The sequence below is a fragment of the Zootoca vivipara genome, chromosome 1 (genome assembly GCF_963506605.1).
Source record: "Zootoca vivipara chromosome 1, rZooViv1.1, whole genome shotgun sequence".
Taxonomy (NCBI): domain Eukaryota; kingdom Metazoa; phylum Chordata; class Lepidosauria; order Squamata; family Lacertidae; genus Zootoca; species Zootoca vivipara.
In genome coordinates, this window is record NC_083276.1 from 101,316,536 (window position 1) to 101,388,624 (window position 72,089).

Below are 72,089 nucleotides of genomic sequence, written 5' to 3' on the forward strand. Positions count from 1 at the left end.
TTTTTCCAGCCAGAGCACACTGTAGCGCAGTTCCAGCACTTCTCGGGTGGGTGTCATTGCAGGCTGGCGCTCCCCCCCCCCATCTACTTCTTGCCTTTACGTACTTCTGAGAAGCCCCAAACCAACATTTCAAGTCAAAATGGAAGCTGGCCAGTGTGTGGAAAATGACACTTTTTTAAAAAAAGTTCTACGATTCCATCTAGCTCCTAGCCACTCCTAAACACGATTGGTCAAGCTATGGGGTGGGTCCAATTCAATTTTCCTTTTCTCGAATCCATCTCCCATGTTGTGGCAGCAGGTTTTAAGCTTTTCAGTCAGGCCTGTACTTTAACATACCGAGCTGCCCAAGTCATCCACTTGAATCTAAGTGAAGGAGAGAAGCAGGGCGCATTTATTTGACCTGTACCAGAACCAGGGGGACCCCCAAACCAGCTAGGGACACAGCTTGCTGTAGTTTTTAGCTCCACAGGAAGTGAATGTGACTGTTGTCAAGCAGGCATCTGTTCAGGGCTGTTCCAAATCGTTCCAATAGCTTCACTTAACATGTGCTATTCTTTTTACCCAGCACCATGACCCTGATCAAAATTGGAGGAAAAAGTAAGTCAGGAGATCTAATCAACCACAAGATCTCCCAGGTCATGCTGCCTCGATGTCCTCTCCCACTCTGCAATGCAGCAGCAGTGCCATGCGCTATATAATTGTGAGGTTGCTGAGATATTGTATACGAAGGCTACAATCCTATACACACCCTGTAGAAATTAATGTGACTTACTCCTGGGTAGACATGATTGTGTTATATATCAAAACTCTAAAAGCATCTGTACAAATGCTATACATTATTATGATTGCATGTTTATTGCTCGAAACACCAAAAACTTACCTGGTGGCAGGTAAGATTTCTGTATTTGGCCAAAGCACAGTGGGAAACCCCGTTGAGAGAACTGCTTTACCTGTTGCATAGGTACAGTTAGAGAGATTGCTGTGACCGCAAGCCATGTCTCTATTCATATTGCATAACTCCCATTTTATGTTATCATCATCACTTACTGTATCTGCTTCGCACATAACACGAAACCATGGTTTATTAAGCTATATTAAACAATTTCTTCACATTATGTGTGAACCCAGTCAGCCCAGCAGCTTAACTATGGCTTAAGATATCCTTCTTAACCATTGTTAAGGGGTCATCACCACCAAAAGCTATGAAGCCAACAGTGGCAAAACATTCAAACCACTCTCAAGGATCAGCTACTCTCACTGGTGCTTTTAACTACGGCATTCTGTGACATGATAAACCAAGGTTTAAGTGATCATCTGCCAGACACCTCAGCTTTAACTGTGGTTTATTATTGTGGTTAATGTTAACCATGGTTTAGCAGCATGTGTGAATCTGGCCAAAGTGTAAATCCTGGATCTCTTAAAATGATCAGTCTCCATTACATACTTCATCCCTCATGGTTCCTCTGGGCTAAACCATTGTATTGAAGCCCATTTTCCCCTCTGTTTGTTGCTGTGGATGCCTGTGATTCTGTCCCATAAGATTCTGAGCCTTTCCTTTTTTCTATATCTTGGCTGCTAGCCATTAAAAACAAAACCGGTGGGGGATGAAGTGCTGACGGAGAGGGAACTGCCATGTTAAATTGCCCATCTCTCTCCTTTCCTCTGGGAAAGTGGAACCTTGACCCATGCCACTTTCAGTCAATCACAGTCCTAGAGAGTCTTGAAAATTGTTTTGCAACAGTGATTGCTTCCACCCAAATATATGCCAAATGCAAAATCCGAGAGGATTGTTGCTTGATTTTCTTTTCTTTTTTTAAGCAGCTGTCTAATAAAGGGCAAATGCGTGTGCAACAGCCTTCCTAGTAAGTCAAATGTGACACAAATAATGCAGCAAATAATTACAATGACCTTTAGCTCACCTCAGATTTAAACAAAGGTTAAGCTGCCCTTTAGTAAAGCAAATATTTTCTGTAGTCCAATAACAGCATACACCTGTAGGAAGGAACCATGATCTATTGCCACTAAACTAGGGTTACCAGACATCCCCGGATTTGCAAATCTGTCCCCGGACAAATTCCGTCCCCGGAATGCCCCCAGATTTGCAAATCCCTGGGAAATGTGGCAGCGGCAGCCTCAGCAGCCTGGAGCTAGCCTGGTAGCACAGTTGGCTCTGGCTGGCTTCAGGAGCTGCTCACTGGTCGCTGCCGCCACCAATGCCAAAAGGGAACTGGGGGTGTCCAGCGGTACAGATCTCCTTCCTCCTTCCCCCTTTGCTTTGACAGATCGGGGGAGGCTCAGAAGTCTCGGGTGGGTGGGTGGGCGTTGCCCAGGGTTTTTTTTAAAAAAAACTGCGCATTTATGTTTCACAGGGGGCAAAAGAAGGGCTTTGCACCTTTATACAGTATGCATGTGTGCTTGGGCCCAGGGTCTTTTGCCTCACCATCCCCACTACTGACTCCCTGTTGCTACTCAGCTTAAAAAAAAAGTGTCCCCGGATTCATTGAAAAAAATCTGGCAACCATACACTAAACTGAAAATGGGTGTGTATTTCCAAAGGCTAAAGAATTCAGGCAACTCAGCGTAGAGAGCAGTCAGATCTTCTGGCATCAGTTATCTGGCATCACTTACCTTGCCATGGGCTTGTCCATATTTTTTTTCCAGAGAACTGTTGCTTGACATCTCTGTCCAGGTGCAGCAGCAGAAGACAGGCAAGGCAAACCACAAAAATAAGAAAACTGCATCATCTTGTTCCTTGATAAAGCATGTAAACAATTTATATTTTCATCCTTTGGATTTGAATGAATGCCTGGTACTTTAAGTAATTAGGCCTCAGATACTGAGTCTTGAAAAATAAACTCGCAGGAGAGTTCAAGACATTGCCCAGGAAATGGCTGATAGGTTTTATTTAGTTTCTCATGCTCCAAGGTTTAGCAGTTGACCAGATAAGGGCCAGGTGTGCTTTGCACATTTAATTTGTTTAGTCTGCAGCTAATTCAAGCAGCACTTTTAACTCTCAAACTGGGGCTGTCTTCTACAATCAAGTGCTTATAACTACCCCACTCCCCATTTAGCTGCATAGTTTATCACAGAATGGAACCTATGTTATCTATTTATGTTGGGTTTGTTTGCATACAATTTGCAAATCCTTCTGAGGAATTCTTGCTGTAGATTACATCTCTCTGGTGTGCTTTTAAGTAATGAGCAGATGTTACAGTATTTTAGTGTGATCCCTGATTTTCTGGACATCAGCTGCTTGTTTTTCTGCTCCTATTTTTTATTATTTTTAAAAAAACATGAAAAGAAACAACTCCTGTCAGTATTCACCTTTGAAAGGCCCACTTTTCAAACCAGCCAACCACATTTCTCATTAACCTGGAGCTTCCACCTTTGTATGGACAGAGACTTTGGTCGCTTCCAAGCTGTCACTATTTTTGGCTGGGATTTAATCACATACCAGTAAATTCAGGTTCTGCAAGTATAGTTGTATACAGGGAGGTCTTCTGCAATGAAACTGTTTCCCCCAAAGAGCAAGGCATTTTGCAATAAGGAAGGTAATGGGAAAAGGCACTGGAAAGTGTGGGATAGCAACTGGCACGCAATGTTATCTTACCTCCCCGCAAACAGGTCAGAATGAACCTTTGCTAAATAGCCAGTGACCGCTGATCTGCCTGAAAACAAATCAGGATGAACGCTCAATAAACAAGATGCTTCAAGATGACCCATTTATTGAGCATCCAATTGAGCATCTCCATCCCTAGACCAGGGATGGAGAATCTGTGACCCTCCAGATGTTGTTGGACTCCTTCTCCTCTCATCCTTGATCATTGGCTCTGATGGCTGGACTGCTGGGAGTTGAAGCCCAACAACATCTCGAGAGCCATGGTGATCTAGGCTCTAGTAACGTTCAGCCTTGGTTACTACATAATGTTCTACAGGCTGTTGCCTGTGGAAACATGAGCTGATCCAGAACACAGCAGACTGGTGATATTTCATGAGTAAGCAAAGATCTTCCCAGGTTTACATTTCCCCCCTGATTTTAGTCTATAATGCTGTAAACAGTCTGGGGCCTGGGTATGTAAAACATCAAGTTCTCCCATATGAATCTACCAGTTAACTGAAGTCCCTTTCTACTTTTTGCACATCCTTGGCTTCACTGGGTGCCTACTTATGCGAGATCAACTCTCTCCTGAGGCACATTGATCTGACACATTCTTTCTTATATTTCAGATGCCAGGCAAATCCATCTTGTTGCCGAAACTTCTAATGACTGCTTTTATTTGTATTTTTACTGCAATTTTTATATTTCTGGTTAATTTTTGTTCAGTTTATTCCTTCCAGTCACCTGCTGAATAGTTATGGTAAAAAAAAAAAATTAAAATGTATAAAGATTTAGCAAGCAACTAAATAACCACTGCTTGGCAGGCAGAAATCAGCAGGTGATTTTTTTTCCAGCATAGAAATGAGGAAAGCTTCACCCACTGATATCTGCCTGCCATTCAGACATTAACTGTATATTCCAATAAACATTTGAGAGACTCACTGCAGGTAATATTCATAACATTTCTGCAGTCATGGATGATGCATCCTGTAATAGCTCAGCAGACATAATATTAGTCATTATCGCTGTGCTATTGACTAATGCTGCTATCAAATTCCAATCAATAATTCCAATCAAATCAGCAAATGTCATTTCTGTCTTTAACTGTACATTGGTTTTTACATGTAGTAATCATGAGTGCATGTTCCTGTCTATCACGGGTGCGATAAAAAGCTAGTCAATGAATTTACACCCTGTTACTTATTCATGAATGAGTTGTGCCCCTGAATTTTAACAGGCTACGCCTTAAACTATTAGCTGTATATCTGCTTTATGTGATGTTCCTACATAAGCTGGCAGTCCATCAATTCAGTGTCCATACATTTCTCTGAAAGCTATATTATAATTAGAGCTTAGGTTAATACTATTCAGTAACCATAAAACAGACATAAAATAATTATAACTCATTTAGTGAAATTAGAAAAAGAGCAATTATTAGACTCCCATTGTGAGCCTTTGCTGTGAGGGACAGATAATCTATCTGCAAGATGTACTTTAAGAACATCATTTTGGAAGAAATAAAATGTGATGAAATACTGTTTTGTTTGTGTTTTAAAGAAAGCTTAAACTAATAAATACAAGCTGAGCAGTCTCGACGAATGGATGTTTCACTGAAGGAAGAGATTCTGCAGATTTACAACCTGTCTTTATAATACCACCTCAGAAACTGGGATTAGTCTAGAAGATTGCTTTGGAAAACTTTTTGCATGAGTCCTCTTTTCATCGGTTCAGACAACAAGCTTCTCCACTTCTATAATCGCTTTCTAGCACAGATATTACTCCATACTTCAGTCAATTCTGCCTTTCTTACCAAGACCCTTATCCATCTGATCAAGTTATATTTAGCCATGTTGTCACGGCCAAGCATTTTGACATATGCTGACTGATAGATGGAATCCCATTATGTCACATTATAGGGTGGGACCACACATACAGCAGCTTCGGACACAAGAGGAAAGTCTGGCTTGTTTCAGTCCTAGGAACTGGAAATCTCCAGGGAAGGGAAGGCAACCACAATTTACACACCCACTTAATCTGGAAGACTGCCCAAGACATTTGACTGCCTGAAGCAAAGGACAAAGATGGCGGCCTCTCATTTCATGCACACAAACAGACTAGTTTTGCAGTTGAATCTAACTTCAATACTGGGAATATGATAGAGTCCTTTGGCATACTTGAGGGCAGCAGGCTGGTTTAGGGGGTGCAGCACAGGCTTTGTGGACTCAGGTACCTCTGTTCTCCAACAAAGAGGGATGGCCAGAGGAGCTCAGGGGAACAACCAGGGGAATTATACTGCTGCAGTCCCATCATTCCTAATTTGTGCAGAGTCTTGGGCCCCTTTAGGTACAAGAATCTTGAGTTATCCAAATGTGACTTGTACAGGATACTCCACTAGCTATTGCAAATCAAGCCACAACAGCTACACAAGGGGTGGGATTGTGAAGTTAGTGCACGCACACACACACACACAATTTGCTAACTTAAGAGTCTTAAAACAACAGGGCATCTTCCTGAGTAAATGTGTTTATTTTCATGGCATAAAATCTGCTCAGAGAAGTTCCACCTTTCCTACCACCATGTAAATTATGCTGCTTGTTGAAGAGGTGGAAACCGACTATGGAAAGGGCATATTTTGTTTGGGGGGGGGGAATGTCTGGCTTCCTCATTAATCTGAATGTTAAAGTGACTGGTTACATTCACTGTTTCCTCTTAAACACAAACAAAAAGACAAGTTCAGAGAACTATTGCCTCTGACAGTTATGAAAGCCTGAATGAATGACACCCTCCAGAGAGTATTTTTCTGTCACTTAAGCAGTTTGCATATTTTTTCTATATTTTTTCAAAAAACATTATTTTGATTTGTGCAATCACCAGGGATCAGAATGTGCATTTAAGGTCACTCAGGCTATGCCTAACCCCAGACAGATTCTGCTAGAGTCAGGTTTTTATGATGACAGCATGAAATTTTTGGAATACACTAGTGACTTCTGTGGCCATTGTTAGCTTGTCATTACTATTATTATTATTTTAAGGAGGCAAAAATATCCCTTTATTTTCTTCCAATGTGGATAATATGTATTGTTGAATATTGTAGATTAGTAGATTTTTCTTTATGAATATTGCAGATTAGCAGGTTTTCTTTATGTTTCAGGAAACGGTATATAGCTATGAATGAAAAATATTTTTGTTTACTTATGCAGGAGCACCTTTTTAAAAAAACAAAAACAAAACACTAAATCATTGGGAAGTGACAGAAATGACAAGGCAAAACAAACAATAAATCACAAATCTGCCTCTTTACTTTCCAGTGTTTTGGTGTGCTCCTCAAGGTATACTTTGGCATGGAGCTACAAGCTCCACCAGTGAGCTACAAGTTCACAGAACTGCAAATAGTCGTTGCCTAGTTAAGCTCTATAAAATATATATAGCAGGAATGTGGAACCTATGGACCTCTAGAACTTGATGGACTATAGCTCCATCCTTCCTGACCCTTGGCCCTGCTGCCTGGGTCTGGAGTCTAACAACATCTAGAGGACCACAGTCCTCATCCTGGATGTAGAAACAGGGGTGGGGAAGCTCTGGCCCTCTAGATGTTGTTGGGCTATAACTCCCATCACCCCTAAGCTTTGGCCAGGCTGACGGAAGGTAGATGGGAGTAAAAGACCACCACAGGTCACAGGTTCTCCTACCTGTCCCAAAGTTCCATCTAACTTTTTCCAAACCCATGGAGTTGCTATGTATTGGAATGTTTTCAGCTATAAACTAATGCAAATAGACATTTGTTTTTATATAACTTCCCTGTAATAAAATTCTCCCCTCTCTCCCCCCCCCATCTCTCTCACACACACACTCTTTGCTTAAAGCATCTTCTGAGAGAGGGTGAAATATGGCCCTCTGCACCTTCATATATATATATTTTTAGTAAAGTCAGCAAACTATAGGATCTTCAGAGCATGAGGTATCAGAGCATCGGCAGGAAAACCTAGGGATGGGTAGATTATGGGCTTTATGGATTTCCTTGCTTTTGTTGACTTTGGGAGACCTTTTGGTATTATTGTAACATTCTTCCTAGGATTCAATATCCTGTACATTTTAATGGCAGAAGGGAAAGCTAAGATAAACATGTCAAATTTAAACATAATTCTTCCATGGGAAAATCTCACATGTGATCCAGACATCAAGGTTCACCTTTTGTGAGGATAAAGAGATTTTCTTGTTTCCTCCAGCTCTTTGGAGCTTGCTGCTGCGGCTACAAGACTAAACACCAATGGCAATTCACACCCCCTCCAAGCTTGTGCATCATGTCATTGACACAATAGTGCATTAGTGATGGATACATATATACTGGGCTGTCCACACAACATTCTGCTTTATTAGTTGTGCTGTGATGATTCCCCAACGTTACCATGTTATTGTTATCTGGAGGAGTGCTGTTGTGGTACAGTGCAAGAGGAACAATGAAACCAGAACATTTGTGGTATGAAAAGTTACAGGATTTAAGCGGAAAGCTGCAGATTATTCATTAGTTCTTATTAACATTATTATTGTTATTTTAATGTATTGCCTGTCCTTCACCCTAAAATCAACAGGGTGGGTATCGACATTTAAAACACAATGTTAAAAACCTACCACGTAACACCGGTCTTGAAAGACCTACATTGGCTCCCAGTACGTTTCCGAGCACAATGGTGCTGACCTTTAAAGCCCTAAATGGCCTCGGTCCAGTATACCTGAAGGAGCATCTCCACCCCCATCGTTCTGCTTGGACACTGAGGTCCAGCGCCGAGGGCCTTGTGGCAGTTCCCTTGCTGTGAGAAGCCACATTACAGGGAACCAGGCAGAGGGCCTTCTCGGTAGTGGCACCCGCCCTGTGGAATTCCCTCTCACCAGATGTCAAAGAGAAAAACAACTACCAGACTTTTAAAAAACATCTGAAGGCAGCCCTGTTTAGGGAAGCTTTTAATGTTTAATAGATTATTGTATTTTAATGTTCTGTTGGAAGCCGCCCAGAGTGGCTGGGGAAACCCAGCCGGATGGGTGGGGTATAAATATATTATATTATTATTATTATTATTATTACTACTACTACTACTGCTGCTGCTGCTGCTGCTGCTGCTGGCATTTGTGTCCCAGAAGGTTCCAAGATAGGAATGCAGCTCTCATGTTTAAAAACTTTCTCTACCCCAGTTTTGTCAAATTTTGGTGTCTGACACGCCAAATGTCATGGGCTGGCTCTGCTCTCAATTACATATGGGAATAAGAATGATAAAAACCTACTTCATTGTGCATGTGCATGAATGTTTTATAGACTATGGGAGATCATGCCCAGTGGAGCCGTGATACCTGAAGCTATTCACTTAATAGACAGGTTCCAATTATTTACTGGGGATGGTAGACCAGTCCCACCAAGCCTCCCTCCTGACAGAGCAATTGCTGCCCCTTACCTGGGGGACCCAGGTGGCGCTGTGGGTTAAACCACTGAGCCTAGGGCTTGCTGATCAGAAGGTCAGCGGTTCGAATCCCCGTGACAGGGTGAGCTCCCGTTGCTCGGTCCCAGCTCCTGCCAACCTAGCAGTTCAAAAGCACGTCAAAATGCAAGTAGATAAATAGGAACCGCTAAAGCGGGAAGGTAAACGCCGTTTCCGTGTGCTGCTCTGGTTCGCCAGAAGCAGCTTTGTCATGCTGGCCACATGACCTGGAAGCTATACGCCGGCTCCCTCGGCCAATAATGAGAGATGAGCGCGCAACCCCAGAGTCGGTCACGACTGGACCTAATGGTCAGGGGTCCCTTTACCTTTTACTTTACCTGGATGGTACAGCAGTGGGGTAAGGAAGTGGTGAGTTTGGGGCTTCTGCGGCCAGCATGCCGGCACCGACCCACCTTGTGTCCCATGTACTATCCCGGAAAACAGGAGCAACACCACTGTCAGGAGAGCATCTCCAGGGGATTGCCCTGCTGCCCTAGTTGCTAGTCTAGTAAACGTTTCCTTTTCCTTCAAAAGACCCAAAGCCATACACAGTACAGTCATACCTCGGTTTAAGTACGCTTCGGTTTGAGTACTTTCAGTTTAAGTACTCCACGGACCCGTCTGGAACAGATTAATCCACTTTCCATTACTTTAGATGGGACAGTTCGCTTCAGGTTAAGTACACTTCAGGTTAAGTACAGACTCCCGGAACCAATTGTGTACTTAAACCGAGGTACCACTGTATTCAGACGTCGGTGATTGATCTCCAGACTTCTGCTTTTATTTGAATGGAGGTTGAGAATTTGATTGCAGATGCATTTCTGGGAAGGCGAACTATGTCACACTGACTATTTCCTTGTAGTCAGTATTTGTAATCAGTATCACCTCGTCTAGCTGGTTCCTCACACATAGCAAGGGTGGAAAATTACATATACCGTAGTTTGGTTCTTAACTAATGTGTATAAGAAATAGGAATAGTTTAAAGTATGACAAAGTCAGAAACTTCTCTGTACTTATTGGTGGGAGGAATGAACTGGGTTAGAATCCCAAGCATATATTTTCTATTATAGCACACCGACTTTCCTCCTAATATTGTTCAGGTCTGATTCCTGACCAGCAGTTCTTATTCCTAGAAGGCCACATTGAGAAGGGAGTGAGGGCTGTGGTGCCTGAAATGGTCTAATGGCAATTTCTGTTGCCACTGCCACCTCTTCCTCAACACTATTTTTCATGTCGGCAGTTGGGGGCCCAGTTAGCAATTCTTAAGATGCCAGATTTGATACCTAGTATGCCTGTGCGATTAAACAGAAAGAGCAGCACTTGTTATCAAAATGCAGTTTTAAATTTCCCCCGTTCAGAGGTAAGAACCTTTTTAATACTTTCATGATGAGGACATAATCTTGCATAATGGATCCAATGAAACAAAAAGAACACAATGATGTCTCGTTTACAATCTATGAATCACACAGCAATTTCTTTATGAAGATTTTATAAGAACTTGACACATTTTAGGTCTCTCTCCACTGAGGTGCATAAAGCAAGCATGTTGTGAATACCACTTTAATACAAAACAATCATCAACCAAGGAGAAAGAGAGAGCATTCCACATTGAATAATTATGTATATTTACAATTCATTTTAATCACCTTGACCATTCAATTACAGTGTATTTATTTGGTCCTCACCACATATTTACAAAGGAGTTACACAGCGAAACTGAAAAACAGGACCACATTAGCCAACTAATGAGTAAAGCTTCAGGGAGGGAAATTGAGAATAAAAATCAAGGTCAATGTGTCCAAACCCAAATATAAAAACTATTGAGCTATTTACTATTGTACAAAACTGAAAGTTAAGCTAAAATGAAAGTTGAAGGTGTCTTCTGCCCCCCCCTCTCTCATGCTCAATAAATCATCCCTAACTTTTCACCAAAATTAATTTATTATGTTTTGCATAAACCAAGGCTCATGTTAATGTCATATGATGAGTCGATCTGCAATGTCAGACACATATTAATCGGCTTATTAGAGACTGTTAGGATTGTCCATTGACTTCAAATTTATTCACACTTTTCCTTCATTTTATTTCGACGACTTGGCCCAATCTATATCATGCCTTACCTTTTGGCTGTTAACATTGATAGCATCTCTTTTATTGGACTCCTGATGATGCCTACTGATGTTTTATGCATAATGATGCTCAAATTTAATTGAGCTGTAAGCTTCAGTTTAATTATGAAGCTTCGTGATACCTTCAGCACTTTTTCTTCTCTGATTACTGTAACTGTTTTGCCATAACCCCTTTAAAATCTTTCATCTATTAAAGCATGAGTAGACAAGCCATTTTTAGGAGAAACTCTAATTAGACTATTGCAATTATCTTAATGTATCTTCAGCATTTTAAGAAAAACCTTCATGAAATGCACCTTGTGGAATATGAAAAACATTCACATTTAATTGTCTAAATCGTATGCATGCACCGCGCGAGACACTACTAGGGAAAATCTGTATAAAAGCTGCAGATTCCTTGAACTTTTCTGCTAATTAGAGTACTTTTAAAATATTTGCTGTTTTCGTACATGCGTTTTCCTGTATACAATAAAGCAGGGATAGAAACCTCTGGCCCTCCAGATGTTGTTGGACTCCAAGTCCCATTAGCACTAGGCAACATAGCCAGTGGCCAGGGATGATGGGAGTTGTAGTCCAACATCTGGAGGACCACAGGAGGACCGCCATGCATGCAGTAAAGGGTGATTTTAGTGGCTCCATCTTCTGCATCCTGGTCTTTGTTACTCTGCCAATTCCCCCCTTTTTACATTTACGTTACATTACTTTGCTCCTTCTCAAGTATGAACTTTAGTAATAAGAATAAAACAACCCTCTTCACTGGTCTGAATGACAATAATAGACTATGGTGAGTCATCATTATATGTGATATTCAAAACACTCCTTACTGTGAAGTCCTAGGACTGGTTATACAGGTCCAAAAAGTAAAACTGGTGCCCATTTATCAGCTCTAGGAAAGAACTGTTGCCTGACACAGGTGCACACATCATCCTAATCAAACACAGGTGCTTTTGCTTTTAAATGTGAGGTGTATGAATGAACTTATAGGACCCAGAAAATAGAGGGTGCCACCATTTGTTTCACTGCAGCTAAAACTGACTTGATTATTAACTATGCCCCCATGATGGCAGGTGGGGGAAGCATTCAACAAAACATTTTAAAGGGCTTAGGACATATTCAAACTATTAGATATACTCAAGGGTCAAATCAGAACCCGGGATTTTGTATGCTAAAAGACTTCCTTCCATCAGATCCATCCCCTGCGGTTCCATGTCAAAATTCTGCGAATTAGACGTCCACAGCAGTTTTGCCACATTACGAGTCTCTAAATGGGGAGATGACTCTTTACTCCCCTTAGCTCACACTAGAGTAATACCAAGGTGTGTGATGATGTTTTCCAAGAGCGCATTTGGAGGGGACCGCCTGCTGCAGCAAAACCATCTTCGGACCAAGCAAAGAGTCATCAGCAGTAAGTGGGTGACATGTGAGCGCAGCGGTCGGTCTTGCCAAAACCGTTTGCAGCTGCCTTCTCCATCCCCACTGAAACGAAAGGTGTTCCCTGGGACCTACTTCAGAGATGGATTGCTGTGCAAAGCTCTGCTTTCTTTATAATATATGCAGATTAGCTCGGCTCGGTTAGCATCACTCCCACATTCACTCCCGTTAGTTTGTGCCAATCTCATCTGTGAGAGTAAGCAGTTTTGATGCCACGATATGCCAGCTTCTGCAGCTGCTTTCTGCTTTTTGCAAACCCATTCGGCTCTATGGAAAAACTTTTGCTGCTGCTGCCGCCACCATTGTATGCAGTAAGATAGGATTCCCACATCCCCAGCACTGCGTACCAATAGCCTGGTCAGCTTTGCTTTGAGCCTAGCATCATTTTCTATTAGCATCATTCTCTATGGTCACAGACAAGCTCGCTCCTCATGCTCACATTACAGCTTTTCAACAAAGATTTGTGGGAGATTGCATAACTATAACTTTGCACTTCTCACCTGTATCTATTGGATTGACTACAATGCATAATTGTTCATTGAAGCCATTCTCATTTCCGCAGCTCAGAAAGCAAAAGCTGACAAAGTAAATGTGATCATTGCAGCATATCAAAAGTGATGCTTTGAGAGCAGGTGTTGCAGTACACCACAGCTGTTCTGCAACCTTTCCCTACTTGCTTGGCATTTCCAAATTATGACCTCCAGAGTGGAGTCAAATTGTGAGAACATACCTAGGACATTTGCCCATTTATGGCTAAGTAGTAGAGCATCTTCAGATACTTGTGCAAAACATGGGGTTCAGTGTAGAGCAGTGGTTAGGACTAGGACCTGGAAGACCAAGGTTAAAATCCCCACTTAGCCATGAAGCTCACTGGGTGGCCACAGCCCAGTCACGGTCTCTTAACTTAAGCTACCCCACTGGGTGGTTATGAGGATTAAATGAGGAAGAAGAGAACCATGTAGTCCACTTTGAACTCCTTGGAGGGGAATTATTATTATTTATATTATATACCACTTCATCTGAAGATCACAGGGCAGTTTACAACATAGAAACACACCCAAAGAGGTATAAATGCAATAAATAAAATACAATAAAGTGATCCTATGCAAGGAAGTCTCGCTCTGTTTTATAAGACCTACTCCAGGAAACCTGTGCATAGGATGGCAACCTTATAGTCTATTCAGAAGGAAGTCTCATTAAATTAAATGGGCCTCCTCCCAAGTAAGTTTTATTAGGATTGCAACCCTAGTCATCTTCACCAATGGGGAAACTGCACCAAGGGTTTATTAAACTAGCTTAGCAAAAATAATATATAAGGCTTGTAGTAGCTCAATGTCTAGGAGGAGAATTATAAGATCTTATTCCTGGTGGTGGTGCAATTATTATAAAGGATTGCTTGGGCATGTGTTATCAAGCAGTTGAATTTTGGCAATGTGCGCTAATGTGATTGCAGGTGTCATCTGTATATTCTTGTTTTTTCCTGTGATTCTAGGTTGGCTTCCAACTATGTGGTCTCTTGGGAATCCCTAAATGAATTGCTTCACATGACTAGTCAGCTCAGTCACCCTCAAACATCAGCAGCTGGATAGACAAGCTCAATATTTTCGATGCTTGAGAGAAATAGATGCTTTTTATTAAAACAAACCCTGTTTTTTGTTACAATCCACCCCCATATTAAGCACTTTGTAGATCCATTGATGTCAGCGAAAGAGTAAAGAATCTCCTTAAATCTTTCCTCTAGAACTCATTTGATGGAAAGTGCTTAATTATGGTTGGATTTTGCCTTTCACTTTAAAAAAAAGTTTTGCTTTGAAACTGTCAATATTCCTCCTTCTACAGTGTTCTCCTCCCTATGTCAACATGTTATCTATTGATTTAGATCAGAGTAGCCAACATAGTGCCCTGAAGATGTCAGTAGATTCCAGCTCCCATCAGTCCCAGCCAGCATTGCCAAAGGGATGCTGGGGGTTGCAGTCTAATAACATCTGAAAGGTACCAAATTAAATGCTCCTGATTGATATTGATATATAGTGCTTGCACACAAGGGCAGAACTGTGGCCTGTTAGGTAACCAGCCTTTACCTTTTCTGCATGATGATGGAGAACAGAAGGGTGGGTGCTGCCCAAATTTGAGCTCTAGCCCCTTCTCAGGCTGGCTGTGCAAAGGCATGTGACATGTGGATGCACTCAAACATCTGTATTGCCTGTCTCCAACTTGAGCCAGCTGCAGGCCTGCATTGCATGCCCCTGGATTCTGCATGCACCACAACTCACAGAAGTCAGTGCTGTCACTATCACCCTGTCTTTACATGCAGCAGAATCCCATCATTTCACTGGAATGTATCATTTCAGACTGCAAAGGCTAGGATGATTGTAGACTGCAAACAACACCCAAAACAAAGCAAATCTTCCTACAAACAGACAATTATTCCTATTCAAGAAGGATACAGACAAGCTGGAACGTGTCCAGAAGAGGGCAACCAAAATGGTCAAAGGCCTGGAAACGATGCCTTATGAGGAACAGCTGAGGGAGCTGGGTATGTTTAGCCTGGAGAAGAGAAGGTTAAGGGGTGATATGACAGCCATGTTCAAATATATAAAAGGATGTCATATAGAGGAGGAAGAAAGGTTGTTTTCTGCTGCTCCAGAGAAGCGGACATGGAGCAATGGATTCAAACTACAAGAAAGAAGATTCCACCTAAATACAGTATTAGGAAGAACTTCCTGACAGTAAGAGCTGTTTGGCAGTGGAATTTGCTACCAAGGAGTGTGGTGGAGTCTCCTTCTTTGGAGGTCTTTAAGCAGAGGCTTAAGAATGGTTTGATGGTGTTTCCTGCTTGGCAGGGGGTTGGACTGGATGGCCCTTGTGGTCTCTTCCAACTCTATGATTCTATGAATTAGCACACCAGCTAGCTTCATTCTAGTCTAACCTTTCTCACATGCTAGCATTCTGTATGGAGGGACAAACACACATATATGACAAGGTGGGTGGAGATTACTCAGAAACAAGATTCCTTTACCTCTGCTTTGAAGATGCAGAGTCCAAGAACAGTTGCAGCACTCGATGAATGTCCACATCTGCTCTGAGTTCGCTTTTGCATTGGTATAGCCTTCTTGTTACTTTAAAATGACTTGCAACACTTCCTAACAGGTTATTGCAAATCACATTCTGCAATTAAGCTGGCACTTCTCTCTTCATTTCTCAGTTGGAGTTACCTGGTGGTAAATTGAGGTAGCAGGCATATCTGGCAGTTGACACTCCCTTTTTAAAAGCATAAATACCTTGTGCTGAAACACAAATTGGGGTAATCTCACCAGGAAATCGTTAAAGTGTCATTATCATCCCCATGCTCAGCACCATAATCCAGCTGATGTACCGGTTGTTAAAAAGTTTTGACTTTATTTAACTCTTGGCAACAGGAATAAGTGAGATGCTGTGTGTGTGTGTGTGTGTGTTTCCTGGGTGTGAAATGCAGTCTGGCAAACCCCTTCAGCCCACCTGTTCTCATACATGTGCTCCAGCTTCCTTTTTCTAAACGGTCTGTTTACGATGAAAAGTGGTGTGTTGTAATCTGTTTGTTTGCAGGATGTAATGGTTCTTGATATGAATAGTCATTACATGGAAGAAAGCAGATTTGCCGGTTTAACAGGATTTTAAGATGCAGCATGATATTAAGCAGATGTGTTAAAGAGACAGAAAAGGCTCCAAGGACAGAGTAAATTAATCCCATCCCATGGAAGGGATTGTAGGTTTTTCCTCATACCTACACCATCTGCCTGAAAAGCCAACATTTCCTTTTTCTTTTCTTTTTTGAAAGTTGAGGGCTACAGGTTAATTAAAAAAACAGAGCTTGTGAAAAAATATTACTAAACCTAATCCACACAGCAGTCCATAAATGCCCAGGTGTTCTGTGTAACATACATACCTGTAGTGAGATATTATATACACAAATGTCTATACAAGACATTATTATTATTATTATTATTATTATTATTATTATTATTATTATTATTATTATTGGCATAGCTAAATGACAGGTTTGGTTGTGCTATGTTGGACTGGTAGTCTCAAACTCAGAGCAAGCAGGATGCGTTTTTGCACCGGTGAGTTCAGCAACAAAATAGGCTCCTGTGCTTCAAACAGCTGTGGAAGAGGAAGACGGATACTGGCTCCCAGTACATTTCCAAGCACAATTCAAAGTGTTGGTGCTGACCTTTAAAGCCCTAAATGGCCTCGGTCCAGTATACCTGAATGAGCGTCTCCACCTCCATCATTCTGCCCGGACACTGAGGTCCAGCACCGAGCGCCTTCTGGCGGTTCCCTCGTTGCGAGAAGCCAAGTTGCAGGGAACTAGGCAGAGGGCCTTCTCGGTGGTGGCGCCTGCCCTGTGGAACGCCCTCCCAACAGATGTCAAAAAGGAAAACAACTACCAGACTTTTAGAAGACATCTGAAGGCAGCCCTGTTCAGGGAGGCTTTTAATGTTTAATAGATTATTGTGTTTTATTCTTCTGTTGGAAGCTGCCCAGAGTGGCTGGGGAGACCCGGCCAGATGGAAGGGGTATAAATAATATATTATTATTATTATTATTATTATTATTATTATTATTATTATTAGAATGGAGCTGTAGTGACAAGAGACATTTTTCATCATTGTGCTGCTCTTGAAAACACAGAACCATTAATCAAGAAAGCAAGCAGCAACTCTGTGGTCCGGTTTGCACATCATGCCTCGGTAAACCATAGTTTAACGGGACAGCACAAACATTCATGCTCCCAGAAAGGCTCTCCTTGCCAATTAGCTGCTCCCAGGTCTCTTTTGTTGCTGTGTCGTGCTGAGATAAGTCAAGATTTGTCATAGCATGTCATCTGAATTTGGCCTCACGGTTAAGCTCTCTCCACACTAACAATGCACTGTTTCTCACAGCAGCTGACCAGATCACGAGTGGCAAACTCACAGGTAGGATATGGGGACAATTGTCCTTTCTTGATGTTCTCTCTCATCTGTTCCAAGGAAATGCTGTCTCTTATCATGGAAACAACACATAGCCATCAAGACCAGTAGCCACAGATAGCTTTATTCTCCATGAAAGCATCTAATCTCCTTTTGAACCTTCTAGGTTGGTGGCCATCATCACTTCATGGGATAGTAAGTTCCATAGCTTAACTATGCCTTGTGTGAAGAAGGGCTTCCTCTCGTCCATCTTTAATCTTCAACTTTGTTGGGTGGCTCCTGATTCTACTACTGTTTTATTTATTTTATATCCTGCCTTTCTCCCCAGGGCAGGACCCAATGAGGCTCACTGCGTAGATTAGAAGAGATACAGCTGAAAACACACACAAAGATAGAAGTATTAAAAAACAATCAAATAAGAGAGTCTATCCATTTTCTTCACATCGCATAGCTGTACACATCTCTACCGTCCCCACTTTTACAACCGAACCCTCAACTATTTATTCTGTGAGCAATATTCATGACTGTCATAAACACAACCTTTTCTTTCTCAAATAGCTCCTTCAACCCCCATTCCTATCCTTTTCCAAGGCTCAACTCCCTATCTGCATACAAAAATTGAAACCTGAATCAGGATCAGTCACCTGGGAGCTCAGACCAATAACATGATTTCATCTCTTTTTCACCTACCCACCTCCAACCTATTCCAATCATCTGCTGCTTAAGATGAAGGGAAGAGGAAACCAAATCTACAGTGGTACCTCGGGTTACAGACGCTTTAGGTTACAAACACTTCAGGTTACAGACTCCGCTAACCCAGAAAAAGTACCTCAGGTTAAGAAATTTACCTCAGGATCAGAACAGAAATCGTGGTGTGGCGGCGGCAGCAGCAGGAGGCCCCATTAGCTAAAGGGGTACCTCAGGTTAAGAACGGTTTCAGGTTAAGAACGGACCTCCAGAACAAATTAAGTTCTTAACCTGAGGTACCACTGTATTTCTACTCCTGGGCAGCTAAGTGGTGTTGTCAGAGGTTGTTGCGACTACTCTAGAGTAACGACTCTCCACATGCTTGTCTTTTAACAGTCTTTATTGGTGCACTCTATTTACAGTGTAACAGGGTGTTGGAAACATGTCTTCTTATTGCGATGCAGAATCTGGCACTGCCCCCCTGCGCGACTTCTCCCAACATAAGAGTCGTGGGACAGTGAATCTCCTCCCCTTTCTTCTCCTCCGTAATTCCGGAACTGGGGGGAAAGGTCTACGCTCCGTGCTTTCCCTTTCCCCTCCTCTCTCTTCCCGCCTGTGGAGCAGGGGCTCTCCCATGCTGCTAGAGACCTGGCACTCTCTCTCCGTTTCCTGACTAGCCTCTTCAGAGCCCGCGCTTCCCTCGCTGCTTGGGGAGGAGCTACTTCTGATGAGAGGGGGGGTACTCTATATTCTCTTCCCCTTACAGGTGTGATAGCATATTATGTATTCTTCCCGGCATCAGAATTTGGTAGGTTGAGATGGGCGAGTTGGGATGCCATGCCTTGAGCAGCAATTTGAATGCGGTTCTTTTATCCACCAAGGCAGTCATATGTCGTAACAATCAGCCACCACTCTTAGCAGGCTCAGTGAAATAGTGAATAAAATAAGCTGGCAAAGGGGTAAGTAGTGCAACATACGAATAGCCCTATTACATCAAGCCAAAGACCCATCTAGGCCAACATTCTGTTCTCAAAGTGGCCAACCAAATGCCTTTGATAGCCTTATCTTCCATGATAAGTAAAGCTGGCGTTAAATGTCCCAATCAACAAAACAAGTCAACAGCGAATAGCAACTATGAAGGTAAATATCTATAGACACATGATCTAGAAGCAACCTAAAATGTGCCCCTGGTAACAGGATGTGATACAAGCCTGCTTTAGGTTATCTTGAATATGCACTCAGACTGGCACGATATTCCAGTTTTCCACATGATCTAACACCGCTTATCAATTATCTGGCCTTGTTTAAATTAAAGGCACCACATGCGTCTTCTTTGCGAATTTTAAAGGTGCAAATGTCTAAACTTTTACTCAGTCTTTTACTGATCAAGACAAAATCATGAGGAGCTCAGAAAAGAGTACAGGAATTTCTCATTAGCTAGCGAGCGTGAGTAAATAAAAGGTTGTTTGTTCTAATGCAGCAGGAGAAGGAAAGACCTCCTCCTGAAAGTTGTCTCCTTCAAGCAGGAAACAAAAAATATATTTCAGTGAAAATGTGCTCTTCCCATGATTATAAACTTTCTAAATATTTCCCATTGAAGATTAATAAACTTCTTTCAAAAGTTATATCTAATTTATGTGGCTTTAAGGGTCATGCTTTAATAACAATGATGAAACACGATTATTACTTCCTAATGCTGAAATTACAATTTTTTACATTGTAATTTTTCCCCCGCTATGCACCCTGTGGCACTAGCATCTTTATCATTCCATGTGTTTCTAGTTTTAAAACCTTTACCCCCTACTGTTTGAAAAATACTTCTCATTTTCATCCCCTATGGAGTACAGAAATCCCTAAAGGCAAACCATTAGTGATCTCTCTGCCTTTCCCCAAACACTTATTATGATCACCAGTGTTGCCTTCCACTGCCTCATTGGCTTTTGGTAAAGTATGCAAATGAGATGTTCAAAATACACACTTTTTGCAACTGTGCAAGTTCATACTGATTTATAAAATGGGCAGGCTATTAAAGTGACTGAAAATGTCAGCAAGATTTATGCATGGGTGACAAATTGTATTGGAAATGTTCCTTTCTAACAGTCTGCTCTGGGTTTTTCTCTCCTCTTTGAAACAATTCAAATATTCTGCACGATACCCCCCTCTTTCATTTCAAAACATAGTTTTGACAGTGCTTTTCTGAATAAAACAAAATAAACAAAGCTAGCCCCAAGTCATATCAATGCAATATTAGAATGTAAAACAGACACTGTTGCCCCCTATGTTTAATGTTCTCAAAAGTTCTGTGAAGTTAGTTCACACAAGTTAGCATCTCCCCAAATAATGTGCTGAGGAATTAATCATAGCTGCCAAGTTCTCCCTTTTTTTAAGGGAAATTCCCTTATGCTGAATAGGCTTCCTCGCGAGAAAAGGGAAAACTTGGCAGCTTTGGATTAATTCTAAACGAAAATACCTGAACATCACTTAGGTTAAAAATGTAAAATTTGTTGTCTCCGTGGCTCAAAGTACCAAAGGGTTCTGTCGGGTGCCACAGGGTTCTGTCGGGTGCCACAGGGTTCTGTCTTGGGCCCAGTCTTGTTCAACATCTTTATCAATGACTTGGATGATGGGCTTGAGGGCATCCTGAGCAAGTTTGCAGATGACACCAAATTGGGAGGGGTGGCTAACACCCCAGAGGACAGGATCACACTTCAGAATGACCTTAACAGATTAGACAACTGGGCCAAAGCAAACAAGATGAATTTTAACAAGGAGAAATGTAAAGTACTACACTTGGGCAAAAAAAATGAAAGGCACAAATACAGGATGGGAGACACCTGGCTTGAGAGCAGTACATGTGAAAAGGATCTAGGAGTCTTGGTAGACCACAAACTTGACATGAGTCAGCAGTGTGATGCAGCAGCTAAAAAAGCCAATGCAATTCTGGGCTGCATCAATAGGAGTATAGCATCTAGATCAAGGGAAGTAATAGTACCACTGTATTCTGCTCTGGTCAGACCTCACCTGGAGTACTGTGTCCAGTTCTGGGCACCACAGTTCAAGAAGGATACTGACAAGCTGGAACGTGTCCAGAAGAGGGCAACCAAAATGGTCAAAGGCCTGGAAACGATGCCTTATGAGGAACGGCTTAGGGAGCTGGGTATGTTTAGCCTGGAGAAGAGAAGGTTAAGGGGTGATATGATAACCATGTTCAAATATATAAAAGGATGTCATATAGAGGGGGGAGAAAGGTTGTTTTCTGCTGCTCCAGAGAAGCGGACACGGAGCAATGGATTCAAACTACAAGAAAGAAAATTCCACCTAAACATTAGGAAGAACTTCCTGACAGTAAGAGCTGTTCGGCAGTGGAATTTGCTGCCAAGGAGTGTGGTGGAGTCTCCTTCTTTGGAGGTCTTTAAGCAGAGGCTTGACAGCCATCTGTCAGGAATGCTTTGATGGTGTTTCCTGCTTGGCAGGGGGTTGGACTGGATGGCCCTTGTGGTCTCTTCCAACTCTATGATTCTATGATTCTATGATTCTACTAATTGTTAGAGAACAGCTGAGGAGAAATTGACTTTAATACCACCATAATACAAACCCCTGGGGTCCGGGAAAGCTAAAAATCAAAAGAAATAAATATAGATGGAGAATGCACATGTCCACACTATCTGTTTTCAAGGAGAAGCAGCATCTGACTCTGTCCTCTAATAGATTAGTTTCTGCCTTTGATTTTTCACCTTCAAGTGAGCAAGTCCATTATTTAAATAATTTTAGAAATTTAAAATGACATGGCTTATGATCTGGCAAACTAAAGGTGCATAGTTGTGTTCCAGTGTTGGCAGGGAAAGTACCCTGTCAGGGAAAGGGTGCCTACAAGGCAGCTTGAGGGCCAACAATGACTTTTAGTTGATGGCTCATGGCTAGAATGTGTATATCAGTGAACCCACTTCTTTTCCTTATTGTTGCTTCTGTAAACGGAGACAAAGCTGGTCGAGCTTCCTCGCTATAAATCAAAAGAGACAAAAAGTTCAATCTAGGTGTGTGTCTGCATGCAGAGGGTGATAAATTGAAAGGTGTGTACATTAAAAGAAAGAGGGCCTACATATTTTACATGGTGCAGAATGCGGTGCCTGGACTCCTAATGGGGGTACCTGACCAACAACATTCAACACCACTGTTAAGGCATCTTCACTGACTGCCCATCTACTACAGAGCCAGATTCAAGGTCCCTCGATTAAGTTACAAAGACCTGAACAACTTAGGTCCAGGGTACCTTAGGAAAGGTCTGAACCTTTATATCCCAGCTCAGCCACTGAGATCATCTGCATGAGTGTCACTGGTCATTTCCTGAGTTGGCACGGCCCATTTGACAGTAACAAGAAAATGAGCTTTTTGTGTCATCTACCCAATCTTGTGGAACACTTTGCCAATAGATATTCAGCAGGCATCTTCTGTTTCAGCTTTTAAATGCCTGCTGAAAACTTCTTTTATTGCATTAGGCTTATGCAGGCAATTATGAATATATCTTTCTGGAATAGTTATCCAATTCTGATATATTTTTTAAAATGTTTTGATTGCGCGGAAAAAATGCTCTGCTATTTTTTTAAAATGAATTAGCAGTGCATAATTTTTTTTTATAGATAAATACATTTCATGAGGGTTAAATGCCATAGAATCCAACAGAGGGTTGAATGCCATAGAATCAAACTTTTCATATTTATCAGTATTAACTACAGCCACAAATTCTGTGCCCAACACCATCACCATTGTGATCTAAACAGCATGTATCTTCCTTATATTGGACCAGCACCTGAGTTAGTGGATAGCAACATGATTCTAGCTGATTCATGAGGTTCCAATGTGTTTCACTCTAGTAAATATCCAGAGAGCATGTCATTTTATAAAGGTAATTAACCTGGAATGGCTAAGCCTGAGCCTGAGAATTTCATTGGAGCGGCAGTGTTGTTCCTACTCCCCAATGGCTTACTAGCAGGTAAGCAGAGGATTCAATCCTGCTGGGTGCTGCTTCCCCAGCACACTGCCTGCGGAGAACATGCGAAGTGAAACAGACCCCTGCGGCCTTCCTGCCTGATGTCCAGCCTCTGACAGCCCTGTATCTCTCTGATCCAGGGCTGTCTTGATCTAACTCAGCCAAAGCCCAGATCTCCATGAATCATATGATCAAAGGAGAGTCAGAAGGTACTCCCAGGGGTCATCCAGTCCAGTGAAAGTTTGGGGTTTGGCTGAATCTGGTACTCAGCCCTTGTAAGCCTCAACCTACGGGTCTTCCTGGAACGTTTGGGAATTTGCAATTGAATTTTATCTCTGCTTGACTCTACTTTTGAAACAACACTGGTGGAGGTTAATTCCCCTCTTGCAATTAGTGGAGATGAAACTTGTGCCCACTGGTCATGCTGCCAGTGCCCTCCAACATGAAAGTACTGACACCCTATTCCATACCCTCCAACATTTCTCTAGTGAAAACAGGGACATCCTAATGCTGCGGATCGCCACACATTTGGCTGCTTTTATGAAAAGAACCAGTGCCATTGGTAGCCTTCTGGCTGCCCGGGGCAGCAAACCAAAAGGCACCCCACCGGGGGGGTGGGGAGTCCATCACGCACATGCACCGCACGTCACGGCGCGCTACGGAGCGGGTTGCCAGGGGGCGGTGCTCCAGCGCCCCCGGCAACCCGCTCCGTAGCGTGACATGTGCTTCTTCCTACTCAGGCAGAGCGGCGAGGGGCGTCTCCACTTATGCCTCTCACCGCTCCGCCTCCGCCTGAGTAGGAAGAAGACAAAGCGTGCGTGTCTAGCCTGCCCCTTGCCTCCACCCCACCTGGAAGAAGCGAGGGGCAAGGCCAGAAACATCAGGGCCTCCGCGATGGCGGTTACGCCGCCGCCACAGTAGTGAGGGGGCGCCGCGCTGCCCCCCGCAGCCGCCCGCAGAGCAGAGCCCGGGGCGCCCCGCCCCCTATTGCGATGCCCCTGAAATGAACGCCATGTACATAAAGTTTCCAAGTGTTGGGAAGCTCGTGGGCATTCATCTTCAAGGGTAAGCAAACAAACACACACACCAGCAAGGAGGCCTAGGGTCATGCATGATCCTGGGATAAGGTAGAAGCTTGACTTGTGCCAGTCTCCAAATGTCAAGGATTTCTCAGGCTCCATTCTACACCCTCTGTGCTTCTTGTGGCAGAGGATCGGGTGCCGTGTTTCTCCTGAGTTACAGAAACATGTACAGATCAGCATATGCATTATGCTTATCGAGTCACATTGCGACTCCTTTGTGGTGTGTAGATACTTAGTAAGCTGTTTCTTTCCATCAAAGATTCTCTTCCAATGGCCCGCGCACCCAAATTAGGAATGTTGTAAAAGTTATTATATAATCTTCTGGACGAAAAACTTCAGTACTAGAAAGCTAATTCTACTTTTTATATTCAGATCAGCCAGTACCCAGTACTATTACTGCTCTGATTTTGCTAATTAGTTCATTAAGTTGCATAATAATTGGTTTACTGCCACCCACCCCTTTATGAAGCTAGAATTGTGGAAATAAAATTGATTTAGGGCTTTTCTGATCCATTATGCTTACTCTCTCATATATCCTGGTGTTTGCTCTATGTTTATTCCCTACTCTGCTTTTGCCTGGTCTGAGATTTGCAGAGTATACTAAGTGTTTCTTCCCCCCCCCCCACCCTTATTTTGTAAACTTAAAATGCATGGACATACTTGGGTTTATATAGGTTGTTTAAAGATGTGGATTTTATACAAAACATAGAAGCACTGTTATGGAGGGAAACATCTGCTTCTCACCTTAGGAGGTAAAGATGAAACTCAAAGAGTGTAAGATATGTTAAGTGGGCCTTGTTTTTCAACTCCAGCCTAAATGATGCTGCATACTGTTGGTCCGAAGCAGGGATCAGCAAACTTTTTCAGCAGGGGGCCGGTCCACTGTCCCTCAGACCTTGTGGGGCCGGACTATATTTTGAAAATAAAAAAAGAAGAAATTCCTATGCCCCACAAACAACCCAGAGATGCATTTTAAATAAAAGGACACATTCTATTCCTGTAAAAACACGCTGATTCCGGGACCATCCGTGGGCTGGATTTAGAAGGAGATTGGGGCGGACCCAGTCCCCGGGCCTTAGTTTGCCTACCCATGGTCCAAAGGAAGCAAATATAGACAGTGGTGTGGCTTGGCTGGACATGGGTGGCAAATGCTGAGGCCAACGGCTATTTCACTGATGTATCTTCATTGTACTGGGCTGCTTCCGCCATGCTAAAGAAACCACAAGGAAGCAAAACTGGGTAAAGCATTCACAATGCAGCACTCCACAGTATTAATTTAAATTAACCTTCCCTTACAAAGATGTTGACATATGCCTTTGAGAATATTGTCACCTGCATGGTGGTAAAAAATATCCACAAATTTCAGTCATGTTTAATTCACTGCTTTATTTGAGAGTTTAAGAAAAAATATAGGTAAAGGAACCCCTGGCCATTAGGTCCAGTCGTGACCAACTCTGGGGTTGCGGCGCTCATCTTGTATTATTGGCTGAGGTAGCCGGCGTACAGCTTCCAGGTCATGTGGCCAGCATGACTAAGCCGCTTCTGGCGAACCAGAGCAGCACACGGAAATGCCATTTACCTTCCCGCTGTACCTATTTATCTACTTGCACTTTGGCGTGCTTTTGAACTGCTAGGTTGGTAGGAGCTGGGACCGAGCAATGGGAGCTCACCCCGTCGCGGGGATTCAAACCGCCGACCTTCTGAACGGCAAGCCCTAGGCTCAGTGGTTTAACCCACAGCGCGACCCGCGTCCCAAGGGTATTAGCACTGTGTTAATACCCTTGCAGAAATTATCTATCCTATAAAGGAGTTGCCCACTTGGCTCCAATGGGCACTACGTTAACCTGCTAGCACATCTTATAGTCCCTACAAATGGTCTGAGGAAATATTCCCTCAAAAAAAAAAAAAATCCACTGTGCACAAGAGACCATTTACTCTCCCTGCCCTGTCTGAGCCTGATTAAACATAAGGACATCTCATTGGATCTCCCATTTGGACATCTACATGCCAGGCCATTTTTAACAAGGAGAGATGCAAAGTGCTACTCTCTGTGATCAAGTGAAGCAGTGGCTGATCTAAATGGCCACCCCCCCCATGCCAACTGATGATAGCAAGCCCATACTATTTTGTGGCTCTATACCTTTTTCTGCTCTATTGAATGTGGTGACCGTTTTGTGCAATACCATGCCCCATATCAGGCATTTTGTGTGACGCCCTGCCTCCACGGCAACCATTTTGTGACCGGCAGCAAGGCGCTTTCCTCAAAATTCCAAGGTGACCCCCTTCTGCAAAGCAACCGTAACAAGCCAAGAGGTGAGTCCCATGAAACGTAACGTCAGCAAAAGTTTCAATCATCCAGACAAAGCAAACATTTCAAATGAGTCCATGCAATTCCCTAAAGAGGAAATCCATAGTACACAACCACCGGCACAATCTCTAATGAAAACCTGATAAAATTATCAGTAAGGAGCCCCATTTTCAAAATGTTATGAGGTATAAAAGGTGCTTTGAGTGTTTTGATAGATGTTTATAGAACTATGCAGCACGTGATAAAAACAAGTTAAAATAATGTTTTCTAAGGATGGGCTCTTGCAAACTAGCACCTCCTCTTTTATCCCCTTCCTTGCACGTGATCGTTGATCCCTCTTCTCCAATTGTCTCTGAGTTCAGAAACTAGTGGAAGACTGTAATTTGTGAACCAGTGGTGAACTGCCGCTAGATGGATACACTATGCCGCAGTTTCTGTGATTGCAGAAGCATTTATTGGAAGTCTAAAAACACATAATTCTGACTGATGAATAAAGGGTTGTTCTAAGAACATAACCATCCCAGCCCCTGGGGGTTTAAGTGGAAACAGCTAAGTAATGAAAGCAGCGGGTAAACTCAGTAACATCTGGCATGAGAGAAAAGACCTTAAGTTTGCTGACTTTCCCCCCCCCCTTCCAGAGTCAAGTGGAGTTCCTCCTCTTTTGCTAGGTTAATGCACCCAAACAGTTTGCTGAATGCTTTTCAGTGTTTGGGTATAGTAGGACTTGGGTAAAAAGGGAGGAGGGAAAACAGCACAGAGCCACATATCCTAAGAAAACTGACGAAGTATAGGCAAAAGCTTTGAATAATAATAACCAGTATTAAATCTAGAGTGACAGCTTGAATTAGGGTAGTACCCAACGGTGTCCCTCACAAGGGATGGGTCTTTGATCAAGCAGAAGCTTCCATCTGTGGAACAGAAAGGAAAGTGGTTCCCACCAATTCCCTCTTTCCTGCTACGGCTCCCAGCACACATCCCAAGCCTGTTCAAGAGAATCAGGGGGCCTTTGAACCAACATAGGAGGTGATGCGAGAGCATCCCTGTTTTCCTGGTGGAAGTCTCTGCTGGATCAAAGAGCTTTCTATGAACCTGAGGGACATCACTGGTAGGGTTGTAGGAAGGCATCATTTCCCATTCTGTCTTGCATTAGTAACACGCAGCAGTGTTTCTGTTTTGCTGCAGTTCAACCTCTCCCCCCGAAACTACCGTACTTTATTTGTCTCACTGCCACGGTGTCAACACTATGTAACTTGCTTAATTTATGTAATTATTTGTGCAAGTTGCATTGTCATTTACATTATCCCACCCCAGTCATTTCAGTGCAAAGGAAACTCATTGCAGTTAAGGGGGAAACGTCATCATTTGCAGACTGGAAACAACAACACCTGTGAATATCAGTGGGGATGGCTAGGGGATGGCGGGACGAGGAGGACGCAACAGCCGTGTGCCCTTAGATTCCAGCATACACACACCACTAAATGGAGTGCTCTTTTGCTCAAATCCTGCCTGCAGGTTTCCCACAGACATCTGGTTGGCCACTGTGAGAACAGGATGCTCTCGACTAGATAGGCCCTGGCCTGATCTAGCAGGCTCTTCTTGTGTTCCTATGTTCATAAATATTAAAAAAAAAGAAAAAAAGGTGTTGTGCCAACCAGCATCAGCCTTTGCATGAGGCTGTTCACGCCAGGTGCTAACGCTACATCTCTTTCCCACTGTTTTCCAACATCTGCAACTGCAACCTCTTCCAGCAGTTATCTGATGGACGACAGGTTGTGGCACTACAGAGTTGAGCCTCAAAGGCTGGCTCTAACTGAACCACAACACTGAACTCTTCCCCTTAGCTTTTCCTACTGCTCAATTTGTGTGCTACTTGGTGCTACTTGGAATTTGCTGCCAAGGAGTGTGGTGGAGTCTCCTTCTTTGGAGGTCTTTAAGCAGAGGCTTGAAAGCCATATGTCAAGAATGCTTTGATGGTGTTTCCTGCTTGGCAGGGGGTTGGACTGGATGGCCCTTGTGGTCTCTTCCAACTCTACGATTCTATGAATTAGCACACCAGCTAGCTTCATTCTAGTCTAACCTTTCTCACATGCTAGCTCACATGATTCTATGATTCTGCTAAACTTGTATTCTACCCCCCTTTGCTTAAATAGATCTTTCGCAAGCTGTCATAAAACCTATATTCATGATAGGTGTGAGATCTTTTGGGTGGCTATAAGCTTCATGCATTTCCCAGCCCCACTTTGGGTAAAGTGCGTTAATTAAAAAAAAATACACATAAACAAGACTAATTACACTCTATTGATATCCCAGTGAAATCTTTATTTTTAGAATGACTGAAATATCACACAAATATAGCAGTAATTTTCAAGGGCTGTCATAAAAATATAGATTTTAAAATCCTTGACTTGACTATGAACACACACACACATATTTTCACAAGTGCATCACAAAATAAAAAGTGCATAATTAATATCACTTTGTCTATAGACTGCTATGTTCACACTACCATCTTGTCAATACATGTAACAATGTAGGGCAAATTGATAATGCAAAATTACAGAAGCCAATTCCCTTAAAGCTCTCTAATGCTATTTTTAATGGTTTCTTGTAAGCATCTAAAGTCTTTCTATCCAAATGATGTTTGCCAATGTATCTTTTTGCTAAATTACAGGATGTCAGACATGCTTCATGAGCAGTTTTCAGGGTCAAGTAACATTTATATTCTGGTGAAGCAGATATAAGTGTTACTCTGACATTACTGGATATAACAGGCTCTGTTCTAGCTGAGAGGAATTGGGGGTTGTTTTTATCACTTTTGAATGCTCAAAAGATATTTATGCCAAGCAGACCAGAAGACCAATATGAAAGAGTGGGCAGAATGTGGTGTTTGAGTCGGAGTGGACGAAAATGGCTGTTTTGAAAACAAAACATCATATTGTAATGTTTCTGTGCATATGAAATTTACTTAGTTGCTAATTTGTTTTAAAGGGTTGTAAGCAGTCTTTTAGGGTAATTACTCAGAATCGACACCAACTGGTAAGTCTTTCCTTCTACCCAGTGCTATTTTTCCTAGAAAAAGAGGTGCTGGAACCATGAACACATCCCTTGTTCTCTTAGAATGGCAATGGCATCCACCTGAGAGGTGCCGGAACTGAGTTCCAGTGAGTTCCGGCTGAAAAAAAGCTCTGCTTCTACCTCCCTTGCAAAACCACTACAATTTGAAACACACAAAAAAGGGGAAAACTCTGATAAAAGAACTTGCCTGGTTGCAAGCAGGATATACAAGGGTATATCCTTCTTTTCTTCTTGTTTACTGCCATTTTCCTATTATGAAAAGCTTGGAGAGAAAAAATGTAACCATGTTTTATAGACAGTATTACATTATCTGTCTCTGTCTACATCCTCTGAATCTCTGGGGTGCACACAACGTTTTTGGAGCATCTTGAGTCACTTTGAGTCACTTCAAAGAGATCTTTCTTCACTTTGCCCAAAGCCTGAATTGCTCCAAATTCACTTTGGTTCTGGATTTGGGCATTTCTCCTTGAGTAGTCACTGCAAGGTCTGCAAGTTCTCTTTCCCTTTGTCAAAATTTATCCAAGGAGGCAACTTTATGTTGGTCACAGCATGTGATATTGGTTCAGCGCTCTGTCTGTCTGTCTGTCTGTCTATCATATATTTTGGAATAGAAGCAACACGAAACCAATCTCCAGCAAACATTTAACCATTAGACACGGATACACACACAATTCTTAATTAAATATTTGCCATGTGGAAATGCAATGCTTAGTGATTTCTTCAGCTACTGAAAAATGACCTTCCCCTTCTCCACTCAACATACTTATCTTAGCACCATTTTAAATATAAAATAGAAGATGGGATGGGGGGGGGAGAGAAAAGCTGTCTTGATTGCATTAACTGAATCAGTAGTATTGGGAAGAGCTTAAAAATAAATATATACCTCACAGTAACATTATATTTATTGCGCTTAATTTAACAAATTATTGCAGGAACAACATCGACAGCATTTTCCCTGTAAAATTATTATACTTAAATGAACTTTTGACAATGTATTAATTACAAGGACATGACCACATTTATTCTGCTGATCCAGTAATTACATGCATTAAAGAAATATTTATCAACAGGCTATGTCCACACTTTTATTCCAATGCAATGAAAATAAATCATGGCTAAGGCTGCAATTCAAAATACGCTTACCATTGAGTAAGGCACACTCATTCAGACTTATTTCTGAGTAAAGAGCTGTAGGATCAGGCTGCACATTCCATTGAACAGAATGGAATGGGAGTCACCATGACTAGCTAAGATTCCAACAATTTCCGATTCAGCAAAGCTTAGTCACAGCTAAGCTTGGCTGAAATGTGACCTCAGTGTTCTTTCGTAATTGGGCTTAACAATTTTGAACTAAACCATAGAAGAAGTGCAAGAAGATCACTGGTAATGAAATGCTCTGTCTCATGGTCATGTATACCATGTGCAAATTGCATATAGCTATGCAAATTCACCGTGCCACTTTTTTATTTGCAGATTTTATTGCTTAAACAATTTTCAGTCGTGCACCATTGTATAAACAAAGAAGCACCACAACCCGTCTCAAACCAGCCTTCCATTTTCCCCAAGAGCTAACCAAAATGAATAGTTATAATAGTAAAGAAATGAAAAAGAGCCAGTTAGGGGCAACCTAGTAATAATGAAAACAAAATGACAAACATGCCAAATAAAGGCTCACCCACACTTTTGCTTGTCCCACCAGTTTCCCCCAAGAAAACCCATTCTCTACTGCTCGGTTGGAGCAAATGTCCATTGGGTTTTCTGTGGACTGATGTGTGCTCTGATTCAGCAGTGAAGAGTGTGTTTACCTGGGGTAAAAGGTAAAAGGTAAAGGACCCCGGACGGATAAGTCCAGTCTAATTTAACTATGGGGTGTGGCGCTCATCTCTGCTTTTCAGGCTGAGGGAGCTGGCGTTTTTCCACAGACGGCTTTTCCGGGTAATGTTTAAAGTTCTGAGGCAAATCGAAAACTGCTCGCACCCATGCTTTCTAGGCTTGAGCAAAGTGAAGTGTGGATGAGCCTTAAAAGTGCAAATAATGGAGTTTTTTTTCTCAATAGAGAATCATGTATGCTCATCCTCAACATGCTGCTTTTGATCTAAGTTAATTCTATAGCCTGCCATCAAGAAGGGTGAGTGTGATTACTTTATATGCACTGGAAAGCCCTTCCCTTGATTAGGCTATCCCTGCCTGCTCCACCCTGCACCTGCCCTATATGAATGGAGAAGGAAGTGGTCTACCTTTCTCAGCCTGAGCTGGCCACAGTGATCCATGTGGTGGTCACCTCTAGGCTTGATTATTGTAACTCGCTCTACGCAGGGCTGCCCTTGAAACTGACCCAAAAACTCCAGCGGGTGCAGAATGCCATGGTGAGACTCCTTACGGGGTCCTCGCCGCGGGATCACATTCATCCAGTGCTTTACCAGCTGCACTGGCTCCCGGTGTAGTACAGGGTCAGGTTTAAGGTGCTGGTTTTGACCTTTAAAGCCTTATGCGGCTTAGGACCCTCGTACCAGCGGGACCGCCTCTCCCGGTATGCCCCGCAGAGGACATTAAGGTCCACAAATAATAATATACTGGAGATCCCGAGTCACAAGGTGGTTAGACTGGCCTCGACCAGGACCCAGGGCCTTCTCAGTACTAGCCCCGACCTGGTGGAATGCTCTCTCTCAGGAGACTAGGGCCCAGCGTGAGTTGTCATCTTTTTGTAGGGCCTGCAAGACAGAGCTGTTCCGCTTGGCCTTTGGACTGACTCAGTCTGACCCCGGTGTTACTCTCCCCTACAGATATTTAAAATGAGGTTCCACTTGTAGATTCCCATTTTATAATTGAATTTTAACATTGTATTTAACCTGTATTTTAATTGAATTGTTTCTTTTATGCTTGTTTTGATATTTTTGTTGTTAGCTACCCTGAGCCCGGTCTTGACTGGGAAGGGCGGGGTATAAATAAAATAGTTATTGTTGTTATTATTATTATTATTATTATTAGTGGTCTTTGTATACATCCACCCAGAACCCAGAACATCATTGGGCAGATGGGAGGGTGGACCTATCATTCTCAGCACTGCTCTCCCTGATCTGGAGAGGGTGTTAGAATGCCACAAGAGGGTTTTAGAGTTTTAAGGGAACTGAACTCCGTTTCAGTGTTGTTGCTCTTGGGTGGAGTTCTAAACCAGTTCCGCAGAAAAACACAATGACTTTAGACTGATGAAAAAGCAGCTTCTTTGCCATGCTTTTATATCAAAACTTGTATAATCCATCATGACTGGATGAGCAGGCATTGCTGTATGTGTAAGAATGAGAGCAAAAAAACATTTTAATGGGGCCTATAAAACAATGCCACTATTACTACTGTTCCTTTGTTTGTGATGTTTGCTGCAAAAGGAGTTTTTGGAAATCAAATACCCTGTTTCTCATATTTTAAGACATACCCATAAAATAAGCCACAGCAGGATTTTTAAGCATTCAAGGAATATAAGCCATACCCCGAAAATAAGACATAGTGATAGGCGAAGCAGCAATGCCGGCCGCGGCAGGAGGAGGAGGAAAAAAATAAGACATCCCTTGAAAATAAGCCATAGTGTGTTTTTTTGAGGAAAAAATAAATATAAGACGTGTCTTATAATATGAGAAACACGGTAGTAAAGGGTGCAAGGTAAGATTGAAATCGAATGTTACTGAAAGTTATGCAAATGTGGGAAATTACAATCCTATTTGAATATCATGTCGTGTGTCTACTTAGATGTGCATTTTCTCCTATGTTTAAGTTAAACAAAACATGAAATGACTGTGTAGTATGACATCTCATTAGTATGTTTCCATTCACATCTGTGCCTTTAGTATAAAAAAAATAGGCAGCTCCAGTGATAAGAGATTAGGTCTTTAATTAGAAACAAATGACAAATCACTGTTAACCCCATGCAATGCTTTCTAAAACTTCCATCAAAAATTCCTCTTAAAACATTATTAAACACAAGTTCACCAAATCTACTTCCTAGAAAGTGCCATTTAACAAAACTCAGGCAGGATGTTAATACTGGGGGCGAATTACAGGTTGCCAATGCATTTCCTACAAGGGGATTGACAGGGGATCATTTTGTTATGGGGCCACCTCCAGCGTGTTGTGACAACCAGTCATTACACCTCTGAGCGCAGCACTCAGCTGTAGGTTTCTACAGGATGCAAATAGCTCCAAATGGGTTCAATTTAGAGAAGGCAGATAATGTATCATTCACTTCTTTAAGGTAGAAGCTTTTAATTTTCAAAGGAGGGGAAAAAGAAGGAGTGGAGTACATTTCAGTTTCTGGAGGAGGGAAAAAGAGATCAACTTAACAAAGCAAGCCACAGAAATGGGCTCACAATTTTTAAAAAGCGCATTGGGGAAATAAAAAGCTTAACACACATGCATACATTGGGCCTGATGCAACCAAAGTTAGTCACACTTCGTTCCTTGGAGATCAATAGGACTTAAATTATTTCTGACTAACTTGTCCTGCTTACCTCAATAGGACTTAGCTGCATGATTAATTTTCATAGTATTGCATCCAATGGAGGAAGCTGGCCAACATCCACACATACCCAGACTCGGTTTCTTGAATGGTTCTTATGCTTGTATAAGCAGGGATAGGAAAGCTATCCAGTGCTGCAAGCATCTGATGTATATTGAGAATCTTATGAACTAGCACATAAACTATACCCATTTACGCTTTTATTTGGACTCTAAAGCATGTGAAATACCTATATGGCTAGAAGAGAGGTGGCAGGTTTGCAAAAGACCTTATGGCTCCTTGATCTCCACCTGTGGCAAGAGAGGTGATGGAATCCAGACCCTGAAATTGCATGGAATCATCTCTCTTCGTTCAACCCCCACCCCAAAGACACTTGGGCATGGGTGAGTCTCCTTGCTATTCTAGGCAATGGTCTGTCTGATTCCGTGTGTGTGTGTGTGTGTGTGTGTGTGTGTGTGTTCGTTATTCGTTTTATTTCATAAATGTATACACCACTTGACTGTGTGTTCCTTATCTTAAATATTAAAAAAATGACCGCTCCCCACATCAAATGGGGGGCAACTTTTGCGTAGTCGTGCGCAGCCCCCTGGATCCCAGTGTGGCTGCTGGTAGTTCAGACTGGCTTTATCCTCCACAGTTTGGATACTTGGGATCTCCGCCTACCTCAGTCAACCGCCCAATCCTGAAAAAGGTGTTATGGCAACCAGCATCAGCCCTTGCATGAGGCTGTTCATGACAGATGTGAATGCTCCATCACTTTTTCACTGTCCACTGTCACCTGCCACTGCTACCTCTTCTAGCAGTCATTTGGGGGACAACAGGTTGTGGCATTACAGACTTGAGCCTACCATTATTATTATTATTATTATTATTATTATTATTATTATTATTAGCCAGATGTACATCACTTTACGCTTGCAAACATTGAATTGTATTTGCCATGTTCCTGCCCATTTATCCAGTTTAGAATATCCTTTTGGAGCTCTTTGCAGTCCTGTTTTGCTTTAGTCAAGGGGTCACGAAGAGTCGGACACGACTAAACGACTAAACAACAACAACAACAACCTTCAGCAAACTTGGCTATTTCTCTGCTCACTCCTAGCTCTAGATAAGGGACAGGGAACTCTTGGCCCTCCATAAGGAGCTAAACCACAATTCCCATCATTCCTGACCATTGACCATATTGGTTGGGGCTCACAGGTTCCCACTTCTCCTCTAAGTCATTAAAGAACAAAGTTATGACAATAGGAACCACCAATTTGACTCTAGTTTCTTGGCCACATGTAACATTGTCCATTGGGGCAAGGCTTGAAAATTTATGTTTCTGCTCCATCTTTGAATTATGAAAGGAGCAACTGTCCAGAACCTGACAAGCTGCATTACATGGCTGGTGGTGTACATTCATTGTGGCTTGTTATAATATTGCTGGCATTCAAAGGCGGCCATTGCACACTCAACTCCAAATGGAGATGATTCGTGCAGCTCCGCTGCGGTGAGTGTGAGTTTCATACCACCTAAGGGTCCCACAATAAATTTCATCTGTCATCATTCAAAGGTGGCATATTGCCTCACTAGCTAGATTATCTGTTATCCGAGGAAGTCTTAAATGAACAAGGAATTCAAGTTTTGCAGTTTTCTACCTTAATCAATGAAGAGCTACAGCTTAGCTGCATTGTATGATGCTAGGAGAACCAGTCAACTCACAGGAAAGAATGAGAGATCAAAGAGAGGGAAGCTGATTACCTGTTGTGTCCAAGCAGCCAAGTTAAAACTGCATGCTAACATAAAAGTGGCTTGGTTTTCAGAAAGTGCAGACCACCTTTGTTTGTGAGAAACCATCAGTGGAAGTGGTTAGCAGCTCTCGGAACAGAAGCCCTTCCTACACCAGACACTAAAGCTCAGAAATAAAACTTAAGATTTCCTCCTCCTCTTCCCCTACTCCCCCCAAAAATGTTATTTCCAAGAAGACCTGCTTCTTTCCAAACAATTTTGCCAAACATCATTTTGACGGCGCTGGCCTCACACCAGCTTAACTAAGTCACATCAGCATTGTAAAAACCCTTACTGCAGGAAATAATGAAAACTAATAGATTTCCTGGATTCACTCCCCAGTTCCTGAATATTGGGATAGGACAATTAAATAGTTTCCATCAAACGCAAGGACAATGTGAATGTGACTCTTCCTGTTAGACAGTGCTACTATGGGGCCCAACCATTAGCATCTTAAAAGCCAATTTATCATTCCGGGGGGGGGGGAGAGTGGTTTACATTTTCACTGAGTAAATGCACGGAAAAAGCAATGATGATAATGAGGGTAACATGGGCAGTCTAGTACTGCAGCACAGGGAGGCTAATAAGTAAATAAAGCAAAGCTATGGAAGCTGACTCTATGCGCGAGAGTCTGCTTGTGTTTATTATGCCTGCCTATAGAACTTATGAGAGGTATCCAATGCATTTGTTCCATTGGCAAAGGATTCCCATTCGTGCAACTGAACTTCCCCTCTCCTCCTCCCTTCTCCCCATGCCTGCCCCACGTCTACCCCAAATCTGCTCTGTTAGGGCTTTCACAGCTTTGGCAAGGAGGCAGGAGGGCTCTAGGACCCTTCCAGAGCCTCACACCTCCTTCCCAAAACCCAGCACCACTCTTAACCAGCTTTGGGAAGGCAGACTGAGGGCCGAGGGGTCATCAATTTTTTTGGCCTTGCTCCCACAACCAACCGCACAACAAGGCAGTGTGTCGCCTGCAGGTTCTGTGTCAAAGTACCCTTGCGGCCCACTCAGTATGAAAAGCTGGACCTCCGTGATCTAGAGCGTGTGCACAAATAGATTTCTACACATGCACCACATGACATCCATAGACACATACAGGTGATTTGCATGATCTTTTCCTCTTGAAGAAGCGTGCAAATCGTATCTATGTACAAGGTAGGATGCATGCGGGCGGCACTCACAGTGTTCCCAGTGCTTTTTTTCTATTAAAAAAACTGTCTAGGGGTATTCTCATTTTCCTACTCAAATTGAAATACTGCCCCTCCTTGAGGCCAAACTTAGATTCACAAAATGTTTAGGGGTATACGTACCCCTGCGTACCTCCAGAAAAAAAGCACCGAGTGTTCCAGTGGGGAAGGGGACATCCATGTGTACCTGCCCATACCATGCATATGCTGGAATTTTGGTTGCGGGGAATGTATGAAACTGGCCCTTTGTTTTAGTTCTTCACCAACTGCATAGCGTGCAGACTTCTTCATCATCTCTGGTGACAAACCGTAAACCTACACTTAAGATTTATGGACAAGTGTCAAATGTGTTGTTATTGTTACCTCGGCAATGAGGTCTCAGCTTGGATCGTTTTCTTATGACCCAAAACTTCCTCTTGCATAAATGTGAATAAATGTTACCTATTTGCCATTTCATCTGTGTCTTTTCACATGAGCCACTGAATGATGCCGTTATCCCATTGCCTCACAGAACAACTCCCAAACAAGCCACGCATTGCCCCTCTGTGTGTTGACAACTGGACTACAAAGATTCATGACTTCAGGGATGTAGGGAAAGAACTCCAGATGTATGATACGAATTGCCAAGAGCTATGTAAGTGTGTTCATAGAGAATGGGCAAATGCATCTATGCATACCAAAGTGGCAACAGTTGGTAATCTCTCCTATATTTTTCGATATAAACGGCTCGTTCTTTAATTGGGGAGAATGTTGCAATCGAGAAGCCAAACAGCAAGATACATCTGAATCTCCCTACATTCATTCACCCCAAGTTCAAATTGTAATTCAATGAAAAACACAAATGTAGTTATAATTTAAGATATTGTATGGAAGTCTTAGCAATTTTTTTTCAAAACATAAATTACATCAGATTATTGATCTTTTTAAAAGCTTACTGCAACAATCAGCTTTCTATCTCATTCTCTCTAGCATGCACTCATTTCCTTATGTAAAAGAATTTAACCAAAGGAAACTAGCATTTTAATTCAATTTTGCCTATAAAATATATAATTTTATTTTGTCATAATGGCTGCTTTTATTTCCAGGGTCAGATTTTATTTAAATTTCAGCCCATTAGGAACAAAAACTTGCCATTTTCTGATAAACAAAATCAGCAGGGAGGCCTCTTCAAAGTAGAAATGTATTTCCATAGACTTTTGTTCTAGCTGATCTAAATGACAGGTATATTCCACTTTTCCGATGTTTAATTTTAAAGATTCTTGGGCGGGGGAATAGAAAGAGCATGACATTTGAAACAACAAAACTAGCAATCACCCAAGCAATCTGGTGACAGGGAGATGGAAGAAATATGTATAAAAAAAGAAGTAATCTATTGCTTTGGACCACCAAAGAGGCCTAATATGAGTAATTAGTAGAAAACCGTTCATTTTCCTTTATTTCCCTCCCCTGTGAGTGTTGTTTGTAAAAATGCTCAACCCTTTTGGGATGCAGCAATTTAACTGTTTCTTTGAAGGATGAAAAATGGACTCCAAAGTACTCATTTGAAGGGGGGTGGGCAAAGCAACACAACAACAACAACAACAACAACAACAACAACAACAACAACACAATCACTTTAGAGTTTGCTAAAACCATCACATGTTGCTAGTTTTTTTAATTAAAAAAACCCACTTCCAGTGAATCATTTTCCAGGCTTATTATTAGGATGCTATGCCTGCTGAAATAAAAGACTGGATGAATTTTAGTCCATTGTCAGGTATCCCTCTCAAATGCAGACTTGGTATTGCCTGATATGACTTAACCTGACCAAAGTGAATCATGGCTGCTAAGGAAAGGAAGGCCAATGCTGAGGAGTATGGCATGTTCAGCCAGTATAGAACTTTGTGCATTGTTTGGGTGGCGAGTAGTTGTTCTGACTTCCAAAGAGATCAGCTACTGTTTAGTTGGAAAAGAAACTTGACTCTTCAGCAGCGGGAACTGTGGCACCAAGGAAGGAAGGAAGGAAGGAAGGAAGGAAGGAAGGAAGGAAGGAAGGAAGGAAGGAAGGAAGGAAGGAAGGAAGGAAGGAAAGAAATACCAAACTGACAGCAAAAACAGTTCTTCCATAAGTGTGTATATCACCTCTTTGGATCCTGTTATATAAGAGACCATATAACACTGGTCCTGAGAGACCTGCATTGGCTCCCAGTACGTTTCCGAGCACAATTCAAAGTGTTGGTTCTGACCTTTAAAGCCCTAAATGGCCTCAGGCCAATATACCTGAAGGAGCGTCTCCACCCCCATCTTTCAGCCCAGACACTGAGATCCAGCTCCAAGGGCCTTCTGGTGGTTCCCTCACTGCGAGAAGCCAAGTTACAGGGAACCAGGCAGAGGGCCTTCTCAGTAGTGGCATCCGCCCTGTGGAACGCCCTCCCATCAGATGTCAAGGAAATAAGCAACTATCTTACTTTTAAAAGGCATCAGAAGGCAGCCTTGTTTAGGGAAGTTTTTTAATGTTTAATGCTGTATTGTGTTTTTAATATTCGGTTGGGAGCTGCCCAGAGTGGCTGGGGAAACCTAGCCGAATGGGTGGGGTATAAATAATATATTATTATTATTATTATTATTATTATTACTACTACTACTACAGAATTCTACACAAGGACCAATACTTTTTTGCCACACACAATCCTGCCTTTGAGGTGTTCTCTTGCATGTTTTTGATTCTTAATGCTAAGAAACATTTAATGTCACAGCCAATTTGGCTCTCAGTACCTATGGTTGGAGATACAGAGGTTTATTTTTAATTTTTTTAAAAGTGTGCCACCCAGCATTGGTGCACATGTCTGTCATCATCAGGAAACTGTGTTCCTGGGCACCATTCTTGTAGAAGATCAGGAGCACCTTGCAGATAAAGGGCTTCCAAGTGCTAGGCCAATGCAAATTGAGAACAGGACTCAGAGGAGAAGAGTGGTGTGATTATGGGAACTGGAATACCGTACATATGTACTTGCAGCATATAAGGGGAGAATGGTGCAAAGTGATGGTGAATATTCAGTGATACGGCTCCAAAAATATTCCCTGCTTGACACGTGACCTATGAATATATTCCATGAGGAATTCTGACTACCTAGACATGATACTGACTCAGTGCTGTCTTTAGCATATGTGCCGCCGGGGTGCAAAGATCCGCCAGCGCCCCCAAATTTAGTTTAGCCCCCAAATTAACTTTTATTATGCTTATGTCAGACACCACGCTTATACCTTATTTCTTGTGAATGACAAGCGCCACCGCTGGCGTGGCGCATCTTTGGTATATGAGAGCACCAAGTTGAAAGTCCTTTAGTGAAACAGTAGGTATACATTTCGGTAATACCCAGATATATGTGTATTTTGTTTTTCTAGCTTGATCAAAATTATTTATTATTTCATAACAGGTAGATAGTTAAGAGCTTAGGCGGCTTCAGCAGCGGGTGCCAGGCGCCCCCCAGAATTCGGCACCCAGGTGCCCTGCACCCCTTGCACCCCTGGGTAAAGACGGCCCTGTACTGACTAAACTAGGTATGACACTAGCAATGCAATCCTACATGTCTGCTCAAAATAAGCCACATTGGGCTCAGGGGGGCTTACACCCAGATAAGTATCTACAGGACTGCAGCTTTAAAACTTTCACTTGCTAGTGTGTCTTTTTGAAAACTTGCTAGTGTGTCTTTTTGAAAACAACACAACACAGATCAATAATAGGCATTGGGGGGGGGGCTACATATTACCTCCAGGAGCAGAAGATAGAATCTAACAGGACTCCTAAGGATTTCAGCTATGCATGTGTACTCAAATTAAGACCCCAGGCAAGTGCATAGGAGATTGGAACCTAAACAGGTATATACATATGGGGTCTTATTGTATCAGGGAACTGGTAGAATACAAAAACCCTATTATAATTACAGAAGACGGTCTTCTGTTTGAAGGCACTGTTGTCCACCCACAGTCAGCACCCGGACAGCAGCCTGAGCAGGTTTCCTGGTCACAGTCTTGTTCCCTGCTAATGGTGAGATGCACTGTGTTTCTTTGCAAATTAAAGCAATTATTCCTAAATGTGCATGGATAAATCAGCGTGTGCACATTTTATGCAAATGCGTGTCCTCTTTTTGCGGAGTGGGGGATGGGAAAGCTCTTCCCTTTTTGGCAACGTGTCACTGGCCACCCAAATTATAATGCAGCGGAAACCCTCGACACACATCAGTGCAAGTACAGTACAGCTTTATAGATATCCCTCCCCATTACCAAGGACAATGCTGGAAGCTAAAGAGCAAGGTTGCTATTGAGCATTTGAATGAAATTCTTGTTCACTCAATGGCAATTGCGCTTCAGTGTCTTGTACGAGAAGGATTACATTGCATCTGGTGAAGGAAATTAAGGATTAACACGTGCATTATGCCAGAAAAACATTATAGGAAAACTGTCAGTTTTATTTTACAAGGAAATAATCCTTTAAGTCTCTTAGGACTGAACAAAATCTTTAGCTTCTTTCCCCCCCCTCCCCCCTTTCCCTTTTCACTCATGGAATGCCCCAAGAGCCCTTATCTCAGCCATTTACCAACACTGGCCATTTACATAAATGAAAGGCAACAGTACTAGGCCTATCCATTCTAACAAATTATTCAAACCAGGGCTGGATCTAGACACATCAAAGAAGCGTTTCAGTTGAAAGCATTGTAGATATAAACAGGGAAAACAGGTAGAGGAAAAACGGGACTCCACATCGCCACCTGGTGACACAATGTTATATTGCACATGAAAATTGCTTTTACCAGTCTAGCTGAGTCCTAGGAGTTTCATTTTGGGAATTATATACATCACCTTGGCCTAGGAACCATAGTGAGCAAGGAAACTAAGGATTAAACACACACCAGAGGCACACAATTGAAAAAGAGCTTCCGGGAAGGCACTTAAAAAAATTATTAACGCAGAATGGCCATAGTGCAACATTAACTTCAGACTTCCTTTATTACAACTTTTCTATCCACACTGTGGATAATTTTAGACACTTCTATCAAGATCCCCTCCCCAGTCTACTCAACTTTCCCTCCTAAACTAATAACTTATGTTGTCAGTTTTCTGAATGTCAGAAAGCAAAAGAGAGAGAGGTTGGACAAAGAGGAGGAGAGGAGGAGGAGGAGGAGGAGGAGGAGGAGGAGGAGGGGGGAGGAGGAGGAGGAGGAGGAGGAAGAAGAAGAAGAAGAAGAAGAAGAAGAAGAAGAAGAAGAAGAAGAAGAAGAAGAAGAAGAAGAAGCTTCTGCAATAGACGTTTGGAAAGGCTGTAGCTTAATGGCAGGGCATCTACTTTACACACAGAACACAGGTTATATCCCCAACATGTCCAAGTACAGCTGGAGTGGGGAATTCTATCTGAAATGCTGGAGATCCACTGCCAGCCAGTGTAGGCATTACTGAACTAGATGCAGCAATTTGGTGTAAGCTAGCACCTGATGGTTCTATTGCTGATCTCTTGTTGTCTTTTACAAAAAATGGTCCCTCTTCTTCTCTCCCCCTAAATAGCTCCTCTCCTGCTACTGTTCAGAAACCAGTTCATCTAACTCAATTATTGTTCCCTCCCGCACAGAGCACACTGCCCCAAAGAAGGGAAATACATATATACATTCAGCTACTGCCAACTATGCAAATCGTGAAAATTTCCTTTGGGGCCCCCAAATGATTGAGCAGAACAACAGCTCACTTAGACAGAAAAGGGTTGCGAGTGAGGACCAAGAATAAGGGCTAGAATCTCTCTTCAGTGTGACAGTTTTTCCAACTCTTGTAGCAGCCCTCACTATGTCTGGAAAGTTCGAGAAAACATGGCATTAAAACAGTGCCCAAAACATAAGGTAACTGCCAGAAGTGACTCGCCAGGTGGGGCAGAGAAGCTATGCTGCCTTCCCGACAGGTGGGTAACTGTTGCTTACAGGGTGGGAGTGGAAGAAGGATGAGGTTGGTTGGGGAGGTTGGTGTGGTGCAAACCAATTTGGTGCTCCTGCCAGTGCATTTGCACCAGGTCAGCCTCCCAGCAACCTCGCCCCTCCCCATAAGCAAGAGTGATGCACACACTTAGAAACTTGCAAGAAGGCTCTACATCACCCAGCAAGCCGCTTTCAGCACCTGCCCTTCCACTGCCAAAACACTCCTCCACCTTGCAGGCTGCAGCTTGGATGTGAGAGGCCCTTCTCTCACGTTGCCTCTTAACTTCTGGGATGCTCTGCGAAAAGTGAGAATGTTTGTGCTGCTGGGACAACGGTCCTTACCTTTGCCATCTTTGGGAGTCTGCCAAAATATCCAATCTTCTCAAGCTGTGGAGTTAGCCCTGAAGTTGCTTACCATAGCATCCCATCGATGATCTCGCAGCTAGGGCAATAAAATCATACTTTTTCATTAATTTCTTGATTCAACATTTGAGAACTGCGGGGCATTTCTCTAAAGGAAAGAAGATGCGTTGTGCAGAAATCCAGTCCATCTCGCTGTTCAGGGAAGCACTGAAGTCATTTGCATTCTCACTCCATCTTAATAATAATAATAATAATAAAACACCAAGATATATGCATTACAAAATACTTGCATTGAGTAATTAAAGTACAAGTGACAAAGCTGGGGCAGTACACTGTCCAAAGGCATGAAATTAAACCACTCCACATTTCATGATAAATGCCCTATGCGTGTAACTTGGTTGTTCTTAAGTATTCCACAGAACGTTATTCATTTTAGGAAACCCATGACATCTATAACCATGGGGGAAATCTGGTTCGAGTCAGCTTTCCCATTTAAATATTACTTGCAAATTCGTGCTCAGTTTCACGTCATCCGTGTATGCCACACTGACAGCAACAAGGTAGACCTGGGGATTTCTCGGCTCCACACTGAAGAGAATTACATGGCAGGAAAATAATTACAGAAGTCCCCTAGTGTTCATTCATATGTAGTTAAGTTAAAAATAGTGGAACTGGCCATATTTCCTACAGGAAGGTATAAAACGCTAGCATTAAAATGGAATATGTCAAATGCCACGTCTAGGTAACATATGTGTACCATAGTTTCAGGTCACTGTCAGCGTCGCCGTCATCTTTTATTGTGAAGTGGCTAAAAATTCCAGGGCACCATAAAAGTCATTTTTAAAAGGCAAATTGCTCCCTGGTGCTGCCGGCTTATGCTTACAACCTAAAAAACAATTGAGACAAGAGGAATCATAAGACAAACATTAGCAGAGCCAAGTGACTATTTAGGAATGGTTCACACATTACATTTTTTAGGTGAATAAAGGTAATATATTTTACAGCTAGAGCTTCCACGAGCGCAGCAAGCTCCCCGTTCCAAATGCCCATCCCCCAACAATGGGAGGGTAGAAGTGGGAGAATATGTTGATTTTCAGCTTCTCATTTTTCCCAACTGTAAGTTCAATTCTCCACAATTCCGTATCAGTTGCATTTTTTATTTAAAAAAAGCCCTCATGAAAATTCATCATCATTTTAGTGCAAATTTCTCCTATGCATATTTTGTTATTCAAAATATACACATTTTCACAAAGCAAAATAATACATAGTACAATTTTGCATGTTATTTTCACCAATATATGAATTTATATGAACACTTGGCACCGGTTTATGCACATTTGCACACGTTACATAACTGGAGAAGTGCATTGCAAAATTCAGAGAACTGCATACTGTTTCAGAAAATATGAAATACTGTATTAGTTTGCCCTTCAATGTGAAATGATCAAGTTTCTTCCCCATCCCTAGTGGAGGGGTATGTGATGAAGAGAGCAGCACCAGCTTCTGCTCTTCAAATCATGTGATTGACCTCCAAAACCCAAATGGGGCTAATCTAAAAAGTGACTGTGGCAAATATTTTTTTGGTATTTGCTCATCAGGGAGCTAGGATTGGCTAGGACTCCCTTTTCAGTACAACAACCAGAATGAATCTCTAAGAAAATAGCCTTGCTTTGCATAGCAAATGCCATTGAACCCGAAGCATGGAAAATATAAGACTTCCAAAAGGGCTTAAATACTGGTGAAAATGAGGTGGGGTAACTGTGCCCTTGAAGGACCAGGTGCGCAGCCTGGGAGTCATTTTGGACTCACAGCTGTCCATGGAGGCGCAGGTCAATTCTGTGTCCAGGGCAGCTGTTTATCAGCTCCATCTGGTACGCAGGCTGAGACCCTACCTGTCCGCGGACTGTCTCGCCAGAGTAGTGCATGCTCTAGTTATCTCTTGCTTGGACTACTGCAATGCGCTCTACGTGCGGCTACCTTTGAAGGTGACCCGGAAACTACAACTAACCCAGAATGCGGCAGCTAGACTGGTGACTGGGAGCGGCCGCCGAGACCACATAACACCGGTCCTGAAAGACCTACATTGGCTCCCAGTACGTTTCCGAGCACAATTCAAAGTGTTGGTGCTGACCTTTAAAGCCCTAAACGGTCTCGGTCCAGTATACCTGAAGGAGCGTCTCCTCCCCCATCGTTCTGCCCGGACACTGAGGTCCAGCACCGAGGGCCTTCTGGCGGTTCCCTTGTTACGAGAAGCCAAGTTACAGGGAACCAGGCAGAGGGCCTTCTCGGTAGTGGCACCCACCCTGTGGAATGCCCTCCCACTAGAGGTCAAAGAGAACAACAACTACCAGAACTTTAGAAGGCATCTCAAGGCAGCCCTGTTCAGGGAAGCTTTTAATGTCTGATGGATTTCTGTATTTTAATGTTTTGTTGGAAGCCGCCCAGAATGGCTGGGGGAACCCGGCCAGATGGGCGGGGTATAAATAATATATTATTATTATTATTATTATTATTATTATTATTATTATTATTATTATTATTATTATTTCCATCCCCTTTCTGCCCTCAGATCACCTTCACCCAGCATAACCAAGAGCTTTGCTCTTTATTTATTTCTTTTTCTTTCTTTCTTTTTAAAAGAAATTTAGTAGTTAGGAAGTTGGAAACAGTGAGAAGCAAGGCAAATTCAGTTCCACACAGCTCTTCAGTTCTTCGTGGGTCTTAGAAAATATATTTGACCCATGCTGACATCACTGATCGTGGGTGCTGGCAGAGGGACATATCCACCTAGTCCTACCACCCAACTGTATCTAAAAAGCCTGCTTTCTATTATCTGCATACTACTCCTCAGAAAACATTTCTCTGCTGCTGTAGTTGAAAATTCATAGCTGTTAACTAGTATTTTCCTGTCTCTCGCAATAAGATAAACCTCAAGATTGTACAATGCATCAAAATATGTCACAGCAAACCAAAGTGCAACACAATATTTTCAACTGGAACCATTTTTGTTTTGCTTTCTTTATTAATCAGAGCATATGTTGTTATTGCTAATCTTTTATATTTTCCCATACATTTCAATAAACTCTTTTCTCTGTCTTCCTGCTGACTTGAACTGGGTGAATTATTCACACTGAATAAATTATTCAACCAAATGTAGCCCCTTTTCTGTTCACAAATTATCTGTGAATAGTCTTAATTTTTTTTTAAAAAAAAATCTTCTGTTGGCTATTCCACAAAGAATTAATTTGAATGCATTTTTAGTCTATGGCGAGCTTGTGAACCGTTCACCTCAACAAACCAGGAACCCACCATCTCCTCACCTTAAAAAAATAAAAAGTATATTAAAGAATCCACATAATTGCTTCCGTTCCAAGACTGGAAAAATCACTGGGCCAAAATATTAGAGGATGAACAGTTCTCCAAAGAAATTTGCAACAGTTACTCTCATTCACAATTATGATTCTTTCAAGCACACACCCTTATAAAACAATAAATGCTGCTACTTCAACTCATTCATTCATTCAATTTCAATGCATGAGAAATAAAGGCTGAACTCAGCGTCTAGTGCAGGCATGTCCAAACTTGGCCCTTCAGCTGTTTTGGGACTACAATTCTGATCATCCCTGACCACTGGTCCAGTTAGCTAGGGATGATGGGATTTGTAGTCCCAAAACAGCTAGAGGGCCAAGTTTGGCCATGCCTGGTCTATTTCTTTATGGATTCTGGAGTGGAATCCAAGAAACTATGGGCAAGGCCTTTCATAAATGCTGCAGAGCTTCTGATTCTTCTTTTCACCTTTGTGATCCCATGAAAAGCTTTTTCAAAAACTAAGGAACTCTTTAGCCATAAGATAACAATAAAAGGCAGGGTGTTGGTTTGATAGACTAAGGCGGAAGAGACTCACGTTCAAATCTCACCTTAGACATGATGAATGAATCTCACTAGGCAGCCAGGCACTCTCTCTCAGTCTAACTTACCACAAAGAATGATTATGAGGATAAAGGGAGCTTGTGCTCATTAACAAGTGGTATGTAAATATAATTAAAAATTAATAAATTAAAATGAGGAGACAAAAATCTAAGCTTCTCTCATGCATAAGATGAAGTACTTTGGCGAGTGCATTAAGCTCCTTGGATCTCAGCCATTTTTTTAAAGGATTTGGCAAAATATATTTACAGATATTTGGTTGCCATTTGTTTTACATGTTGGTAAATGACCCCCAAGATTAGTCTGCTCCCAGCTTTCAAAGTTGCTCATGGGACAAATTTGTAACCCTGGCGCTGTGCTGGTTAAATGCATATACTTTTGGAAATATGGATATATAATCGTATGTGACGAAAGATGATGTGCTTCAATTGCAGTTTGCATTGATGGTTTTGTTTGTTGTTGCGATTTTGAATGTCACTTCATGACACCGAAATTGAAACGCAATTGAAAAGTGTGTACAGGAATGGGGAACCTGTGGTTCGCCATATATGGGTGGCATCCAAATCCTACTGGCCCAAGCAAGCACAGAAAATAGTCGGGAATTATGGGAGGTGTAGCCAGGCATAGGTTCTCCATCCCTGGTGCACAACAATATAAGCAGCTTTTCTGGTTCAATATACTTGCCGAGGATACCACTATTGTTGAAGAGCTGCTGTAGCTGCTATCAAGTTTAAATGATTTATCTGTGTGGCTAGGAGCCAATGGCAGTAACAGTCAATACATTCTCATGAGAGAAGCTAGATGGAGCCCCTAGTTGTCAACGCTCAAGAGTCAGAAGAGAAGAAGCCACTGTGAGAGGAGAGGGAAACCCTTCTCAGCTGGTCTTCCTTCCTCTCTCTGATACTCACAAATCCCCACTTTCTCTGGCACCTTCTTGCCCCTCTCTATTGCGGAGAGAAAGCATCTGGCCTACAGGAGATCTGCAAACTCACACAAAGGACATGTCAGGGAAATGCACAAATAATTAAGTTGGGGTGTGGTTTCCTGGCAACCAGGGCAGAGTTGGCTGGCTCTGCCCTGCTTGCCAGGAATACGATTGGGCTGCTGTAGACAGATTAGTTCTAGGATCTCCCACTGGTGAGACTGCTAAAAGGACTAGGCTGCCTGCAGCTTAGGTTAATTGAGCATTATGGCGAGCTTTGCATTACAAGAGCACTCCAGTCTGCGGCATCGCACACTGCATGTCGGTAAAACATCCCTATCTTTGCAACAGGGAGTTCAACCTTTGACAAACCCACCCACTCAAAAGAGAAAAGTTTCTAGTCTGTCACGTGATCCCACACAAACAAGTACCTTCATTTTTTAAATTAGTCCAAGGCCATTTTCCTTTTACTGTTGTATAAACAGAGAATTGAAGGGTAAAATAGTTAAAACTTAATGCTATAGTGCTAATGTGGCTTTTAAATCACGTCAGCAGCAATCACTGCATTATAATTAACAATTTATTGAACCAGCAATAAAATGAACATCACATTACTTCTTAAAGCAGCAGAATAAAATGGCTAATAAATAGCATAAGCCAGACAAATTGCAGAGTAATAGAAATTTTCTTAAGATTTATGGTGTGCAGAAAGATGGATGTGCTATTAGTAGAAGCTCCACTACTTGACAAAATTCTTCTGCAAAGACATAGTTACCAGGCGTGTCAGAGTTCACAAGTCTAAGTGGTTTATCCAAATCTCAACTCACTCCCATTACAGTGGGAAATACTCATTACCAGGCTTTGAAAATGCAAGTGATGTGTATATTTGCCAAGATTCAAACTGCTACTGCCAGAGAGATACTAAAATATTTTACAAACTGTCAAATAACAAGTCTGCTAGCTTAATCTGAGTTTTAATCTAGAAGTTTTTTTTAAAAAGGGGGGAGTATTTCTTCAGATGGCAAATTCTAAAGTCCCAGGCATGGGATATTTCATCCTTGATATCATCCTTGATTTGGCCAAAAAGGAAAATGCGGCTGGTTTTAAGATTTTTAAAAAGAAGCATTTTTCAATAGTCTGCGGTGCTGAATCTCATCTACTTGGCAGATCGGATATGGAACAGCAATCTGAGGATTAGTTCACATATCAAATTCCTTGAGTGGTTACCATTTGGAGTAGTTGGTTCCATGCTAAAGCAGTATCACCTGTAGACAACAGCAGTGTTAGGTAGATGGGTGGGCAGTTTATGTGGTTATCTTCCATACTTGCATCACTAGTCTAAGGGAAGGGCGCTGCTGAGTAGTTTGAAACAAGTTGCTTGATTACAGAACAAAGAAACCATGACAAGGACAATGGTCATGGTTTTACAGCAGCAAGATGTCTTCACAGACTCATGTCTAGATCACAATATGGCAATTTTAAGACCAAAACATGCCAAGCATAAATTCCCATTATCTTATGGTTCAACAAACATTTCAAAGTTCTCCAAAGGTAAGGCTGTGCTCATAGTATATTACCTGCGTTTGGACAATCGGTCACCAAATATCTCGTGGTAACACCATAGCTGCCAAGTTTTCCCTTTTCTCGCGAGGAAGCCTATTCAGCATAAGGGAATTTCCCTTAAAAAAAGGGGATAATTTGGCAGCTATGGGTAACACCATCACTTTAGCCACCAGCTCGAATCAGCTACACCAAGTCTCCTTTAATGAGGAAATAAAACATATACTGTTGTAGAAAACAGTAACTAAAACCTTAGTTTCATGTAAAAACCACAGCATGGCAAATAATATTTTAGCATTTTGTAAGCTTTTCACTTTTATTGACTTTTTTATTTATCATGGAAAAGATTCCATTATTCACTTAAACCTGCAGAACGGGTGTTTGCTACCCCAGTTTCTGTAACTAATTAGCACACGGACTAATCAGCACGAACAAGGTTAAAATCTTCATATTTAAAATGAAATAGGATCATCAAATATTCATCAAACATTTCCAGGTTCAAATCTACATTTTTAAAGTGAAATACATAGTTAATTCTCGGACTAATTAGTTGCTGAAAATTGCTGTGGCTGGTAATGATAAGAATATATAGCCTTCTTTAATGATGTATTACTTTATAAAGTCAGAAGATAAACTATGATTAACATACCGGATAACATTTTGATGATTACTCAATTAGATGAACACTATGATGTATTTGAAAATAGCAATGATCTGGATTTGATCATTTCAAGCAGAGAATTAGAGCCAGGAGCAATTTCAACCTTATTATGCCTAGGATCAGAAAACAGATCCCACCGTATGAATGCAAATGTTGCTGTGATTTCTGCAGAAGGTCTGCTGCTTGAACACTGAAATCTTATGTGCCCAGCACATATAAATGACCAATATATCAGCACCTTCACTATTTAGGATTACTGTATATCTGAAACTCATATAAATATGTCCGTGGTTCAGAGAATGACTTCACTTCATTCCTTAAGTTCCTTGGAGGCGGAGACTCTTATCTGCAGCCCATCATTAGGGAAAGTGACATGCAACTACCATAGAGAATGCCCTCCCCTTTGCAGTGCAAATGGTGCAAATAATGTTATCATTTCAGTGAAATGTCAAGACTAGTTTATTTGCCTGGGCATTTTAAGGGATCTACTGCTGTAGTTTTGTTTTTCAGCTGTTTGGTATGGCTTTTTAATGCATGGTTTGTTTGTTATGTACTGTGCTTCACCCTAGTATAGATGGATATTTTAATTCATAAATAAGCATCCCTTGGAGGGTATGTTTTGAAAAAAACTTTGAACTTCCTTGGTCTCTCAATGGCCTAAATATTTAGTACCAACCAGTCTTTCACTCTGAAGATAGGTGCAAAAGTTAACAATCTGTTTTGAGATATATGAAATCTTAAAACAGTCATTTGCAGAGGTTCTACAGCAGGCATCCCCAAACTTCGGCCCTCCAAATGTTGTGGACTACAGTTCCCATCATCCCTGACCACTGGTCGTGTTAGCTAGGGATCATGGGAGTTGTAGGCCAAAACATCTGGAGGGCCGCAGTTTGGCGGTGCCTGTTCTACAGATTTTCGAGGTAAAATTTTCGTATTGTTAAAACCGTGCTTATGGAAGACAATCTTACTCGGCTGCGAGTGATCGCCAAAGAAGAAGAAGAAGAAGGCAGATTTTCGAATCAAATAGACACTAGAGCTTTTGTAACCTAAAATTGTTATATTTCTAATTTAAAATAAAGCAAGTCTACCAGATTTTTTTGTGTATGGGGGTGTGTTATTGTGTGTGCTTATTACTATGTTTTTTGTGTGTTTTTATATTATAAAGTGCCCTGAAGGGCAGTATAGAAACAGATGTGGCAGGACACATTTATTTACTTTAAATATTTAAACTTTAGCAGGGCTGGATTTTTCTAAAACAACAAGATGTTTTCAGTTTGGGTTGAGATTCCCACCAAATTTCCACCCCCATCTTGGAACCTATTTTGGATCTAAAACAAATTCTGTTTTGATCTAAAATCCTGATTTAGATTCTAGATCCAAAGTAAACAACAGTGGCTTACATTGATGGCATTGATGTGAGTAACTATAGCATTTCAGGAAGCCCGTAATCATAATGGATGCCTCAGTATCCCAGCAGGCTCACCTGCCAATGTTATGTTCTTTCCCTCATCATTCTGTTGGAGCAGAGAGCTCTCCCAAAACATTCTTATATCCAGTTTGATCTGATGTACCATTTGGGGGTGGCAGAGCAGAAAGACATTAGGGGGTGGTCAGAGGCTGGCTGTATTACCAAATGCAGACTGAAATTTGCATTTATGTGGATGTCTAGTTGCACTGCACTATTCCAACTAGAATGTGCATCAGAATATAACTTTCTCATCCACAGCTGGTGCAACTAGTCATCACAAATCCACAGGCCCACTGCTGTAATGTGTGCCAATCTGTGCTGCTACTTTTGTAGAAGGGGGAGAACGAACCCAGCCCGTGCAAACATTGTTTGGAAAACCAAGGTTATCTGCCTGAGACGCTTCATGGACTTTCCATGGATATACAAAGGTATTAGTAGGAAATGGGAAAGTAGATGCAGAAAGGCTTCACAGTTACTTAAATAGCATAGTGCAACCTATAATGGCCCTGGATCTTCCCAAACCAATAGAAGAAGGCTCCTTATTTGGCGAGTTCCCAAGTCTAGTACATCATAGTTCTGCTGCAGGGGGAACTGTAAATTTGCTGCCAAATTATACAATTAAATTGTATTTCTATTAAAATATAAAAGCAAGTGTAAGGTTGCCCTACCCCAATGGCTATGGTAGCTGCAAAGAAACTATGTGGAAACTATTTGCATCAAATTTATGTTTCAGTTTATATTATGGAACTTTATTTTCCAAGGAAGTTAGAAGGCATTGCAAACCAGAATTCATTTGCTAAAAAATATGACAAACCAACTATCCGCAGGCTTAAGTGAATATTTTTGTCTTGGAATTATTAGAACAGAGGTGAACTTGTCACATTCTTACCAAGCATGAAAACTGCCTTCGAAGATTATTATTGCAAGTGTAAAATTTTAAGACATTAATGCAGAAGATATCATAGATTCCACGTGCTGGTTGCTCTTGTTCCAAGGGTGGCACAGATTGGTTTGAATTAAACAGGGAAGATCTCATTAGCGATTACTATTCATATTTATATGAAATTGATCCGTTGCACAACACATCAAGCGGTAACATAATAACGTATTTTAAACTGCAGTTTACTTGCCATGGAATTCTGATGAGTTGGTAATTGATAATGACTCACTTGTTCATGAGTGGTTCATTTGGTCAATTTCCTTTGATATCGGTTCAAACACACCACTTCAAAAAGTTATTATGCACAGTCAAATGGTTTTGCAAAAGGAGTCAGAACAAATAGCAAAGAATGAATGAAAAAAAAAGTCCAAATAATTTCTTCTTTCTCAAGCAGAAAAGAATAAAATGGCACTTTCTGCAGCTAAACTTTGTACCACATTGAGGGGGGGAGTCAATTGCACAGGAGGTCAGCAAACTGAACAAAGACGAAAACTATGCTCCCAGGAAGTTGGGTGTGCTTAAAACCATTGAAATCCATTATCAGTGCAAGTCATTGAAACTAATCAATGTAATATTGTCATAAAAGAGTACTTTTGCATACACGGGGTTGTGGGGTTTTTAAAACAATACCTTCAAGACCACACCACTGAACTCTGCTTAATTAATCAAGGAAAATGACCGCCCCAGTTCTATTTTAAAGGTCAACAACATGGATTATAATCTATGCTTCTCCCATAACAAAAACACCCTTCTCCTTGACAAATCAATCTTTTCCTGGCTGTAAATACTACAGGTTGTGGATATAGGACTGGCAGTAAACCCAACGGCGATACTTGCAATCCTAAGCATGTTTACTTGGAAACTTATTCAGCAGGGCTTACTGCCTAATAAGTTTGTATAAACTGTTAACCTAAAGCACGTACAATAATCTTGAGTTTGCAATCACGAAATTTTTGAATGTCAATCGGAATGTTTTGAATATCAGGTTCCTAGGCCACAGTCCACCACAAGCAGAGACCAACAGAGGCCAAAATGTAGCTTATGGATGTACCTGCTACATGCAGATGACAACAGCAAGCGGAGACAAACTCTAAGGGGAGAAAACAACAAAATATTGAACCTTGCAAGATCCACCTACTGATTAAGTCTGAGTTGGAGGAGAATTCTCAATTCCTCATTGCTAGACAGTAAAGAAGCCAATGTAATCCCTGGGAGGCTATTCAATCCTAACACCTCAGTAGGCTATTGACGTAATTCTAACAGTAGCAGGGGTCATACAACCCCCTATGAAACATATGGAAATAGTGTGAGCAGAGCCATGGAGCTATGTATCCTCCCCTGATGGAGCCAGTAGACACACTTCTTACCATCTATACATTTGGCCAGTTTGTGAATGAGCACCACATAAGTGGAGCATCTTCAAATGACTGGGGAGTGGGGGCAATGGCATAATCACATTACCCATTGATGTACATCAGTATGTGCATTGATCTCCCAGATGATGGTGGGAGGCATGCCTAGCTTGCATAGCCTTGTGATCCCCAACACATGTGCCATGATTGCCTAGGCTCTGTTAACCCAGGCTAAAACCATGATGGGTGTCCTGTTCTCACAAGGCTCCTGAGTCAACAGGACATTTACCAGTAGCAACACCAAGGGGGCAGCAACCAATGCAGTATCCAGAGCTAGGCCAAGGTCAAAGTCCAAGCAAGCAGCCTCTAGAACAAAGGGTCATGCAAAAGGCTAAGGCAGAGCAGTCCACGGTCATATTTGGCACAGGCAGACAATCCAATAGCAGACAGGGCTGGCAAATAGATATTGTTCCAGCAGCTCTTCCAACTCTGAACTGGGGTTTTGAGCTGGAGCTGCTGTAACCACACCCCAACCTCAGATGACTCTTATCAACTCCCTTCTCTCCAGAGGTCTCCTTGAGAGGAGAGGAGGGTCTTGCTCCTGAGAAGACATTTACTCCTGAGAAGTTATAGGTGGGCACTTCTCCAGATGGGCTAGGTTTCCATCTGATGCTCAGTGGGCTTGGGACACATTTGGCCTCAATGTCACAGGCTGAACTCACCTGGGCCTTATCACAGGATCCCAGATTCTCACTTCCAGATGGAGCCTGACCCAGGGCTCGAGGTAAGACTGGCGCCTCCTGGCTGCCCAGCAGAAGCATGACATCCTCCTCTGTCAAGGACTCACCTGGCTGAGACATGATAATGGGGAGGGTACATGTAAATGGTTCTTCTATCTATCTATCATCTATCTATCTATCTATCTATCTATCTATCATCATCTGTCTGTATGTATGTATGTATGTCTGTCTGTCTGTCTGTCTATCTATCATCTAGACAAAGTAATAATAATTAATAAATAAGAATAAAAATGTGCAGCCCACCAATGAGTCCATGCCATTGTAGCTATCCAACCTCCCAAAATGTCAACACCTCTTACGATGGTTTGAGCCCTTTCCGTTTTAACTTGGTTTGTTTTTTATCTCTCTGTCTTCTCATCCTCCCCTCTCCTTCTCCACTAAATTAATAAAAAAATGTACTTTGTTGCTGACAAAATTAGTATCTACCTAATTAAACACACAGAGAGAAATACTTTAGAAACAGGAAGCCATTAAAGTAAATAAACATTTGATTACAGATTCTAGCAGGCATCAACTGCTAAGCAGGTCTCTGATTTTAATGTGATAGATATATGAATTGCCCATTTTTAACAGCTGCTTGGATTGGTGTGTGTGTGTGTGTGTGTGTGTGTGTGTGTGTGTGTGTGAGAGAGAGAGAGAGAGAGAGAGAGAGAGAGAGAGAGAGAGAGACCTTTATGAATGTCTCTCACATTTTGTCTCTCTCCATAGTAGAGGACATGCTTTGCTTTCAGAAAGTTGCATGTTCAATCCTAGTATCTTCAGTTGAAATATATTTTATGTGAAAGTGCCTGAGACCCTAGAGAGCTGCCACCTGTCAGAATAGAGAATACTGGGCTTAGACAAGCAAATAGCTTTACATGGCATAAGGCTGCTCCCTGCCTATGTAAAACAAATATGCTCAATGCATAACTTCCCCATGGCCCACCACATTCTAGGGAGGCCAGTTTTATTGCCTCAAAGTTCCATGTTCAGAAGCAGTAAGCGCATGCTTCCCAGAGGTCCAACGTAACTTTTTCCTATATTCCTAACCACTAAGAAGTTGTCGTTTGAACAGTTTGCCACTGAACAGAATAGGAGATTATTTATTTCCACAGATCTCTGTGTTAATGTTGGCATTGTGCTGTGCTTTGTATCATGGCCAATGGGGGAAAATCCAATATTAAAGAGTTCAGGTGGAATCTTTGTTAACAAGAAGAATGACTTAGGGGTTGAGGTAAAGCCTGACTACTATATGGGAATCTATAGAATGCTCTGTTGCAGGGATGTGGAAGGAAGGAAGGAAGGAAGGAAGGAAGGAAGGAAGGAAGGAAGGAAGGAAGGAAGGAAGGAGAAGAAGAAGGAGAAGGAGAAGGAGAAGGAGAAGGAGGAGGAGGAGGAGGAGGAGGAGAAGAAGAAGAAGAAGAAGAAGAAGAAGAAGAAGAAGAAGAAGAAGAAGAAGAAGAAGAAGAAGAAGAAGAAGAAGAAGAAGAAGCCCATCTGACTGCATTGTCCTGGACATTCTGGTGGTTCCCAACAAAATATTAAAATATTAAAAAGACGAAACAACATGAACAATTAAAAACTTCCCTGAACAGGGCTGACTGGCTATTGGCCATGCTGGCTGGGTCTAACAGAATGCAAGGAGCCACCGATTCCCTCTATTGGCTGAATTACAAGAAACTCCTTGGCTCCTTTGAGAACTCCTATGTTCCGGGACTTCCGGTCTGCCGCGCTGGAATGGAGGCGCAGAAACCTCGCGCTGCGAGGTTTCTGGCATCGCGGAGGGGGGGGAATCCGCGGGGGCACGCGGATCCCCGTAAATACCCCTGGTTGAGCATCCAGGGGGCAAATTTTGCCTGGCAGAGCTCCAGAAGCGACTCCTCAGCTGCCCAGGAAGCCCGCAAGAGCTCCTGAGAGCCAGCCGAGTGGCAGTCGCGGGAGCCATTTTAGGCATACCATCGTTACCTCCAAGAAGCGAAGCTCCGAGCCTCCAACCTGCAGGCGGTGGATTCTTCCTGAAAAAGTTACAATCTGGACGAAGTAAGTTGAAATCAATCAATTTGGAACAAGAATTTGGCAGTGGGAGGCGGAGATTAAAAAGGGAAGTCATCTCCCCCCGATTGAGTAACTAAAGATCGCAGCAAGCTAGAAAACCCAGAAATGCTGTAAAAAGAACTTTTTCCTGAGGCAGAGTAAAGGAAAAAGTAAGTGGTGTATTTATCTCTGCAAAAGACTGAGATCTAGTATGAGAAAAGCCCCCTGCGAGCCTGGAGTCGGGTCAAAGGAAAGATCAGCCAGTCTGCTGAATGACGTCACAATACAAAGGAATGTGTCTGGCTGAATGTGAGAGACTGAGAGCTGTAAACAGTGAAAGAGGACTTGTTTTGCCTTGAGGCTGCTCAGTATTGACTCTGAGGAAAAGAAGGAGTAAAGAGAGAGATTTTGACCAAGTGGGACTAGATTCCTGGCTTTTTGCTTGTTTGTTCACTTTTCATTTATATTGGACCAAAACATCAACTCCACTGCCTGTCTGCACAAAGATGGAGGAGGTTTTAGACAAAGGACTAGGAGAGAAGGTTCCAGAGAGTGGACAGGAAGTCACACAGTGGGACTTAATATTGGCAACAATTTTGGATCTTACTAAGCAAGTGAGTATCTCCAAGCTTGATGTAAATTTCCTGAGAGAAGAGACTGTCGAGACATTTGTTTCTGACTTTAAAACACAGGAACCAACAGAAATAGAAGATCAGGAGAAGGGAGAAGAAAAAAGATTGGAAGACCAGGACCGTGCTGGAGTGACGCATGTAAAAAACCTAGAAGAGGAGAAAGATAATATTGAAGGACAATATGCTGAACCAATGGGCTTATTTCCTGAAAAGAACACTGTTCTACTGGTGGGAGGGGTGGAACAGGGAGGAAAAGTAGGAGAAAACACTGTTTCACTGGTGAGAGAAGTGAAACAGGAGAGGGTAAAAGCAAAAAAGCACCCCAAAAAAGAGGCTGGGAAAATCAGCGCCCCGGTGAGAGAGGGGAGGATGCAAACAGTTGGGGGGCAGAAAGATGATGAAAAGGTGCAAAGATATAAAGTGATGGGATTACAGAAGAGGGGGGCAAGAGTTCGGCAAAAGTTGGTATGGGACAGACTAGGGGTGGGTTGAGGGGTTCTGGATTATCTGGTATTGTCTGAAATAATATGGTCTGATCTCGGAATGTATTAAGGATTGTATGAAGAACCTGGCTGATACATCTGGAGACTTCGATTCCAGGGAAGGGCGGGGTGGGAACTTTGTTGTGTGGGTGGAAGTAAATGGGTAATAAATTTGGATGCGAATCTTATATATTTTTGGGTAAGGGAAAGAGATTAGGGATTAGATAATAATAATTTTGGAGAGAGGATGTTAAGAGAAAAGAGGTCAAAGTATAAGGAGAATGGATAATAGCAATGAAAAAGTTGAAACTTAGAAAAAAGAATGTGAAGTTAGAATGGGAAAATGCGAGAACTATTTTTAACAATAAGAACTCAAGAAGGGGAAATGAGGAAGCCTGAATCTGTTTTTGTTTTTGTTTTTTGTTTCTGTCTTTTTTCTTTTTTTTATTGTTGTATTTTTCTTTTCTGTGCCTTTTTCTTTTTTCCTGTATTTCTTGTTAAAATCTAATAAAAATTATATTAAAAAAAAGAGAACTCCTATGTTCCATGCAGCCGAGTATTCAACAATTGCTTCTAGAAGCAAACCTCTATCTTGAGAAAGCAACAATAAGCAATTTAATTCTGTTCAGACCAAAATAGTGATAAACAAGGGTAATAGTTTTTAAAAAACAAAACAGCCAGAAACCTTTCCCCAAAGAGTGCTAGAAATCCTAATTTAGTGACGGGAAGCTACTTTCTATAAGTAGAAATACAGTAATTTAATAATCTTGGCTTAGCAGTTTTCACTACAGAAAATTAACCAATTCATTATTGCTTATAATTTGCTGAGGCATAGCTGCCATATTTGTAAAATCAGCAGGTTGAGAAAGGGAACTAAAATGCAAGTTTTAAAATGAATGTTCTCATTTCTCCCCCTCCGCCTCCTCCTCCTCCTCCTCCTTCTTGGATACAAATGACACAATTACTTAGCTCCCTCTAGTGTCACTTTCTAAAACAAACTTCCCAGTAATGATTGCATTTCCCTCCTCTAATCTTAGGAGCAAATTAAAAATTCACTTGGCAATAATTAACTAGTGAAGTCTCAAAGGGTTTAGTAAGATTGTCAGGGACTGAAACTGGATTCAAGTAGTGTCACACTAACAAAAGAGGGTCAAATGTAGGCTTTTTTTTACAACAACAAAAATATGACAGCAGTCTTCTGGAGTCGTATTGTTTGAACAATTGAGGTACATGCCAATAAAGAACAGCAGTCAGGGAGCAGTGATAACAAATGTAACCGATCTATCATAGTCATGACATTTGAAGTACCATTATTACAGCAGTATTCATTTTCCCATTTAAACCCATCAGTTTCAGGACTGGTAATTTGGATTCCCTCCCCCCCCCCCAACCTCCCTCCTTAAAGAAGGCACTCTAGGCAGAAGCACTGCAACTAGAATTTACTACTCTGGCATCAGAGTAGAGGGAGGGCCTGAATGTATGGAGTATTGGCCATGCAAAAACAAAACAAAAACATGTTATCAAAAGTTCCAGGATCACAAACAGCCCCATCTAAGATTTGCTGCACCAACAAATATGAAAAAAGACTTTGAATGGTGGCACAGGAGCCACTGCAATGTCAGAAAATGCCATGCTGCTCTAGTGATGTGAAGATTTCTCACAACTTTTCTCATTTGGGATTTAAATTAACCTTCCCTTACAAAGATGTTGACATATGCCTTCGAGAATATTGTCCCCTGCATGGTGGTAAATAAATATCCACAAATTTCAGTCATTTTTAATTAACTGCTTTATTTGAGAGTTTAAGAAAAATATAGGTAAAGGTAAAGGGACCCCTGACCGACTGGGGTTGCGGCGCTCATCTCGCGTTATTGGCCGAGGGAGCTGGCGTACAGCTTCCAGGTCATGTGGCCAGCATGACTAAGCCACTTCTGGCAAACCAGAGCAGCGCATGGAAACGTCGTTTACCTTCCCTCTTGGAGCGGTACCTATTTATCTACTTCACTTTGGCGTGCTTTCGAACTGCTAGGTTGGCAGCAGCTGGGACTGAGCAACGGAAGCTCACCCCATCGCGGGGATTCAAACCGCCGACCTTCTGATTGGCAAGCCCTAGGCTCTGCGGTTTAACCCACAGTAAATCTGATACAGAGAAAAAGATTTAAGGACCTATGGAGTTTTATTTCTGAAAACCAAGAAGAACCTAGAACAAAATTTATCTCAAAGTATTCCCCATTGATTCCTGTACTTTTTTTACTCCACTCCGTTGAAAGTATTGAGGTGATGACAGACAAACACACACACACACTGCACAAAGGTTGCTGTGAGGAATTCTACTAGTCCAATATACAGTGGTACCTCGGTTTACAAACACAATTGGTTCCAGAAGTCTGTACTTAACCTGAAGCATACTTAACCTGAAGCGAACTTTCCCATTGAAACTAATGGAAAGTGGATTAATCCGTTCCAGACGGTCCATGGAGTACTTAAACTGAAGTATACTTAACCTGAAGCAGACTTTCCTATTGAAAGTAATGGAAAGTGGATTAATCTGTTCCAGACGGGTCCGCGGAGTACTCAACCTGAAGCATACTTAACCCAAGGTATGAGTGTAATTGGTTCCGGAAGTCCATACTTAACCTGAAACGTACTTAACCTGAAGCGAACTTTCCCACTGAAAGTAATGGAAAGTGGATTAATCCATTCCAGACAGGTCCGCGGAGTACTTAAACTGGAAATACTCAAACCGAGGCGAAGTGCCGATAGAGCACTTCCGCGCATGCATGCGCTGTGCAGATCGCCTCTGTGCATGTGCGAGCTGCGCAGGTCTCGTCTGTGCATCCAACGCCACGGAACCCAGATGTAAATACTTCTGGGTCCGCGGCGGTCACTCGCCAAAGCGGTCACTCTCCGAGGTAGTCGTAAACTGAGGTTTGACTGTAATCACTTATAGTCTGCAACATGGAGGAGGTGCTTGTCTTCTACTGTTCTCCCTAGCTAATACTATTCCAGTTATTTAGATTTACAGTGTGAGGAACTCATCATGCATTTGCGGAAGAGTCCCGCTTGCTTTCAGTGGAGCATGGTTTCCTAAGGGAGTTCAAAACACACCAGTTAAGACTGAGCAGTCTTTTAAAGCAGGCGCAGTCCTCAGATACGTCAATCTCTGTTCAGGTTGGCTCTGAAGCAGTGTCTGTGTCATCTTGATGAAAAAGGCTAGTCATGAAACTAACTGAATATTTGCACAATAAACTGCATGCAATTAAAAGCAGCACTATAAATCAAACCTACAAAAATACCTGCCTCGAATAGTTCTCCATTGTTTCTTTTAGATGCTCACATTTTCTTAGCATCTGGACCAACTAGTGGAGGTCTCCTTACCCTAGGTCAATACCCTAGGTCAAATGGGCAACCTGTGTCACTACCACCCTCAGATCAGTCCTAGTCAGCCAGCATGGCCAAGGGTCATGGATAATGGAAGTTGTAGTCCAGCAATATTAGAAGGACCAGAGGTTCCCCCACCTCTGCCCTAGACAGTGCATTGAGAATGAGCCCATTACCTATAAACAACAAATAAGAGAGATGGATGAGATAGTACTAAGAAGTCTTCTGGTTCCTTCAACTGCCTTGACAAGTAAAATAGGCTCAAATATTTCTCAAGCAGAGCTCACTGGCAGAGCACTCATTTTGCAGGCAAAAGTCCCAGGTTCGATCCCTGCATCTTCAGTGAAATCTAGAAAAGAAGAACTGAGAAGTTGCCAGCAGTCTGTGTAAACAATACTGAGCTAGACAGATCAATGCTGTGACTTGGTTTAAGATCCACATTGCCCTTCTCTAAGCCAATTGGGCCAATTGTCTTGAATTCTGGTGCTCTTGTAAATCTTTACCCGTATATCTCCCAAGTACGCCCAAGTAGATATGGCACAGGCCATGTGGGTTTTCCTGACCTGAGTCTCCCACAATGCATGTTCTTCATTATGTTTAGGAAGAAAAAGATGTGAAATGATCTTTATCTATAGTAAGAGAATTTGTGGATTTGCACCCTTAAATACCCTGATGTTTAATGCAGTCAGAGAAGGGGAGAAATCAGGCATAGTGGACTGGGGCCATGGCATTGCCAAACTTAAATTGAAAAGTATCCATGATAAAATCTTGAATTGAACCAATGGTGCAAATTGTTGTGGGATAGCATTGGCACTTTTTACCCTATTCCAATATGTTCCTTTACTTCTTTGGGTTGCAGAAATGCATTTAATTTCCCTCCGTTCATCTTAAATCTTTACTTCTTTCATTTTGTAGATAATGCAGGGTTTGTATTCCTCTAATGAGATATGAGCACACACCATGGAAGCATGGTGCTAAACAGATCCTGGGTCTCGGTGTCAGTTGACCAGTTTCATCACATAAATATCCTATGGACACAACCTACAGTGCTTTTAAACAAGAAGAACCTGAAGAATCTGAAGAAGTGTGCGTGCACACGAAAGCTCATACCTATGACAAACTTAGTTGGTCTCTAAGGTGCTACTGGAAGGAATTTTTTTGTTTGTTTGTTTCAAGAAGAACCTTATCTAGCTACCAGGAAAACTGGTTTTACGGATGTATTCCGAAATTCCTGCTATTCTGAACCAATGTTAACCCTCAACTATTTCATAATGCCCCCCGGGACGCACGCCAGTGACACACCCACCTGCTCTCTGCCCCCCCATGCCCCCTTCACATTTGCATCTGTGCATTCACTAAATATCTGAAGATGTAGAGGGGATAATACTGTACTCCACGGAACCTATCCCTGTTCTGCCTGTTATGTGGCAACATTGTCTATCAAGGATACAGATGTATGGAAGCAGGCATTTCTTTGATGAGGACCTCTGGTTGCACAGGAGTTCAGATGATATGAATCACCCATATGCACATAGGTTTTCACATGTCCTGCCCAATGGTGAGGCTAGCACAGCTATGGCTGGAGTGGATCCAATATGGCTGTCCCACACATCTACACATTTAGTCAGTGCTTTTTTCTACTAAAAATGTTTGGGGTACTCTCATGTTGACTCAAGAAAACCACCATTTTATAGCTCAAATTGGGAAAAATAAATACAGTAAATGGACAGAAGTACAAAGTTTCAAAAAATGTTCAGGGGTATGTAAAGGTAAAGGTAAAGGGACCCCTGACCATTAGGTCCAGTCGTGACCGACTCTGGGGTTGCATGCTCATCTCGCATTATTGGCCGAGGGAGCTGGCGTACAGCTTCCAGGTCATGTGGCCAGCATGACAAAGCTGCTTCTGGCAAACCAGAGCAGCACATGGAAACGCCGTTTACCTTCCCGCCGTAGCGGTTCCTATTTATCTACTTGCATTTTGACATGCTTTCAAACTGCTAGGTTGGCAGGAGCTGGGACCATGCAACGGGAGCTCACCCCGTCACAGGGATTCGAACCGCCGACCTTCTGATCAGCAAGCCCTAGGCTCAGTGGTTTAACCACAGCGCCACCTGGGTCCCTTTCAGGGGTATGTGTACCCCCATAAAAAGCACCACATTTAGTATATGTGTGCAAGTACTCATAAAGAGGGCTGTAGTAGCCTTCCTTCTTGCTTTTGTTGCTCATGGTATTTAGGGATATGGCCTAGGAATGGCCAGAAAGTATGTTTCACATTTTTCCTCCATCATGACTGTGTGCAAGCATTTACAGTGGTACCTCTACTTACAAATTTAATGCGTTCCAAACGCACATTTGTAAGTCGATTTTTTTTAAAGTTGAATCCCATAGGAATGCATTGGGAGAAAAAAAATCGTAAGTAGAAGCAACCCTATCTAAAAATTCGTAAGTAGAAAAAAAATCCTATCTAAACCGCATCCAAGATTCGTAAGTAGAGTTATTCGTAAGTAGAGGTACCACTGTATTTTATACAAAGTCTTCAGATCGGCACATATCTGTATTGAACAACCATAGCCTTGTCCTCTTCTGTCTCTTCTACACTGAGATGCTTGGCTCCCTGTAATAGCAAACAACAATAATCCGAAAGCCAACGTGTCCACAGTCACTCTTCCTGTGACCTTCATGAGCCGAGCTGATGAAATATTACGTATAATTTTATTAGAAAGGAAGAAAGGTGTTTGACAGATGAATTCTGCTGCTGTAATTTCCACAATGAATGATACTTTCCCCAATGCTGCCACAGCACCTGCTGCTAAGTACAAAGATGATTAGCCACAAACTAACCCACTACAGAATTATTATCAGTATATATTTGCGTGATGAAGAACTAATGGGAATTATGCAGATTGCATTTCCTTCTCTGCTGAAGGCAACCAACCTTCACCATCAATAGCAAACTGAAAAGCGAGCTCAGATGTGGAAGAACAACAGAGGAGGAGGAGGAGGAGGGCATCTGTTAGTGTTATTATTATTAATAATAATAACAACAACAGTAGTAGTGTTAGTAGTAGTAGTATTTCCAAATAGATCCTGTTGATTATTCTGAGGCTTGAAGACACATGTTTCTTTTTCATGTAATTATATGACAAGAAATCCAAGTATCGCTTTTAAAAGCTTAATAATTTCCAGAGCATGCTAATAGAGTTAAATAGAAAGTAGCCCCACTGCTTTAATGTAGCATCTCGAGCCATTGCACATCAAAGAGGCTTTTTATAACTCCACCAGTATGTAGTGCAAACCAGTAGCAATTGGCCTCCATAATCACATTAGGAAAGCTGCTTTGAATGTTCTCTCTGTAGTGGAAGTATTAAAGGCTGATTTTACTCAATGGAAGTTTATTTCTGCTTCTGCGTAGATAGGCCCTCTGGCTATTCCTTTGCATGCCTTAGCAAAATTACACTGTGGAACTGACTGTCCTGTGTGAAACAAGCACAGGCCATGATGTGACTACACAACATTGGAAGGGGAAGAAGACCTCATTCTTTAGCTTATGATTATGCCCCAGAGCCATTTGCCACAGCCAATTGGGGCAGCTGACACCCTATGAGCACATAGAGATGGAAATTTCTCAGCTCATAGCTGCTGCTTTATGTTGATACATCCTGCCGGATTACAGCATTTTGTCCCAGTCGAGTTATTTCTAGGGATGAGTGGCTCACTCTGTTTCCCAGTCCATATCATTTTATTTATTTGATTTGATTTCTTACCCGCCCTTCTTCACAAGAAGGTCCCAGGGTAAGTTGCAACAATAAAACACACAATTAAAAAAGCGAACAGATAAAACCATTATCATGATAATGGTTCCAAAAGGTGTTCCAAATGGAACAGAACAATGTATATTTTCCAGTGTGTACACTCATGAATTCATCACATCCTATTTCCATATTAACCCCTGGATTTCTTTTTTTAAAAAAAGTGGACAAAATAACATTTACATTTGAAAATATGAATTTAAATGAATTTTCTCTCAAAATATGCATTTTAAAACAGTTTGCGATGCTTTTCTTTCTTTCTTTCTTTCTTTCTTTCTTTCTTTCTTTCTTTCTTTCTTTCTTTCTTTCTTTCTTTCTTTTTAAAGATGACAACATTGGGAAGTACCAAAATTGATAAATTACTGCACAGTAGCCCGAGAAGTGTCAAGTCAGTTCATATTGGACTTTGCAAATACAAAAAGTTATCAAGCATCCATTGATGTTGCTTGTGAGTATGAAATCTCTAATGCACAACCAAAACTCCAGCACCTGCAAAGGTCCATTCATTTCAAAAAAGAAGGCCACTATGCATGCAAACAGATGCATGTGCACAGCAGTCTTCTCCATTGAAATGAATGGGGAAGCTCTCTGCTTGCAAAAGAAACATGTGGCGCTCTTTACTGGAACACATCTATGAAATGATCAAGTTACCTGACTGAAAATAGGAAAACACTGAAAGCCACAACCCTATGCCCAGTTTCCTGGGAGTGAGATCCAGTAAACTCAACACGGCTTACTTTTGAGTAGATACATACAGGATTCCTTCAATTCTGAGGGTTAGCATGGAGCTGTAGTGACACTTTCAGGGCAGTCTCGAGCAGGTCGTGCACCCTGGTGCTGAGGGGCGGAGATCGCTCCAGCGCCCCCACCCTCGCAGGGCGCAGCATGGCTTCCACGCGGCTTTGCCGCTCGGCACCCTGTCTACTAGTCCGGCGCCCTGGCGCACTGCGCCACCAGGGGTCTACCTAGAGCCGGCCCTGGACACTTTCCTTCCTGCAACCTAAACTGGTTTTTATATGAGATTTCTGGAGATTGCATCCTGGTGCACTAATAGAGTTTAAGCTATTGGCAAATTCAGGAGTATGCTTGAAAATGTGATCATAGCACAGGAAAGGCTATAGCCCATTCCCATCACTAGGGATCCAGAGCCTTCTTTTCCATCTAAATGGTACCAACCAATTATTCTAGCTTCTAGACCAGGCATAAACAAACTCCGGCCCTCCAGATGTTTGGGACTACAATTCCCATCATCCCTGACCACTGGTCCTGTTAGCTAGGGATGATGGGATTTGTAGTCCCAAACATCTGGAGGGCCAGAGTTTGCCTATGCCTGTTCTAGACTTTAGTTTCTCCTACCTGACTTCTCCTCCTTTGTCCCACCTCAGCTCCACTACAGCTACAGAAGACCAGGAACCATCCTGCAAGAAAGGTCTAGCTTTCTAAAAGAACCACAGAGATATCGATAAAATGTCATGAACATTTTTGGTAAAGTGGAAATTCTATGATTCCATATCCAGAGCTCCAAAAATAGAATCACTTTGAATACAGAGCCCCATTCATTCATTCATTCATTCATTCATTCATTCTCCCAGCTCCCCGGGCAATTTCTGTGGGATGAGGGAAACACTGAGTAAAAGCCTATTGCCCCCACTCCTGTACATCCCTGTTGATGCTCCTGGGGGGGCCCTCCCCAATGTACTGGGGGCTCAGCGCCTGAAGCCTGGTCCACTGAAGAAGATTCCCTGTGCAATTTAGAACCCTAGAGCAGACTTCCCATTGCAGACGTTTAGCCAATGGAATGGAAGACATGCTGATGAAAATGGAGTCAATGGGTTAATCCTCACCCTCAGTCTTGCACTACTGTAATCATGTGGTGGAAGAGAATTAACTGAATGGGGCTTTAGAACGATGATATTTCATAGTTCCTAATCACTCATATAACCTACTTGAGTTCTCTACTGTACACATTTAGCCCCAAACATGTGGTATGCTGCAGGAATGAAGATGTGGGAAGGGTTGCGTTCAATTGAGTCATCACTACAATCCCCGTTGCAAGATGATATTGGTGTGGGAGGAGAGGGGAGGAAAGTGAACAGGGCAAGTTTAATATTTCAAAGGGGGCGGGACTAGCAACATGCAGGAAAAGCGCTTTATATCATATAATATAAAGCGGATTGTGGTAGGGCTGTTGGGAAATTTAGCTTAGGGTTTGGTTTGTGTAAGGCCACAGCTCATGCTGAGTAATGGGGGTGTGGTATGCAAATTCCTTGGATCTGATTGGTTGTTGGGGCCCCTCTTGAAGCTCCGTCCTCCATTTTCTAGTCACATTTTTGCCTGGCGTTTGAACCCCTCCCACCCGCCCTTTCTTTCTTGCAGGTTAGCACGACATTGCTATTGCCTTCGGGGCCGCCTGTATTCAGGGGTCAGTAGGAATTTTTCCAATTGGCTGATTGGCTTTGCCTCTTGGTTTTCGCCTACTGCGCTAGCAAATTGTCACAACTTGTTAGGTTGGCGGTTAGGCTTTTGGTTGGTTAATCGGTTGGTAGAGGGGGTGGCACACAGATGCCTACCCTCACCTCCGTTTGCTCCATATAGAAGTATTCCGTTAAAGGAATCTCGGGGCTTACACTCTTGCCCTTACCATCCCGCCATTGGCGGGAATGGTGGGCCCAATTTTAAGAGCAAGAGCCTTGAGGAACATTCTTGGTGAAGGTGAGGAGGGAATGACTGGGCGCAGCCACCTCCTCACTCCCAGGTATGTTTACTTGACTTCCATTCGGAAGTCGGAGCAGGAACTGTCCAAGCGGACAGTGGTGAGTCCTGTCCTATGGTGACAGCTGATTGAGTCCTGTCCTAGATGGACAGATGGGGATAGTCCTTCTTTAGGAAGGATGAGTGAATAACCAAAAGCCTAAGCCAACACTCGGATTAAAATTGTGTATTTAATAAAGTTGTGGCCCTAAATTATTTGCCCAAAACCAAACCATAATTCTGTTGTCAGTTGTGAATTATTTAAGGTAATTTCTGGGAAGCCTCGACACACAAACAAAACAGACACTATGAGGCACAAATGTGGGGGTGCCCATTTCATGTAGGTTTGTCTATGGCTGGTTTGAATCAAACGAAATGCTTGGAATTACTTGTTTGATGAAGGCAGCTCTTCAGTCAAAACACTAAAAGGAAAAAGCAGCTTCGAATCACCGTAAAGGGAAAATGCATATGATTGAAATACTGCAGCTGACTTGGGATTCCATTATGTTGGTTCCGTGTAAATAATTGTGTCACAATTAGTTGTCCACCATCATTTTTGTCCACATGCTTCATTTACAACCTAAGGTGGGTTTTTTTAAAAAAAATTAAAATTAAATAAATAGTTTACTCAAGCAATTCCAAGATCCACAGAAGCTGCCGTTCTTTTTGCATCTTCTAAATATACAGAACACTTATGGGAAGAAGAATCAACTGCCTGTTTGATTAATTGCCTTAGTCACATATTAAAAACTTTTGCTTCTTATCCCATTAAAAGTAACACTAATGAGCTATGGCTGTGACCTTCAGGCAGAAAGGCACATGCGCCTCAACCCCTTCAATATTTACCACCCAAATTTAATCTTTATAATGGAAGCCTTAAAAGGAATCTGATAGAAAATACTAAGAGCTGCTCCAAAACTAAAACACTTAGGGAAGATTTTGATTAATGCCTCGTGATTAATCAATTGATTAATATAGTTTTCAATACAGATGTTAGGACACTGTCTACTTTAATCAACCATTCTGAAAACAGAAAAGACAAATGATCTATTTTTGTGTCAATTTCCCTCCCCAAAAAAGCCTATTTTAGCAGTTATGTAAATTATGGCATCAACCCTACTTAGTATGCCTTAATTTCCCCCATACATTAAAAACCTTTAAGCATCGGAACTATTAATTAAATAATTGTCACCCCTTTTGGCAGGACTTCTTTAAAGCTAATGAGAGAGGGGGAGGGAGAGGGGGGAAGAGAGAGATTTAACCAAATGCGTGCTCTATACTTTTAAAAGAAATTGTTTCAGCATTACACTATAATCCATATTTAAAGCCCTCCCAATATTTTTGTTTAACTCTGAGGCAGCTTCTAATTTGTGATTATGCTCTCCACCATACTAAAACTGAAATCTTTATTTCAGTCAAAAATAATCACCCTGTAATTACCATGACAAACTGCCCAGGCTGTATCATTGTGGCCATTTCGACTAATGATATTGTATTATAATGCCTAGCAATAGACTTCAAATGGAAAATATAATTATGTGCATTAGTTTGTCTAAGCATTTATAAGATCACATATCCATCAGTTATCAGGCTTCATAAAAAAACCTATACATCACTGTCACTGCTAGTTTTGTTATTGGAAATGTGGGCCTTTATAAACTGAGCGGAAGATGTGAGTTTTAAATTTCACTTCTGGTGGATCCCAAGCTCTGACCCATGGAAGCCAAGCCCATATAAAATGATTCTTTTTTTTTTATTGATGGCATATGCAAACAAACCTCTTGCTTCTACAATGAATATTTAACCTAAGTCTTCATTCTCATTATTTAAACCCACTGTGTCTTATCTTGTTGTCAGTGGGCATAGTGAGCAATTATTTCTGTTCCCTCAATACTTTATTCCTGGATTCAAAGTGCTTAAAATGCTTACAATGGAATTGCAGTGAACAAAAGTACAGAGAACCTGTGTTTTGTCAGACAACATCACATAGCTGCCAAGTTATCCCTTTTTTTAAGGGATTTTCCCTTATGCTGAATAGGCTTCCTCGTGAGAAAAGGGAAAACTTGGCAGCTATGCAACATCATTGCCTCCCTTGGATCTAAATGGATAAAAATTGACAGGAAGGAGTCACAGGCATGTGGCACCTAAGTTGGATATGCAGAAGGCTGGTTGTCTAACTTCAGGGGCAACTGAGCATACAAAGGACCATACTGACAAAACAGTGAATTGGCAAACTTCTTAGGAACAGGCATTGGCAGTCTAATAGCACCTAGTACTAAAAATAGACCAGGTATGGCCAAACTTGGCCCTCCAGCTATTTTGAGACTACAACTCCCACCATCCCTAGCTAATGGGACCAGTGATCAGGGATGATGTGAATTGTAGTTCCAAAACAGCTGGAGGGCCAAGTTTGGCCATGCCTGAAATAGACCAACATATATAATTAATAGAATCGTAGAATTGAACAAGACCCCGAGGGCCATCAATGAAAAGCTGAAGCACAGCCATCATCTAGTTCTAGTCCAACCCCCTGCAATGCAGGACTCTCAACTAGATCATATGTGACATATGGCCATCTAACCTCTGCTTAAAAACCTCCAAGGAAGGAGAGTCCACCACTTCTTGTGGGAATCTGTTCCACTGTCAAACAGCTCCTACAGTCAAAAAGTTCTTCCTGATGTTTAGTTGGACTCTCCTTTCTTGTAACATTGGTTCTGGTCCAACCCTCTGGAACAGGGAAAGACAAGCTTGCTCCATTGTATGTAGATTTATTATTATAATTATAATAATAATAATAATTATTATTATTATTATTATTATTATTTAAAAAACACTAAACAAAACAGGAAGCTGCATCATACAGAGTCAGATCATTGCTCCATCTACCTGTCAGGGATTGTGCAGAGGAGGAATGGTAGAGACAGCCTCCTCAGCCTGACCCTTCCAGAGAAGAGGAAGACAGTTCAGAATTACAACAGGGGTTTGAGGGAGGTCACAGCTCAGAGGCAGATGAGGGGGGAAGTTGGGAAATAATGGGAGAGGAGGAGGAGACAGAGCTGGAGCAGCAGCTGGCTGACACGTTGTCAATAGAAAGCATTCCAGGCCCACCATCTCCCAGAACCCGGCAAGCCTTAAAAGTAGGAGAGCAAAGAGCTCGAAGACAGAGGTGACTTAGCAGCACCTGTAGAGGAGGTGATGATAATGACGAATGAGGAAGTGGGAGAGAAGGGGGGTGGAGTTTCACTTGGGACAACGCCATTATTCAAGAGGCTCTGTCCCAAAGCCTCTCTCTGTAAATATTGAATAAAAAGCAGATGGTAACGATGTTTCTATTCTGCGTTGCTTGTGTAGGTTCTCTGCTGTTCACTTGTGTTCCTTTAGTGGTGAGAGATGTTGGGGTTGGCCTAGGCTATGGTTGTTCATTTGTGGTTGGCTGTGGTGGTCTTTGTTTCGTGTGTGAGTGGGGTGGGTGGTTGCTTTGGGTCAGGTTAGCCATATTGATTTGAATGTTGTTGGTGGATTTACCTCCCCTCCCCCCCATCTGCCTCCTTTTCCCTTTTCTTCCCAATGTCTCAACAAACGAAACTGACTTGTAAAAATGTTATGAGAGACATTGCACATACTGTATCTTTGTAAACCAAGAAAACCTTTAAGAAAAGAAAAGAAAAAGCAGGTGGTAAGAAACCTTTTCTTGTCTTTGTACGTACCTGGGCAACTGGCTGTGGGAGTTGCTTGCAGCCTCCTGACACTACCTCAGTGTTTTGTACTCTGAGTGGTAGAAGATCTCCAGGGTTTCAGATAAGAGACATTCCTAGCCCTACCTGGATATTCCAGGGATTGAACCTGGAACCTCTTGCATGCAACATAGATGCTATGCTATTGAGCCACAGTTCTTCCCCTTCTAACTTCAA